Genomic DNA, 72089 nt, shown 5'->3' with positions numbered 1-72089 from the left:
GCATCAATAGGTAAAGTGTTGGGTTGCAAAGGGGCAAAATTTACTATTCCCAGTCCAGTCAGTTCAAAATTAAAAACAAAGTATCATCGACCAAATATTTTTTTAAAGTAAGAAAAAAAACAATATAAAGATGTTCAAAATAAAAATAAAAATGTATTTCATATTAAAAATTAGAACAAATAAAAACATAACATAATGTTAAATATAAATCACAAATTCCTACAAATATTATATTATATAAAGTAAAAAATAATTTCCAAACAAAGCAATATGTTTATTTAGAAATTATTTATTAACAACAACATTACTTTTACATACATTTAGTTACTTTTCTTCCAACCCTATAACACCACACAACTCACAACCCACATCTAAAATAAAAATGTATTTGCATAATTAACATAACTAATTGCCAATTAAACAAATGCTATTAATAAAAACTAAAATTAAAGCACATCAAAACTAATTAACTTCCCACCCGTTACCCCATAATACTCACAACCCACAAACAAAAAATAATAATTAAACAATTATCCTTATTAATTATCAATGAATTAATATTAATTATCAACTGATTATTAATAAATTCAAAATAAATTACTTTCCACCCTTTACCCCTAAAAACCTCACAACACACAACTGCAAGTAATTACACAATGTCCATATTTAATTTTCAATTATTAATTAATATTAATTAACAACAAATTATTAATTAAATAAATATAAATAACTTCCCACCTTTTACCCCTAGAAACCCAAAACCCACACGCTCCAAAATATAATGAAACAATTAACAAAATGAATGATCAATTATGTATTATTAATTATCAACTAATTATTACTTAATTAAAAATAAATTACGTCGCACCCTTTACCCATATAAACCCCACACATTACACAACTACCATAATTAATTAGCAATTAAATAATTATAATTATCTACTAATTAATAATTAATTAAAAATAAATTGCTTCCCACCTTATACCCCAATAAACCTCACAACCCAGACATAATAACCTCAACTAAATAAATATTAATTAAAAATGAAAATTCATGAGGGCCGCCTTCTTATGGGCGATCTCGGTGCACACAAAATACAACAGATATACCAGACACTGATGACGCGTTCCAACACGACTCTACATAGAACAAGGAATGTGTGGCAGGGTGACATCCCTGACCTGTCGCACAATGACTGGGTGAAGGTGATAGCTAGCCTCGGGGCACTGCAATAGCCTCCAGATACCATCTTATTCAGTTCAAGTATGTGTATCGCGTGTACTACACTCGTATTTGTCTTTGGAAGATGGGTGTTGTGCCATCCCCCTAGTGCCTGTGCTGCAACAGGGAGGAGGGAACATTCCTCACACGGTGTGGAGTTGCTTAGCATTACAGCCTTTTTGGCGCAGGGATTCGTCATGCCTTAAAGAGGTGTTGTCCTGGGACCTGCCCCATGATCCCTGACTATTTCTGCTCCATAGTACAGAGGGCATCGGAGGGAACCGATATAAGCAACACTTACTTTTTCTTGCCCTTACAATTGCCAAGGGATCTAGCCCAGTTGTGGAAGGGAACTTCTCCGCCGACGATAGGGAAGTGGTGAAAAGAGCTAGATAAATGTATTGGTGCAGAGATGGCAGTGTTTCAAGCGAGGTCTGCCTCCAAAAACATAGAAAGATATGGTCTCTGTGGGCTAGCCTCGTGAGATGTTTGTGGGCTAAAATGTATGAGGCACCATTTCCTCTTCTTGGTCATATATGTGTACTGAATTTTGCTTGCCAATACGAATAGAGTGGGAAAGTCTGCGCACAGTTCTTAGTTTGTTTTCTTTTGTTCTGTCTACAAACTGTACCCATTGATATTTTCATGGCTGCTAACTCATTGATATTTTGTTATCAAGTGGATTATGTCGGGCTCTCGCCCAAGTGGTACTTTAAAAATGTAATAAAATATATCATAATTAAATTACTTCCCTGCTTATACCCCTATAAACCCACAACCTGCTACAGAACTAAAAAACACAACATTTAATTAAAATAAAATTATTAACTACTAAACATTTAACACATATTAAAAAAATAAACAGTACTTATACAAAAAAGACATCACATACATTTAAAATATATACTAAAATACATAACACTAATTTAAACATTCATATTATAAACAACTATATTTTTGAAAACTATATTAATGACTTCTATATTTTTGAAATCGATATTTCTTACCTTAAATTCAATATTGTTGACCACAATATTCTTGTTGTTGAATTTTCTCTGTCACAATATTTAAAACTCGATATTTGTGTAAGTCGTCATTTCCAACTTGATATTTTGACTGAATACCCAAAATACCACAATCTGGGATATTTGCCCAGAGACTTTGCCTGCTGAAAGCAGTGGAAGTCTCACTGTGAAATAACGATGAAAAGCATGTTGGAAAGCCCGATTCCTGTATGTTACACCACAAAAACATTACATTTCGATTAATTCCTCTTCCCAGGACTATTGGGACCCTGCTTATTGGCCATTCCTGGGAGTGGGCATTATTGACTTAGGGCCTGATTACGATGGTGGCGAGACCACCTCCGACAGCCTGTTGGTTGCGGTCACACTGCCATTGTTTGCATGTTTTCTGCCGGCCATATTATAATGGCTGGCGAAATGATGGCGGTCGGAAAGCCCGACCACGAGGCATCCGACGGGCTCCTTGAGCCGGTCAGAGCATGGAGGGCCTCACATTCCCTACAATGGTGGCGGTGCCTCCAAGGCACCACTGTAGGGATTACAATGTCACTTTCCACCTATCTGTTCATGGCGGTTAACCCGTAGCGGGCCACCCTTCTTTCCTGCCCCTGAGCTGTGGGCACTGGTCGTCACCCAGGGTGCCTCCTACATATCCCTGTACCATGAGGTCTGCACCCCGTGAGGCCTGCCACACAGTCCAGCAATATGTACAGTGTTCCTTTTTGCACAGCTGCAGGTGCTGCACCCAGCAGTATCTGCCGTCATGCTAAATATAGGCATGGAGACCGCCGTGGTAGCAGTCGCATTGTAATGCCTCCTATGGGACCGCCAACAGCATGTCGGGAGGTCCCGTTTCAAATACGGTGGCAGGCAGATGTAAGTCCACCAACCATCGTAATCGCCCCCTTTAATTCTGGATCACTCATCATGAAGACAATAGCCTAAAGTTATTCATATTGTTACATTCTGTTGGCGATTATAATTTGCCTACAACCCACAATTTTGCAATCCATTTTAGTCATTTATCCAATCAAAAGCAATTGTCTGATAAATCTAGAAAATCAGTATGCCATTTGAGCAATATTTGAACTATCCAGAGTCCTATTATTGAAGGTGTTCAGATTTTCCAGTACTCAGGTGGTATTAATGTTCTTAAGTTAACATTATGATAGCTGGTCACATTTCTAGTTTCAAGGTGGAGCTGTAAAATTAAATTGGGCTGACAGATTCAATAAAGTCATACAGATGTGGGTGGACAAATGCCTTGTCTATTGACAAAAATGATTTCAATCTTCTTTTAATTGCCTTGCCACCATTAATTGCAGAATACGGATCTCCATTTGATTTGTATGTTCTTTGACAGTATAGACCCAGTTTTTCTGCATGAGGTATAGATGCTGCCTTAAAGTTTTTAAACTGATAAATCTTGTGAAGGTGTTGAAGGGTAGTCTGAATAATTTTGTGAATTCGATCCATCGTTGATGAAGGTGCTCCCCCAGGAACAAATCCCCCACATTTTCAATTGATTTTGACTTGATACTCATGTATGATGGTGTCTAAGTATCCTTAGCCACTCTTGTTTCCAGGGTTACAAAGACAAATAGATGGAAAAGGCCACACACCATTTAATTTGACCCAATGTATGCTTGTGAGGACTCTGAAAGGAAGTGAAAAACCTTCAAAGTCATCTGATGCAGCATTCCACCATTTTACCTTTGACTAGAAACACTTTCATGCAAGGGAAAACACCTGTGATCCCATATAGGTACAGGTGTAACATCAAGGGAAAACACCTGTGATCCCATATAGGTACAGGTGTAACATCCAACACCTAACACTGTACTGACAATATCTGTTCCAGACACTCTAGTGCAGTGCTTGCCAAACCTTTCAGAAGCACACCATGACCTAATTTTAGAATGACAAACTTTTGCAACCCATCCAGCTTAAATGGACATAATGCGGGTGATTTGTCTATGTAAATTAAGCATCATGTGGTAGCGCACTGTCATTTGCAGTCAGCACTTTTTCCATTGGTATGGCCATTAAATTTGCACAGACATATAGTTTTGCTGATAAAACTATATTGTACACAAATGATAATGTGTTGAAATTGGGTTCCAGTGAATATTTATAATTTGTGCATCACCAATGAAAGTATCTTGATTAGTTTTGATCCCAATTAAATCATTGTTTTCATTACACTTAACAATTACAAAAAACAATTAGCTTAATTTTGCTTTCCTAACTGCTGAATGTGTACAGTTAGTTCATTTACAGGTATTTACATTTTAATGTGTACTACAAAAAAATGACACCGTAGAGCCCTTCCTTTCACACTCCCTGTACCCCAACAATTTTTTCAAATTCTTTTTAATAACACCAGCTTAGAACACAGCCAAGATCACAAGCTAAGCAAAAGTGTTGTACTTTAAACAATAGCAGGTAAACACCACAGAACCCGCCCTCCCTACAGGGTCCATCTCTGTTATTCCATGTGGTAGCAAGAACTTTCCTATAAAGTCTTGATCTCTCCCCCTTCTCTCCCACTCAGCCCATGTCAGCGGCCACTGTATCACCCCCACCTACACCAGATCTTATCCCATTTGCGCAGGCATCCTCTGGCCTTATATACTACCTTCTCTGGCCCCACATCACAAATCCAAGTCATCCACCCATTCCGACAGTTCCGGTTGACGGCTCGCCCCCCCATGCCTTGGCAATGTTTCGTTTTGCTACTATTGCCGCCACCTTGAGCCATATCATTTGATATTTAACCAATTTTGACTTGCCCGTCACACAAAGTAGGAGCCAGCGGTGGTTCCACCAGGATCTCCAGTTCAGTGACGTCAGACATTACTCGTGTTACCTCCCTACAGTAGTGGTAATATAGTGACAATACCAGATAATATGAAAGAAGGAGTCTATTTCACCGCACCCACTCGCACATTATCCGGATATACAGTGGCCCAACTGATGTAGTAGTTTTCTTGAGGAGTATGATCTATGAAGTATTCGTGGTTGAATACATTGAAAACAGGCCCTTATAGGTACTTCCCAGGGACTCTGCACCCCCTCCACCCAGTCATCATCTTCAAGGAGTCCTAGATCTGCCTCCCATGCCTCCCTCAGAGAGCCCAAAGGGTTCAGTGAGTCATACATGATTTCTAATATGTTAGGGAGGTGGACTCGGCTATCATTGGGTTCATTAGTAATCTGACCTTAATAAGGTGTCTGCGAAGGGTGTGGCCGAACTGTAAATATTTAAACTTTCTGTGTCTGACATTTCGTATTCTATTTGAAGGTTAGCAGTGCCTGTCCCCTCCAAATGTCCCCCAGGCAGTCAATTCCCAACAGTTCCCACAGTTTGAATCCCTTTAAGTTCCCCACCTCCCTTCACTGATCGCTATCCCACAGCGGTGTTTTTTGGGTCAACTTTCCTTCCCAACCTAAATGTTTTGCCGACAGGCTCTAGCCACTGTTTGCGTATGGAATGGGAGCTGTTTTTCTTGGCTCCTACGGTAGAGTGCTTCTGCATAGCCCCTATATCCCATCGCCAAATGATCTACGTGGAAGGCCAGGTCATTATGATTAGTGAACACCCATTTATTAATTGTGATCAATTGTAAGGCCCAGTAATACTTCCTAATACCTGGGACTGATAGCCCTCCCTCGTAGACCCCCCTCTCGAGAATATGCAACGCTATTCTGGAACTACCTGCATCCCATAAGAGTTTACGCAGTTCACTGTCAATATTTTGAAATTCCATCTGTATTCTGTATGGGGTGTTTTGCAATACATACAGTAGTTGTGGCAGGGACACCATTTTGAATATAACCACCCTGCCCATCAAAGACACCGGTAGTTTCCTCCAGTGTGCCTCGTCACTTTAAGTTGCTCTATCTGCAGGTATAAGTTATGTAGTAGGCAGTCTTCCTCTTTCTTAGATATATGAATACCCAGATATGTAAAATTGTCCTTAACTATTAGTGGGTAGTCCTGGCTAATCTTGGGGGACCCCTCCTGTCAAGGGGAAGAGGAGAGACTTATTCCAGTTTATTGTGCATCCGGAGTAACTACCAAACGGTTAGAATATTTGAAGCACCCTGTGCACCGACCTATAGGGGTTAACCAGACGTAGAAGTATATCATCCATATACAGGTATATACAGTCTTCCCAATCGCCCCCTCCTTGTATACCAGATGTTAACGGGTCATTGTGGACCCAGGCTAGCAAGAGCTCTAGCGCTAAGGCAAATATCATTGGCAAGAGTGGACAGCCCTGTCTCGTACCCTTTTTTAGTGGAAATTGTTGAGATACCACTCTATTGACTCTTACCCTGGCCTGCGGGTCTTGGTGTAGGAGTTTAACCCATGCACAAAAGCACGGTCCAAATCCAAATCTGTGTAAGGCTGCGCACATGAACGGCCATTCGATGCTATTGATCGCCATTTGCGTGTCGAGAGAAAGCAACACTGCTTCCCCAGTCTGTTCCACTCCTATAATGTGGAGCACTCCATATAGTTTTCTTAGATTGAGGCACATGCCCCTGAGGGCCATAAATCCCATCTAGTCTGGGTGTACCATTGTAGAAATCACTGTTCGGATTCGAGCAGCCAATGTCTTTGCCAGCACTTTGACTTCGATAGTCAGCAATGATATTGGTCTGCGTGAACCACATTGGTCGGGGGGGGTTGCCCTTTTTGGGTATTATGGCTATAGTGGCCATTCTTTGGTCCAGGGGTAGTTTTTCCTCTTTCATAGACTCCTGAAACATGTAGGTGCAGGTGCATTTTACTTACTACGCTCTTGTGGAGCTCCACCAGGAGCCCATGGGGGCCGGCCGCTTTCCCTGACTGCAGATCAGTGGGAGCTCCCCCTTTTTCTTCCACTGTGAAATCTTGGTCTAAGGCAGTTCTATCTTCTGCCGATAAGGTATGGAGATTATTATTCTGCTGTAGGTTGGAGCAGTCTGCTGCAGAGCGTGTTGAGGAGGCTGCGTATAGAGATTCATAGTTCTTTACTGGTTCCGTGAACTTCACCCTCCACAGACTGGTTTTCCAGGACCCAGCGTCTGTCCTTGTCCCTCCACTCCGAACAAGTTATCATTTTGTTGGCCTTGTCGCCTACATCGTAGAGCTTTCTCTGGATTTCTGTTGCATGCACGCCGTTCGCTCCGCCAGTTCACGAGTCCATATCCCTTTTTTCCATTCGGCAGATCTCTCGCTCCAGCTCCTCCCACCCTCTATTCTGTTCTTTCCTTTGTATGCCTCTTTCTGCCTCAACATAGCCCCTGATCACTGTTTTGTGTGCCTCCCACAAGGTACTGACCGATTCAACCAGGCCATTGTTGTCTTGAAAGTATTGTTTAGTACTTTTCTTTTGGACAAACTGTTTGTCCCTGAAATACCAGGGATCTAGTCTCGGGGTTAATGTGGCATCTCTCACCAGCCCCTGGAGCTGAACCTCGCATGGGAAATGATCTGAGATCCCTCATGCCTTGTGGGTCGCTCCCTGGAATAAACCCACTTGTGAATAAAGTTTTTCTCTATATATTTTTAACAGTTGTTTTCTCCTTACACTGAGTTTGTGTTATCACTGTGGTCATGATGAAACTGTATTAATGTAGTTAGAAGTGTTAGACTGCCTAGGAATTTTTTTTCCATTGTATTATTACCCTGTCCTAGTAGTTCTAGACGAATTACAGGTGGTCCTTGTTGTTTGCATAATAAACCCGCTTGTGCCCTGAGCGTAAAAATATAGTCCAGCCGGGAAAAACTGCTGTGTGCTGCCGAGGTGTGTGTATATTGATGTTCCGTTGGGTTGTTGGTGTGCCATAGGTCTATCAGACCCATCGCATCTACAAAGCCCTCCAGAGGTTCCCTTCCAGTTGCTCCCCAGGCCCCTGATACTCTGTCAATCTCAGAGTCCATAACTGCATTCATGTCCTCACCGAAGACCAGCATGCCCAAGGGTAATTCAAGTAAAATAGCACCCAGTGTTGGTAAAGTATCTTTCTGAAGTTTTGGAGAAGCAAACACCGAGCAGAGATTCAGCATCCTGCCCTCCCATGATCCTGTCGGAGCTATGTATCTTCCCTATCGGTCATACCAGCTCGTACCTGTAATGAATGGAATAGATGGCTTAATCAATATCCCAACTCCTCTAGATCCCGATGGTTAACCCGCACGCACCAGGAGCTCGTACCCATATCTGTTTGGGGCTTTACATTGGTTCCCCTCAGGTGGGTCAGTACCATATCTGGGTCATGCTTACGTAGATATTGCTGTACTAATGTGCGTTTAACCTTACTGGTGAGACATTCCACACCAAAACTTTCAGGGCCATATTGGAGCTGTGGTCCTGTGGTTATGGTTCGGGCTGACTCTCGCCCTTCTGCATGCCAGGGCTGGGTCGAGGGCCCATGGGTCAACCTGCGCATGTCTGTGTGCATCTGCTGAAGGGGGAATCCCTCCATCCCCTCGCTTCGTGTTTGTACCATATCTGTTAGGACAATCTTGAGAGCTCTTGAGCAGGCAATTAAAACAAACAATGTAAAACATTCGGACTTGACTATACACTACCCATCTTAGAAACACCCCCTCGCTGCTACTCGGCTTGGCGGGCCTAGAACCACCCACGACCCCAATATGCAGATTGCTTGTCGCCCCCAGTTAACCATGCTTTATGCTAGGGCAGGCCCCTGTTTTTAAATTAAGCATAGCCCATCTCTATTCCCATTTACCTCTGGTAAACAGGATCTCCCCCTTTCTCCCCGGAACATCATGCGTCATCAATGGGTCCATCTCCCTGGACAGTTAGGAGTAATGTTAATGTTCCTCATGATCCCGTCATCCTAACATTGTTCCCAAGTAGGGCAGCTAGATTCCAGTCTGGCGAAGGCCGTGCCATCTATTCTTTCATGACCCCCTGCACCAGCTCGTGTCTGGATTCCTTTCCTCTTTTGCCCCCTCCCCAAGCCTGGGTGCCCTTGCTGTGGGCCCTCTCTTAGGTGAATTATGGTCTACCATTCACCATCCCTCTAGCCACTCCCAGGCTTCCTACGGCTTAGTGAAGTTCCAGGATTTTCCTTCTGCCATTACTCGCAGGCTCGCAGCCTCGCAGGATAAAAAAATATGTACTTAATGTCCTTGGTCCGCAGCTCTCTCTTTACCGTTTCAAAGTTCCGGCCCAGTCTATGTACCTGTATGGTGAAGTCGATAAAAAAGCGGACGGTAGCATTTTCATAGTTGCGGCCTCCATGAGTTTGTGCCACCTGGAGTATGGCATCCCTGTCTTGATAATTTAGGATCCTGGCGATAATATTCGTAGCGGGGACCCCGGCTTCGGTTTTGGGATAGGGGCTCTATGCGCCTGTTCAATAGTGAAATAGTTCAACAAGCGCTTAGGACAGAGATGATTTAGGGTGAGATCTTCCAAAAATAAATCAACACTGGGACCCTCTGCTCCCTCAGGGACACCCACGACTCATATATTGTTCCGACGTGCACGTCCTCCCTGGTCCTCCAGCTTTGCAGCCATGACTCCTTGTTGTTGCTTGAGGTGCAGGGCTTGCTCCTCCTACTTTTTTTTGGTTTGTTGCAGCTGTGTTACATTATCTTTCGCATTGATTACTTTTTATGATTTCTTGCGGAAGTCTGCTCTCAAAAGATTGACTTCCGTAGTGACTGTGTCTATTTTCGATCAATAGTGCCTTTTAGGTTTGAAATGGCCTCCAGCGAGGGCTCTACTGATCCTGCCTCCTCCTGCTGATTGTTCAGGGCCTCTGCGGTTTGTTTTGCCACTGCAATAATTTTCCATTTTGTTTGATTGTGCCGTGTAAAGGGTCATTGGTTTCACCATCTCCTCTGGCTCGGGAAATAGGGGGAGGCCGGAAGTTGCTATGTGGGATGCCAAACCTTTTAGTCTACTGTCCCAATCCATGGCCCAGGCCTTTCTCCAGTATTGTGCGCACTGTTTTCCTGGCTCCTCTGCCTCCCCTGTGTGTAGGTTTGCTTCACTGTCAAGGCTCTCATCAAGCCATTTCAAGGCGATACGGTGTGGTTGTCCTCAGGACCTTCCTCAAATGTGGGCTGGCACTTTCAGCTCATGAAATGCGAGACTGCCCCACCTCCTGCTTTAGGGTGGTAGGCCTGAAGCTTCTGGGATGTGGTGCTGCAAAGTGTCAGACCCCCAGGCTAATTTTGAAATGGTTATATAGGCACAGTCGCTCCCCTGTTTCTTTTTGGCCTCCGGCCTGCTCCCCCGAATGATGCGCACTTATATGCCCAGGTCAACCTGCTGCGCCCTACTAAACTCAAGGCCAGGGCCGATCGGGCCGGCAGAGTACCCAGCTCCAACCTCACCTCTCATTTCCACTGAGGTCTGGACCGCCTCTTGACTATTTTGTCCCGCAGGTAATCCGTGCCCTGCGGCCGTTGTTGGATTGGTCCCCGCAGTTTAGTAGCTCTTTAATGCAGCTCCTGCGGGCCACATCGCGGGCATGTTGATACAGCTTCGCTGGGCTGCGTTGCTTTTGACCCACATCTGCGGACTGCAGCGGATCCTCTCCTCTCGTCCTTCCGTGAGGGGGGTGTCCAGACCCTGATGGAACAGATCGACTAACGGGTAGCGGCCCGTCGTAGCTCGCTGCGCCATTTCTCAGCTTGTGGGCGTGGCTCCCCTGACACCGCCACTCGGCTCCTCTCCAACCCTCGCAGCCTTCGGATCAGCTTCACTCCGCCACCGCCTCTGGGCCACCCTGATGTTCTGGGTAGGTGGTCTGTCTCCCCGCTGGTTGCTAGGGCTGCGGTATGCTATTAGATGCTAAGTGCACTTATGCAGTTCAGGATATTACGGCGGATTTTGGGCATTGGCGGTCATTGAGCCCGGAGCTTCTCTAGCGTGCTGCCATCACAGGCAGCTCCAAGCCACGCCCCTGTACCACAGCAATGTTGTCACATAATTCACTTTACTTTTCTTTTTATGACTGCAGGGGGAGGCAGTTCCGGATTACCATACGGGCAAAGTAGGCACCTGCCTACTGGCCCACTCCTTTTAGCGGCCCGCGACAACGGTTCAAAATAATATTGATTTCATCTTGAAAGAAAATTACAATCAAGCTTTCTTAAATAGTTTCCAAAAGATAGAAAAGAATGAATCAAGTAAAAGAAACGAAAATTTAAGATTAAAGACTCCACCGAATGTGACATCTTGCAAAAGGTAGACTTCCAAGGTATCCTGAAAGATGTCACCACAATCAAATTGAGGAAAGTGAATATTTAAAGTTTTGTTGGTTTATTAAAATTAAAAAAATGTTTATTAACATTAATAATTGTTAATGTTTAGCTTTGTGTAATAGTAAGTAATTGCCTTTATTGTATAAGATTAATTAAAACTATTACAAAATTCCTCTTTTTTAAAACCCATATTCAAAAAAATCTATCAACAGGTTATAAATACAAAATACAAAAAAATTGTAAACATAATTTAAGGTTTAAGAGGCTCTTAAATTGCGTAGTGCTGCGTTCTCAGCCAGCAGTGACGGCCATCCGGGTGCAAGCTTCTTCCAGTTTGTTATCTACCAACATTAAAAACTTCACTAACTTGCAGTTCAACTGGGGGTTGTCGGATTCGAAGAATGCTATCACTGCTTGTCACTGTGTGCAAATCACACAGGCGTTGAATTCTGATTTAAATAATCAGTCCCATTCTTGTTTTAAGAGTATGGAAAGACAGATCAGATGTGCCATATCCTGCGTTCCATTTTGGCACAGACAACTGTTAGTTGTGGCTTGCCCCCTCTGCCATGGAGGAAGATGGAAGATGGAAGGCAATTTCCCTAAACAATGTTTAAGGAATTTTTCTTTTGTGTGCCTCGAGTACCCCAAGCTGAAGTAAATTTGTGAGCTAAATGTTTTATAGCCGTTGATAGTCATCCATGCATGGCTCAGTTTTGCAAAGGCAGCTTTATTGTTTATTTGCAAGAGGGTCCTAATGTTCCTCCATTCTGCTTTTTTTAAAAGTGTATGGTTAGTTGATGTATCCCAAAGCTGGGTGAGCCCCGTAGTTACAAGGCTATTTTTTAGATAGATCCTGGCTGACAATTGTGAGCTGTGCTGTAACTCCTTCCACAGTAGATGGTTTAAGAAATTCAGCGGTGCATCTCTAATGTTATAACAGCAAGTTCGGTAAGACCCTTGTCTTGCTAGATATTGATGGGTGAGCCCAAATTCCTGTCTAATCTGAGCCACCGAGACATACGTTGGTAAGTTAAAAAGCATCCTGTAAGCTCTGATGATAGTGCTGTCTAGAGTTTTGGAGTCTCTTCCTCTCAGAGCTTCACTTCCATATGAGATGGTCGGTAAACGTTTTGCTTGTGTGACCTGAAGTAGAGGAGAGAACCTCAGGCCTGTTTAGCTTAGTTTTTAGTTGTTTCAGACAGGGCCAAACCTTTCCTTCTGATTGATTCAAGCTGACTAAAAAATTGGCCACCATTGTCGATGTTCATGCCTGAATATTTGTAATTTGCGACATTCTGAATTTCTTTGTTCTCCAGTTGCCAAGCACTAAATGCTTTTAAGGTTCTTTTTATATACATGGTTTTGGTTTTGTCAAAATTTAATTCCAAGAGGTTTTCTGTAGCATAGCTCTCTAGTGCGTTCAGGAGGTTCTGCAGCCCTACTTGTATGTCTTTAATCAGGACCACGTCGACCACATATAGGATATTAGACAAGGAATGCCGCCTATTCTTGGAGCAAGAGAATTGTTTAGGTTTAATGATTGTGTCAAATCTGCCAAATACAGTTTGAATAGGGTTGGCGCAAGCACAGAGCTCTGTTTCAATCCATTAGTCATGGGAATACCCCATGAGAGGTGTGTTCCATTGCCCAGTTTTACCTGCACCAGGATTCCAGAGTGAAGTTGTATTAGCATGTTTATTGAGAGGTTTCAGGATGTTCCAGCCTGCCAGTTTTTTTGCAGAAACCTGTCTGGTTGGATGGGATGATTCCTTTATCATCGGACCACTCTTGTAGCTCAGCTAGTAGGGTACTGGCAACAAACTTTGCTTCGACATCGAGCAAGGTGATAAGACGCTAATTTTTGCGAGAAGCTTTGTCACCTGATTTATAAATTGGTGAAATGTCAGAGCCCTTCCATGAAGTTGGAAGCTGGCCAGTTTGCCTGATTTTGGTAGATCTATTGTATCTGGTCAAAAGGTAGCATCCTGTTTAAAGACGGCTGGTTGAATTCCATTTGGTCCTGGTGCTCCCTCTTTCTTGCCCTTGGAAATTTGTTGTTTAATCCTGGTTAAATGAATTTACTTAACTTCCTCCTGGTATTGTGTTGGAGTGCACAGGGGGCTTTTATTCAGCTCTTTGCTGATTGAGATGGAACAAGGCATTATAGTCATCCATGGGTTCCCTGGTTGTAGGTTGAAATGAGACTCCATTTATGAGCCCACGTCTTTCCTGGGATATACAATTACACCCTACTGTGCGACGGCCACATTGCTTTGTTCACAAGAGTCCCAAAGCGCTTGCTGTTGTTGGTTTTGGAGTCGTGGAGTAGTCTGGCCCAGAAATGTTCTTCTCTGGATCTCTCAAGGTCCCATCTGATTTTTTCAGCTTAGTTCTTTGCTGGCATAGAGAAAGTACGCAGAAATCCTTTCTGTTTCAAATGCTTCATTAGTTGATCTATGTTTGATTTTTGTAGAGTATGTGTTTGATAGCATGGCAATGAAGACTTCCCATTTGCTGGGGAAATTATTTTTTGTTTGTTTCACTTATAAAACAGAAGCTTTGCTGCCCACAAAAAATTCTATTTTGTGTAAAAAAATGGTTTATTAAAAGTGTAGGTTGGTAAAACTAGAAATGTATTAGAAGATATTTTGCAAAGGGGGAATACAATTTCGACTGCCTAGGGGCCTCCACAGGATTTAAGACATAGCTTGACATTTTGTTGTATCCCAAAGGATAGTTTTCCACCACAGGACACAGTAGTTTAGTTTTTTGCCTTTATTCGTGGGTACAACGAGCCACCGCTCCTCACAGCACAGAAGAGAGGCACCAACTGACTCTCCTTAGAACATGCTCCACAGAGCACCATAACACCATATAAAGGTTCTAAGTGGAACCTTAAACAAGCATATGTAAGCACAACATATTAGTCTCAGAAGCGCAGGAAAGGTGACAAGATAAATATAAAATTCAAGGACATCTTTATTTATTGCTTACACTTTTACTACCCACTTAAATCGGCTCGTGGATAGAGACCCACATTTTGGAAAACACTGCCTGGTGAAATGTCTAATTGATTTTTTCTGTATAGACCTTGGACATTTGGTTATCAGTTACACGGTTGTTATTCTATCCTATGAGTTTGCATTCTTTAGCACTCATACCTGTCGTCCTATGGAATGTCAGGTCCATAAGATTCCACTTCACCAGGGAGTGTATACACTACATGTTCCATCACTATGTCTCAACATGTTTTCTATACAGTTTCTTTTTCCTTGACATCATATTTCTTTACCATGTCTTGCAAACTAGTAATGAAAAGCAGATGCCATTCCTATAAACAAAGCTGCCATTCAGTCCAATTTGCTGCTTAGCACGTGCCATGGAACATGGGGTCTGCATCAAAGAACATTTCTATATATATTGGTAGGTTGTGTTACCATTATAATCAATTGCTGTTCAATCCTGCCATTGTGCTTCCTCGTGAGAAACAGCTGTTATTCCATGAAACACACTTCAGGCAACACATTCCGTAGTGTTTTTGAGTTGCTGAATAAATTAGTTTTTGGATATACCAATATAAAATATTTGTATATTTCGTACACGTTGAATGCACACAACCATCGGCAATTACTCTCTATTGTCCATTTTCAGTGCATTGAAAATGTGATGACATGTAAGCATCTCTTGGTTCTCGGCGAATACAGCGCTCTTCGTGTGTACATTGACATGTACATCCCCTGCCAAAGAATTATCTGGAGGATTTCCCTGTCCATTTTTGGGCAGTCTTTTATGTTTTTAAGTATTTTTGCTCCAATTCAGTGCTGCGAAGTTACTTTTGTCTCTTCTCTTTTCTTTCATTTTTTTAAATTCTTTTTTACAGTGCTTATTTTTATTCCATTGGGCTGTGTGCTGTGTGTGGTGGTGAAATTAAAATAATCCCTGATTTTCTTCCGAGTGGGCCCTTTCGCCCATTCTCCTGACCGCATGGGTAGCCCTGCCCGAATATTTCTCTTTACTTCTGGACTTCCCGTCCAGCTTTAACTCTCAGGGGCATATTTACAAGGAGTTAGGCCCCCAGAGCATCACTTTTTCAGACGGCCCGGTGGTGAAAAGTCCTTCGCATTATTTATAAGGCGGTGTTAAGCCAATTAACGTGGCTTAAAGCAGCCTTGCAAATAATGCCCCTATTCACGTAGCACTTAGCATGAAAGGGGCATGCCTTGGTTGTTGCAGTGGGCATTCCGCCGCAAAACCCATTGCTTTTTGATGCTGCCCCATATTTACAAGGTATGGCGCAGCACCAAAGTTATTGCCAGGGAATAACTGGTCTTATGCAGGCGATAAGAGGAGAAGTGTTTCATTTCTCCTCGTATTTTGCTCTTTCCATGTTTGCTGCATTCTGCAGCACACATAGAAACAGCAAATCACCTGTAAAAGTGCAGGAAGGTGTCCTTTCCTGCATATAAACAATCGCCCCTCCAGCACAGTCACCTTTGCAATATGGAGCAAGTGTACCTGCGCTGGTGCTAGGCAGTTTCTTTAGCACCAGCAGAAACGAAGGGGTGCACCATATTCTTGTAAATGCAGCACATCCCTGCGATTTGAAACAGAAGGAGCACAGCGTTACCAATTTTGGCGTAACACCGTACTGTGCCAGTTTCTAGTACATATGCCCCTAAGTTCCGCTTACAGGGACAAATGTACTTCCGTGTGGTGTCACACAGAATTCTCCAGTACTAAATTGTTTGCAGTATATTAGTAACATGTACATGTCTTTCACTTACACCATTTCTGTTTGAACAGACTGAGTAGGAATCTGTTCCCCAGCTATTTTACATTATTTTGCATATCACTCACTCATTGTTAGCATACTGAACATGGAACTTTAGTGATCCATGGATGTATTTTGTGCTGCTTCCATGATCATGTTGATTGCTATTGCAATGTTTGGGGATAGAAAATGTACCGTTTTTCAGGCCTACAGAGGTAATGCTTGCTGCCTTACTCTGTAATTCGGGGATGTATATGTATTTTTTCCTTCGTGGATGGCACTTTTATGTGTACTTCTCTTGAAAACTGTCTTCCACTTCTGCTGATTCCAACATTATGGAAATTTAAGAAATCAACAGGGAAAAGCACCACTGTTAGAACAGTTATTTGATTTCTTCTCCAGGGTTTAGCAATTTTTCTTAAGAAGAAGACATTAGAATTACCTGTGCTGTTGACATTTTCACACCCTCAGCCCTCCAGAGCAGACTGCGGATAAAAAAGCTTATTTTCTTTTAACAAGTGCATGGAGTAGGCTGCATAAAATCAACTTAAATTGCCTTAATGCTGTTAGAACTTGACTTGCTGAATGCAATCCCCGCGAGGGCTTCACTAATACATGTCGAATGGTTCTGCATATGTTACAGGAAGGATAAACTATTCTTTTTCGCCTCCTTGAATATATTTGATTAGAAGAAAATCTGTCAATTAATTGGCAATGATAAACTCTCTGTCAAAAGCATATTGGTGCACTCAGCATCTATACCAAATAGTTTAAAGACAGGATTACCCGACAGGGAATATGCTCTCAGGGTGAACCACAGAAATGTAGCAAATTCAGGATGATATTCATGTGGCAAAATCATCATTTATAAGGGTCCTTAAAAGAATTGAGCAATGATTGCTGGATCTATGGCAGCAGTTTTGCAGCTTTATGGAACAATGCCACTAATATGGAGCTTTTAGATTAGTTTACTTTTTAATTGGTTATGTAGACCTCTTGCTGCAGAGGATTAAAAAGATTGCAGCGGTGGCTCAGGGGTGTGGGGCGGTGCTGGGTGTCGGGGAAGGGTGTTGTGGTTAGGGATCAGATTTGTAAAAAATAAATACCTCTTACCTTGAGGCCGGGTCCTGTGTCTTCTCAGCTCCTGCTCCCCTGCCTCGGCTCCTTCCCCTGAAGGGGAAAGTGCACATGACTGGTTTGCGCAGCCCGAGAGGGCTGACCGAACAGTCATTGCCCACTTAGGAGAGAGCAAACCACACATCCCCTGCTCCAAGAGCTGAGCAGCCTGCCCACTCACCCGCCCACAAAGCAGCAAGAAGCCGCCTAAAATTATAATACTGTAAAGTTAATATCACTTTATGTTTCTGCTTCCCACTGCTTAAAAGCAGTGAGGCGACGCTCCTCCACCATAGCGGAGTAGCCGCCCCTGAAAGTTTGGATATATTGCCGGTGGAGGGGCAAGAATTCAGTTGGTACAGCTGCAATTCATAGGCAGTAGCGGCTACTCCCGGGTGGGAGTGGCGGTGCGCGGGTGAGGGGAGCTGAAGAAAATTAAAAAAATCCACTTACCTGGGCCGCCATCCTCTTTTTCCTGTCGCCACTGGCAACAGGAAGCACCTGGCTCCCAGACTCCCCATAGCCTAGCACAATGTTGTAATTCAGCATTGTGATTGGTCTCAGCGCTGCGAATCGGCGCCCTGACGGGGAATGGGAGGCTTTACATGTTCCTCACCAGGCTGTGTACAGCAAGCCTGGTGGGGAAGATTCAAAGTGGGAAGGACTGTTTGGCTGGTGCGAGAGGGCCAGCCAAGCAGCCATGCGCCCTTAAGGAGCATAAACCATTCCTCTCCCTGATCTGGCCAGCCCCACCCAGCCCCGAGAGCCACTGACTCAATAGGAAAAATAAAATGATAATAAAAAAAGATACGTTATTATAATTTTATTTTTCCTTTGGAGCAGTGGGGCAACGCTCCTCCACCTTAGCGGAGGAGCTGCCACTGGTTAAACAAGCGAGTTTTCAGGCCTCCTCAGTATTCATGTGGAGTTGGGGCAGCGGAGTTGTATGTTGATGAACCAATCAATCAAAATAGCTTTATTTTGGTACAAAGTCATAAAAGCAGAATAAAACGAGTAATGAAAATATTACAATATTATATATTATTATTATAATATAGTACTGCTGCCAACGAATCCTGCGATAAATGCGGTCTCGCTCTCATGATGAACCATGTGTGTATAATTCTTCTCCCCATATTGTTTGCATTGCAAAGGGTGAAAAGCAGTTTGTTTTGTGGGGGCAACCTTAAGGATCTGTCCAGCTGGTAAGATAAACAATCATTGGCAATGCCAATCGGTTGGCCTTACCTTACAGACAGTGAGGGAAATGTAATAAGTTCTACGAGGCCAACATATTTTTTAGAACCCCAAAGTATAACAAATATACTGAAACAGTTTTATGACAAGATAGACTTACATTGTAATAAGTAACATATAAATAAAAGATACGTCAATAATGATAATATAGGTTATCCATGTGATGGTGTAGTGCAAGTGATCGGTGAAAAAAGGGAATGTGCACAGCTAAACAGGTAGAAATACACACAATATTATTTTGACCTTACAGAGAAATCATTAGAAGAGCCAGACTCTAATGTAAGTTCAGTCAATAAAGTGAGCACTTCGACGTTTCTTTTGACCCATTAGGATAACTGATTATAGGGTCTTCTTCAGGACTACAGTATGATGGTAGCATCCTACAAGATGTCAACAAAAGAGAGAGAGGGGAGGGCGATGCTGCCATTCTATGTCATTAATGTTTGCTTTGAAAAAAGATTTATTTCTGTGCTTTTAGTCTAATTTAGGGCTTGTCTTCTCGCTGTAAAAAATGATGTACATGTGGATATTCAGGACCAACTTTAAGTACTTTAACTTTGACTTTAAGATTCGAAAATACAAGCCATCAGATTCTATGGTCTGACATCGAAAAAAATGACTTATTCAACTCGTGAGCATCAGAACAGTTGTACCAAGTTATAATGGTGAAACAAGATTGCAATGCTGTGTCTCTTTTTATTTAGCAAAGATAGTATATGCAACCAAAAATCTGAGAACATTTAAATCTAACTAACACAGTATATTTTCAGTTATGAATTGTAAAAACAGTGATGTATAAGTGTATGAGGAACATATATGTTTCTGATATATTTTTTTCATCTATCCCTGCGATATATGGAAAAAATTGAATATTTGAAAAAAACTGTGCAAAACCTCACACCAAAATATATAGAGTACCATCATGAAACAGAACTCACTTGAAGCGTGCTGCCACTACATTACAAGACACCGCCAGCCTGGGTGCACGTATGCAAAGGGCCTCTAAATATCAAAGAGACACCCAGGAACGTTGCATGCATGCTTTGTTGTTGTAATACAACATTTAGAATTAACTTTAAAATGTGCAGCGTACAAAATCTTTGATTAAGGAAATTCATTAAGAAATCTATGGCCTGGGACATTAATGGGTTCAATTTTAAAAAGTAGTGGTTTATTTGACAATGGTAGACTACAATGGGGAGTGAAGAATGTTGCTACTCATGAGTGTCTTTGGATATTGTCATGGTTTGAATAGTTGAACTTTAAACTACAAATAAATAACATAGTTCCACAAAATAACCAGCTGTCATGAATTGTTCATATCACACAGCATGTGTACAGAAAGAGCAAGTTAAATATTTATAATTAATATAGTGAAAATATCAAACATACTTTGTAAAAAAAACATACAAAAATGAGCATCATCACCTTACCCTCAAATTATACCCTTAGCAAATGTAGAGCAAAGGAATTTTACACAGGGGCTATTTGAGACACATCACCAGATAAGCACCAAAGTGTACCATAAATTGTAAATACAAATATTAAACAGACGCCTCTGACACAATAAAGATGACAGGCATATTTATGTTGATAATAGTTAATATTCTGTCACTAGCTGCGTACATTAAAATTTTTAACTGATCACATGCACTGCATCACCCCATGGTGCACCAGTGTTACCATTGAATAAATATTGTTTACATTATACTTGCGTGATACTAATAAAGTCTACTTTGTCATAGAATTGTTTCTGCATATTTGTTATACTTTGCGGTTCTAGCAGATATTTTGCCCCCCCAGAAATTCTTACATTTACTTCACCTTATCCAAGGGAACCAGTGTTATTTTTGATTACTTTGTTGCCCTGATTCCCAGGAATACCAGGTAACCTGTGTGTGAAGTTTCCTTCACACACAGGTGAGACCGATTGGCATTGCCTATGCTTGTTTACAGTAGTATGTCAGTAGTATGTTGTTTCTTCCATATTTCTGCTGTAGATTTGCTAGTCACCTCTTGATGGCACTGAAAGGCAGCAAACTGTTCTTTAAATGTGGCTTTGTAAGTTACCGTTGACAATAAGCTCTCCTTTCCAAAACAGGTGAAAGGAGTGGTCAATAGCCCAAGAAACTTGCTAATCCCTAATATGTCCTGGTTTTAACTGGGGGTCTCAACACTTTCTCAGTGTAACAGAGTTTAAGAGAATCATCGTTTACAATCAAACATAGGAAGGCTAGGTCGGGAGGACGTTGTGGTTCGAGTAAGAGATCAAGACAGTGGATATCTGTTTGAGTGAATGTCATCCATGAGCTTTAATTTATCTCCATCTATGCCACAAAGTTTGTGTAAACCTACTTCATATGTAGCTAAAAGATTTACAGCCAGATTCATCAACACAAATTGCGATCGCAATAGCTGCGAAATAGCTATTGCGATCACAATACCAAGAATCGCAATTCATGAAACAAAACCTGACCCAAATGCGAACTCGCAAAACATAATTTGCGACTTCGCAAGATAATCGCAGAATCCAGGTGGAACCCCTTTGCGAATCAGAAATTGCGAGTTCCCAATGATTCTGCGATGCCAATTGCGAATTCGCAAAATAATCGCAAACCAAATGCATGAAATATCGCAAATAGCGAAAAACCTAAAAATCGCTATTTGCGTGGCGCAAATTAAGGAGAACCCAAACCAGGTGGTAACCATGAAGTAAAAAAAACAAAAGGAAAAAAAAATTCCAAATGAGCCACAGGTGCGGTGCTGACCAAACACACTTAACCTCCGAAAACACATCAAAACCTGGTTGTTTTCTTCTGCTTAGGATTTCCTGGTGATCTGGCACTTACACTTCCATTCAGCCGCACTATAATTAGGCATGTCCGCAAGAGCTGGGACGCCCTGTTGCTGGGGTAGCCATGCGCGATATAAATAAATATAACATAACATAACATAACTTAAGGAGACACAGTAGGAGCATGAGGACAAGCACAATGCCAGGACTCTACATGGTGGTTAGGCGGCGAAGGCTTCAGGCTGCAGCAAGGAACAGACTCAGGAGCCAGCAGCGAATTTTCCGCCAGCGGGTCACACTACTGGGCCAAACTGAGGAGGAAATCTACTCAAAGTACCGGCTGAATGGGGATATGATTACAAAGCTCATCCGGGACCTTGACCCCCTGATGCAACACCCAACGAGGAGGACCAATGTCGTGCCCACCCATGTCCAGGTCTTGTGCAGCCTGCACCTCTTGGCTTCCCGAAGCTTCCAGGGGATAGTTTCCGTTGCAGGGGGATCTCCCAGAGCACCATGTCCCGCTGCCCGAGGAGTTTCCTGGATTCCATGTTGACCCGCCTAAACCATTACATTAAATTCCCAACCACCCAACAGGACTTGAATCAAACCAAGCTAGAATTTTACAACTTAGCGCAATTCCCCCATGTAATTGGATGCATTGACTGTACCCACATCCACATCTGCCCACCCGCTGAAACAGAATACATGTACCGGAACCGCAAGTCCTACAACTCACTGAACATCCAGATGGTGTGCAATGCTAAGACAATCATCACTGACATAGTGGCACAATACCCGGGGAGCACGCATGACTCCTTCATATTCCGGCACAGCGGCATGCACACACAACTGGCCAGGGGAGACTATGGCGAAGGACACCTTCTAGGTAAGTACACGTGCCAACAAGCAGTATATCGAGACCATGTAGCTGCTCATGACAGGCACTCACCCTCTGCTCCTTTCATTCAGGTGACAGCGCCTATGGCCTCCGTGAGTACCTCCTCACCCCATTCCTCAACCCTGCCACACCACAGCAACGGCGTTACAATGCTGCACACATTCGCACTCGGAATTGCATTGAGCGGACATTTGGGCTTTTAAAGAGCCGATTTTGCATCCTACACAAGACTGGTGGGGCCCTCAAATACCAGCCTGAGGTCTGCTGCCGCATCGTGGCCGTGTGTGCAATACTCCACAACATTGCTACCAAGCGGAGGATACCTGTGGATATCTCTGGTAGTGAGTCGGAAGGGGACAACCGCCAACCTGCACATGTGCATCATGCACTCGGGGAGAATCCTGCTGAAGGACACAGGCGCCGCAACCAAATCACAATGAACTGTTTCTAGTGCACCCATTCCCCTCACACAACACTGCAATCATGCATGACTAATGTAATAATTACATGAGTCGGATATACGTGAGAGCATAAATTCTTATTGTTAATTCACTATAATGTGTCCTTTTATTTCCTTGATATGACATGCGAACTGTATTCCATCATACAGCCCCATGAAGGGGTAGAGGGCTTGCTTGTGGAATCAGCATGCCCTGCAGGCAGAGTTCAATGTGTCAATGGCGTCTCCGGCCGGACGCACACAGTCGCCTCTCCGTGTCCTCCACAACACTGTTGGCCCGTGATGCTGCAGTGGGCCTGCTGCTGCGGCGGCGTTCCGTTACCAGCGGCAAGGACATGCTGCTGTGGCTGGAATTCACCTCGCTGGCATAATTCCCCCCACCTGCTTCACCATGGCCAGTCGGCTGCAGACTCTGCACAGCTGCAGTCACCTGTTCAAGGGCCCTGGCGACGTCCTGGCAACATTTGACCATCTGCACCTGCATCGCAAGGGAGCGGCGGGAAAGTTGTAAGGTGGCATTTCAAATGATGTGATTGGACCTGGTGTAGGCTGGCAGGCGGGTCAGCAGCTGGTGGTGGCTGCGGCGGGTGATATCCTGCTGGGATACCAGGATCTGGCTGCGGTCATGCCCTGCACGAATTCTGTGAGATGGCCCATATTTTGCGCCGTCTTATGCAGCTGCAGGTGGATGGCTGCCAAGTGACGCGCCTGCCTCTGGTGTACTGCGAGCATGTGGCGTTCTATGGCCAGGCCAGGATCCCGTACATGTACCCCCCCTGCCAGCGCGTGTTGAGGCGTCACGCTGCTGGCGCGTCAGGCCGCTAGACTCGGATCTTACTGTGGCTGTGCGCCTTGTCTGCCGCCTGGCTGCTGGTGGTGTGGCCTGTACCACTGCCATGGGTGTCACTTGGGGTGGTTGCTGGGCACCTGTGGCTGCAGGGGTGGCCCTGTCCACATGGGGAGGTGGTGGTACTGCTGCTGGTGACTGAGATGGTCCTGGTCATGGTGTAGGATGGCCCTCACCCTCGGTGTCCTCCGGGTTCTCCTCAATGTGTAGGGCCTCACTGTCGGTGCTGGGTTGTTCTGCAGCACCTGTGATGTAAATGGGTGCATGATTAATGATATGTATCTTGCACATGAGATAATGCTACATGCATGCAGGCTTGTATTCCCTGACTGGCTTTAGGAATAACTTTCAATTTACAGGTCTGGCTGTGTGGGGCTATCCGGGAATTTTGGTCACACTACACGTCCCACAATGCAATAGGGCATTTCAGGTGTGCATGGCCGGCATTACTGGGATTATGAAATAGCTAGCTCTGGAGTCATGAGCATTGTTAGGGGACGGGCACGCAGTCGCATGGCACTTACCTTGGGATTGTTGGGTGGGTCGGGAGGAGTCCAGCTGGGTAACCCCCACGCAGGCTTCAGGATTTATGGTGTCCTCCACAAGGTCTTCCAGTGGAGTGTTGGGTGCTACAGTGGGCTCTCCTCCACCCGTGGCAAGCCGCTCCTCCAGCCTCTCGGCGATACGCTCTTTGGCTCGCCCTCTGAGGTCGTACCATCTCTTTTTTACTTCGTCGATGGAGCGCTCGGTCACCCCGACTGAATTGACCTTTGCGTGGATGCGCAGTCAGATGCGGCGCTTGTCCGCCTCAGGCACCCTCCGGGATTCCTTTCCAAAAAGGCGAGCATGGTCCTTAGAGACTCCCTCAATGAGCAACTCCAGTTCCTGCTCAGAGAATTTTATCTTCCTCTTTCTTCCTGGGGCACTGCTCCCTGCTGCTTCCTGGGATATTTTGACAGTTGTTAGTGTCCTGGTGTGGTGCTGTAGTGGAGCTCTGGCCAGTACTGCTTCCACTTTCAGGCTCAGTGATCAGAATGAGGGAGGGAACAGCCTACTTCCTGGTAGTGATGTCATCATTGGGCTCGAAATGCGACTTCCCATTTTTGCGATCTCGCAATTAGCGAGATCGCAATTTGCGATTTCGGTAATTGCGTGTTCGCAATTTAAACATGGTCAACGGCCGATTCTGCGATTTTCAGCGATTTAGCGGGAATCGCTATCGGCAATTGTGGCCGATTGCGATTCGCTTTTTGTAATCTCTTTTGTTGATGCATCCCATTCTGCGAATTCTAAATTGCAATTCTGTATTTTTCGCAATTTAAAATTCGCAGAATATGGGTTTGATGCATCTGGGTGTTAGAATTTTAGCGACCCTTCCCAGTTTCTCAGCTGCCCACTTTTCCACCACTTACACATTATATGGCTAATAGTTAAAGGATTGTAGATGACTAATAGGTTTAGGTTGGATTTGAGTTTTTTTTGAAGAACTATGATTTTTGAACTCGAGGTTTATTAAAATACTTTTTTAAAGGTCTTTCGTGTCGTACATCAGTAAAGATTATATACAAATATATCACATTCACCATATTAAAATACGAGTATACTAACGTTATATGCAGGTAGGCACATTATAAACTAATTTAAAAACAAGCCCTTTCAATGCATTGCTTCCCCAACTGTATATGGCATCATTAATATTTAAGGAACGGTGGGGCATACTATCAAGAACGGCGTTAAAAGTTATCACCGGTTTAGCGGCAGAAAGCAGCGATAATGGGCTTTTTAATTTGCCATTGAGAATTCCAATAGAAGTCCATGTTCTGGTGTGAACATTGGCTTCTATTGGAATTCTCCAGGGTATATTATCAAGCCCATTATCGCCGCTTTAGCAGCAGTATTCTGCAGCTAAACCAGAGATTATTTTAACGCCGTTCTTGATAATACGCCCCAATGTCTTTTCACTCTTTCTTTCGTATTTTAAAGCTATTTCTGAGTGTTGGTCCTTTAAAAAATATCATTTAATCTGTTCAAAGTATGCTAATGCCTATCATGACATGCTTTAGCCATCTGTGCGTATCATGTCAAATCATGAATAGATTAAGATAAAATGTTCAGGCTTTCCCTTTGCTTCCATGGGGCAGATACATTTTTCATTTGCTGCTGCACAGCAACGTTTGACTGCCACTTTAACTGGCAATTTATTGTTTCTTCAGGCCATGAAGAGCTGCCGTTCTTCTATACAGTGCATCTTAAATGTTGTGTTGTGGGCATTTGGCATGGGAGAAATTATTTTTCCATTTGATCAACTTCAAATTCTCAATATTCGCTTGTTCTCTATGGAGGATCTGCCAATTCCCCTTTGCTCTTTTCTCCAGGCAACTTTTAACAGTGCCCCTGACTCGGCAAGAGAGAGGATTTTCTGAATCTCCAACTTCTTTAGCATCTTATCCAGCTCTCTCCTTCAAGGGGAATCTACTGAACAGCCACGGCCCGTGGAGGGAGTTATGGTGAGGCGGAGAGGCGGGGCGGGGGAGGGACAGGGTGGGGGGTGCTAAAAACCGGAGTATGGATAATTGAAGGTAAGTAAACAATTTAATAAATAAAACAAATTTCGTAGCGCACCCTGCATCGCATTTTGCGATGCAGGGCGCGCTACGAAATTCGTTTTATTAATTAAATTGGTTACTTACCTTCAATTATCCATACTCCGGTTTTTAGCACCCCCAACCCTGCCACTCCCCCGCCCCACCTCTCTGCCCCACCGAAACTCCCTCCACGGGCCGCGGCTGCTACTGAAGCATTGTTCTTACCAGCGTCTATCCACCAAAATGTTCTTTTGTAAAGTATGCCTTTTAATAGCCTCATAAATGGGGTTAAAACATATTCCTTCTTCTTTAAAGCTAGATAGACTTGTAATATTACTGTAGAAGTAAATTAGAAGAGCTGTTATAGTTATTTTCACATTCTCTAGTTTAGCATCCCTATTCTGCTAGACGTTCTCTCCAGATCCACACTTGTGATTCATACACTATGATTTCCCCTATCTTTTTTTGCAGTTTTATATAAAGCGAACTCGACCAGAAGTATTTTGAGCACTTTACCTGAGCACCAGTTACGGTACACAAGGATACATACATTTTTTGGGAGGCATGAGGAGATTAGGGGTCAGATGTTCGACTATTCAGTTTAGTGAGTCGCAAATTGCGCAGAATTGCGACTCGCAATTTGCGACTTGCTAAACTGAATGTACAACAGTGTCTCAGACACTAATTGTGATTCTCAATTTGGTGGCAAATTGCATGCCTTATCAATATTCATGAGGCAAGCGCAATTTGCAAACACATTAAGAATGGCTAGCACTCCCAGGAATAGTGGCCTGCTGGGATAGATACCTTTAGATAGATATTATACGGTATTTCAATAAGAGTATGATCACTTTCTAATCTTCTCTGTATGCTGAAATTTTAAGAGTCTGTGCTTCCCTTTTCATTCATCAAAATATTGTATGATGTCTTATTTGAACATGGTTATCTCATAAGACCAACTGTTGCACAATAGCTGGAAGTAATGTTTTATAGTGTTGGGCAGATGTGTCTTCCAAATTGTTTTATTATGCTGCAAAGCTGTTCTTTATTACATGATGTAACTTCCAATGTAGGAGGAGTAGAAGATTAAATGTGTTTGCTTACCAAAGACATTTTGATCAGAATGACGCTGCACGAAGTCTGTTGTAGATAACTTGTTTTATTCAGACCACAGGTTTTTATCTACTGCAAAGCTAGTATAAAAACATGCAGAGAAAATAGAAACAATTGGCTCATTTATATACTCCGACTCCTTAAGATTTTTATTCTCCGTGTATTAATGATGTGCTTAAATTATATGGCTGCAATTAGAAAAGCGCATTGACTATCATGTTATGTTCACCTTAAGAGGCGCAGCAATTTATCGTCAAGAGTGAAAACTGTCTGTTTTATATGTTATAGAAAATGTACATTTTAAACATCATATTTTTTAATCAAAAATGTGTTCGAAGCCATCTCATTTACAAGAATTGATTGAACCTGTATTACTGAGAAGTTGGTACTTGCTGATTACTTTTTTTACCATAATATGGCTAAAATGATGTAATGATTCTTAGTTGAATCTTATGTTATGGCACTTGGCACCTTAATGGACTTGTCTAAATAAAGTATTTTTGACTGATTTTGATTGATGTGATGCTGCATCTAAAGACACAGTATTTTTGCATTTATTATGCCTGCTTATAGTTGTAGTTGCTTCTTCTACTGCCTTTGTTGTTTCTGGTGTTATGTTTACATGGCATGTTTTTTCTAGCTAAGCAATAGTTTCTTTAGATGTCTGACTATTTTTTTTTATTTCAACAAATTTTATTACACATTTTTTTAAAAAAGAAACATGAACACATTAATACACTCATAAAACAAATATGCATAGAATAGCTTTAGTCATCCCTCCTTAGTCACTGGTCATGGCATCTACCATGTTGTTACACTGTTAGCTATATGTATGTATCTGTGCTGTTGACAAATAGCTGTTTTCGGCACAGCAAATGCCATGAGGTGTGTTCATAACCATAACAGGCGAATTTCAGTAGTTTTAGGGGTAAATGCCAGAAAAAAAACTCAGTTTTTAACTGTGGCATATTCAGTGAATTTCATAGTTTTTTATGATCTACTTAACTTCTCCTTCCCTGTTGCATGGCTATACATGCCCCACTACACAAAGCCTCAGGGTGTGCGCAATAGGGGTTGAGTGCAGGGGCCTGAGTGACAGAGGTCAGGCCCTGAGCATAATGTGCATTGTGGCTGCCTACAGTCTATGGCTTTGTGCAATGGGGTTGGGCGTATGGCAAGGCATTTGTCCCGGCCTGCGCCAACACTGCCATGGTTCTCCAACCTTTGTAATTCACAGTCTTTCGCCATGTGTGGTAGCGTTTGGGGCAGGGCTGTGCCTGCACCAGCCTATGGGTCAAATCAACACCACCTCATACGGCCTTCAGCTGTGCACAGCAGGGGTTGGAAAAAGGGCCTGGACTGTGGCCAAGCCATCCACTCAACTTGCAGTGGGGGCTGAGCATCTCGGGTTGGGCAGAGGCGTCTTACTTCCTGCCGTCCAAGCAAAGTCAGACACTCATTTTAGTGTTTGGATTTGCTTACTCATTTGTTTTACAGTGCTTGAAACTCATGAGTCAGAAGCAATTCGTGAGTCCGACACAAAATACTGGTCAATGCATGTAAAATGGGCACTGACTTACAGGTGAGTTGACTTCAATTTACGAGTTGCACTCCATTTTAGGCAATTTTCGTTCTGGCGTTGTTTTATTTTTCTGCACATCTGGTTACCCCTAACCACTGCATTCATCTTGATATAGATAGATAGATAGATAGATAGATAGATAGATAGATAGATAGATAGATAGATAGATAGATAGATAGATAGATAGATAGATAGATAGATAGATAGATAGATAGATAGATAGATAGATAGATAGATAGATAGATAGATAGATAGATAGATAGATAGATAGATAGATAGATAGATAGATAGATAGATAGATAGATAGATAGATCCTTTCAGGCTTAGAGTGCTGCAACATGAAGCAAAAATGAAGCAGAGAAATCTGGGTAGTTGCCAAGTTTTGGTGGCAAGAAGTTTCTATATAGAACACCATATAACACCACTAACACTCAACATAGAATACTGCTTCGGAATGCAAAGAGAGGCATAGGACGACTGGAGAGGGCGCAAGCCTGGGGGGTGTTGGTAGACTACCTGAAGAATGTAGACCAGGAGGCTGCACCTAGCACGCCACAGGCTGGATCACAACCGGCCAGCCCCGGTGGCCAAGGCCAAAAAGGGAATGAGGGGGAGGCATGAGCGGGCATAGCATCCTAACATCCACAAACATGGGGGGTTATATGAGTACGACACATGGCTTAGACGTAAACGAGAGAGACCCAGACCATGCATACATCGAGAAACATATTGGCGGGTTGGTCGGCAGCAGCAGGGGAGGGGGGCGGTGGGAGGGATAGTAGAGGGGGAACTGTTAGAATGTTATCATTGGTGAGAATCAATTACAGCTAGAACTGTATAGTGCGACAGGCAGTCACATGGCGAGAGGAGGTGTGAACAAGAGACCAGGTGCCCAGCTGGGTAGGACCCTCTGAAGGGTCATTGGGACGTTAAATGAATGGGAAACAAATTGTATGTGCACTGTTTATTAATAAATACCAATAAAATATGTTTTAAAAAAAACACCACTAACACTCCACTAAGTTTGCTCACTTCAAATGTCTGTTTTTCTAACAACATTTTTAAGCATAGGATTAGCACAGTGCCATCCATGCCAAGCTAGAAAGGGGCAAAGTCCTTTGCCATTCATACTGCAAAGTCTTTAAGCATATAATAAGCTAGTGCCATCCATACCAAGCTGTAAAATGATAAAAATAAATTGTTTACCACTTTAGGCACAGTATTACAGCGTAGCTCATTCCAAGCTAACCTGGAATGAATAAAAGCAACTACTGACAAGTTTCACTGTCATTACAGCTCATAAGAGAGGTTTAGCTTTGTCCAGAAACAAGGGAGCACCTAGTATAACTAAAAAAATATCCTTTAAGCTTAGAGTCCTGTATGAATCATACTAAAAAGAAGCAGAAAACTCTGGGTAGTTCCCAAGTGTAGTTGGAGAGAGCCAACTCGCCCTTGCAGTCCCTCTGGTAGTCCTGGAATCAAGCAGCAAAGAAATCCTCTGAGGGTAGAAGGCAGCTTTCAAGCAGAAGGACAGTTCTGGGGTAGCAGCAGGGCAGTCCTCTGAAGTACAAAGCAGGCCTCAAGTAGGAAGGCAGTCCTCTGAATTATACAGCAGTCCTTCTGAGGGTCCTCCACAGGTTCAGGAGTGAAATTAAGAGTAGGTATGACGGTGCTATTCTCATACCAGGTGGCAGCATTTAAGTGGAAGAAATTTCTAGATTTTTCTGCCCACAGGTGGTTCTTGAATTTTCTTCCTCCTTGCCCAGGATCCAAGGGGTGTGGGTGACAAAAGGATAGTGTGATGTTCTTTGTGAATGTCCTGCTGCAACTCCTTTGAAATGTCAGTGGGGCAGTGGCCAGTTCCGCCCCAGATATCCTGGCAGGATTACCTATCCTGCCAATACCTAGTCCCCTTTGTCTCACTGTCTGGGAGGAATACACAAATAACAACTGCCATGCTAATCACAATCATGTGACCAAGGACACAGGCTGCAGGCACCAAAAGGTTATGCCGGTTAGGACAGTGTTTTCAGAATTGAGACCTAAAATCCGACTTTACCCTTAAAGAGGATTTTAAACTACCATTCTTTTGAAGACCAAACATGACATTTCTACCTGTTCCCAATTAAAAAGTATCATGTATTAAACATAATAAAGTAACTTAATGTTATTCTATGAGATAGGTTGGTCTGCAGTAGTGAAAACGATAAAAGTTTTTCACCACCAAGACATATAAAACTTAAAATACATGTATTACTTTTTGGAATACACTGCACCCTCCCCTAAGGTTTGTGTGGGGCCTACCTTAGGGGTGACCTAGATGTTTTAAAAAGGAAGGATTAGGCCTGCCAAAGGGGTTTAGTTTGCCAGGACAAAATGACAGTTTAAAACTTTAGTACAGGCTTCAGTGGCAAGCCTAAGGCAAACTTTAAAAGGCTACTACAGTGGGTGTTAATCAAATTTACCATATTTAAAGGAGTGAGCACAAGCACCTTTGCACTGGTTAGCAGTGGTAAAGTGCACAATGTCCTAAAAGCCAACAAAATGGGTTCAGAAACAGGTAGGGTGAAGACAACAACTTTGGGGTTGACCCTGCAGAGAGGGCCAAGTCCAACGTATATAGAAAAGAAAAACTGCTGCCAATATACATACATACACACACATATATATATATATATATATATATATATATATATATATATATATATATATATACACATATATGTATATATATATATATATATATATATTCACTGGGAAAACATAGGTTTTACGGACATTATAATTAGGAATTAGCATTTAAAAAACCTTAGAAATTCACTGAAAAAAACATAGGTTTAAAGGACGTTATAGTTAGTTGGACATTTGACTCATATAAAACCAGAGAAATTCGCCAGTTATAGTTAGTTGAGCTAACTATAACTCGAGCGCTCGCAATGCACTGCTGATGACGTCACATATTACATCACTCATGACATCTCAAATGACATCACTGATGATATCACTGATGACTTCATCCAGTGAATGTGTCTTTCTGTAAACTTTACATATTTTTCATATATTTTTATGCCAGGTGTATTGAAGAATGAGTGGATTTACAAGTGCCTGAATGGATTACTTAGACGGTGCATGACTAACTGTATAAGTGAGTGATTGAACGTGTCTTACTGAATGCATGGGTTAGTGACTAAACTGTGTGAAAGTCTGTATTAGTCTCTCAGTTGGTGCGTAAACGGCTGCATGGGTTGGTGAGTAGCTACATGAGTGTCTATATAGGTTATTGATTTGTTGTCTGAGTATCTGTATAGGTGCCTGAGTGTCTGGGTGGGAGTGTGTATGACTCTGTGCATAGATATCTGAGTGGGTGATTCACTAGTTGTATGGATTCAAGAGTGCATCTGTAAAGGGCTGTATGAATCAGTTAGGTTGTGTATGGGTGTGTTGGTGAATGAATGAATGTCTCAGTGGAAAATGTGTAAGTAACTACATATTTTTAAGGCACTATATATGTCACTGTTGGAGTATATAAATAACTATACATGAGAGTAAGCTATTTGAACAGTGGGTGTATAAATAACTGTCTGCTTGTATCAGTGATTGTATAAGTTAGTATCTGCATAAGTAAGAGATGTGGTGTGTGTATAAATAACTCAGTTGGTGTATATAACTGTATATATGAGTGAATGAGTATGTAATTCTTTGCATGACAAACTAGGTATGTGAGTAACTCTATGGATGAGTGGTAGACTGTGACTGTGAGAATAGGTGTATGAGTACATATTATAGTACTGTATTGATGAGTAACTGTATGTATAAGACACTGCATGGGTGTATAGAGCTAGGATATAGTCGATGGTCTGTAGTATCTGGCATTATTGTGTGTATGGTTTCAAAATTATTAGTGTGAATTTTATAGTGGCTGTATCAAAGTTTATATTAGAGCATCAGTGTGTGCATTAGATTATCACGTGGATGATGTCAACAGTGACGTCATCAGTGATGTCATTTGAGATGTCATGAGTAATGTCATCAGTGATGTCACTGACCATGTTATGAGTGATGTAATATGTGACGTCATCAGCAGTGCATTGTGGGTGCGTGAGTTATAGTTAGCTCAACTAGCTATAACTGGTGAATTTCTCTGGTTTTATATGAGTCAGATGTCCAACTAACTATAACGTCCCTTAAACCTACGTTTTTTTTAGTGAATTTCTAAGGTTTTTTAAATGCTAGTTTCTAACTATAACGTCTGTAAAACCTATGGTTTTTTCAGTGAATTTCAAAGGTTTTATAAATGTTACTTTCATATTTTAATGTTTATAAAACCTATATTTTTTCTAATTCTTTTTTAATATTTTGCAATCCTATCATCCTTTTTTAAAACTTTAGAAATGTTGTTCTCTTTTATATCTTTCCCCAAAAGGATGTATATCTTTTTTTTTCTTTATTTGAGAAAACTATAGTCTCGTGCCGGTAGTCATCAGCACGCAAATCCTATCCACCACATTTAAATGATGCGCATTTCATTTCCGACAGGTTTGTGGCACCGCGTCCCGCATAACAACATATACGTATGAGTTCGCGCCAGCTGCTACTGTGGTCTGCGACCGGTACGCACTTCTAAATGACGTGTTACACCATGTACGTATGGGGTGACGCCCGCTGCGTGCTGTGAATGCGACAAATGCACGCTGCCACACCCTGTGTTATGGCATTGACATACGATGTCGTGCCACATATGCTATTCCCCCATTTTATTTGTCTCAAAACTATGTCTAAATAACTTTAAAGTGTATATGAGAGCAAGCGATAATTAAAAATATTTTAAACATTTATGTATTTCTAATTGTAATAAACTTATATTATAGTAAATATATTTACTCAAAATCACATCAGCTGCGGTCTCATCGCACACTGAGTGCGCGATCGCCATGTGACCATAAAAAAGCATTTAATTAGTCATAACATTTTCCATTGTAACAGTTCGAAAACGCCACCCATTTTAGTCAATATCTGTACTGCATTTCAAGAGACACACCTTTTCTGCTTAGAGGGCTTTTTTCTAAACTTTTTGCAATATACACATATCTTGGACTACACACAACATGCAACCATCATCTTCATCAATATTCATGGTCTGTAAAGTAGCCTTCCACCTGTGATAGCCATACACCTAAAAGTTACATTACCAAAATGTTCTCCAATACCAGAGGTAACATCGTTGCATACGCTATCCACAGCACAATGTAATATAGTACGGCCCAGAGACAGTATCATGCTTAGATAATGAACGCACGGACACAGATAGATAGTGGAAGTGGGTACCGGCACGTGCGCTCGACTTCTTTTTATTACCAGGGTCACATATCCAGTGACGTCTGTGCTGGATGCGTGTGGGATGAGTGTAAACAAGCCCTCAAGGAATGGTTGCTGCTAGCCTCAACTACAATAGTAATCATTGGATCACACACAGAGATTCAATATTAACAGAATTAATAATTTGTGCAGCAGTAAGGTAAGGACAGTAGATGTGTAATAATGCAGAAATAATTCTATTGTAAAAGAACCACAACTTGTGGTATACTGAGGCACAATCAATAGATCTGAAATAATACACAAAAAGATTATATCATAAACGCTACGTCAGTTCTAGTGCACTCACATAGCCACATCAAAAGCATTCAGCATGTGCACAGCCAGCGATGATGCGTGGTGCAGGCGGGCCGTACTAGAAGCATTATCTGTTGCCATCAACACTGCATCAACTGCAATAGCAACTCAATCTGAATTGTGAACACTGCTGACTGCAGTGTAGGCCACAGAGAGCAGTCAGCAAGCACCCACAGCTACGTAAGGTGACTTGACCTGCCCAGTTTGTCATAAGCGAAGCAACAAAAAAGCGTTTGCGGAGCCTGCAATACTGCGTATGCATGGTGCAGACAGTACGCACGGGAGCAATGTATTTTCCTACAGGACTACCTCATCTACAATAGCAACTCGATCTCAATTGTGAACACTGCTGTCTGCAGTGTAGGCCAGAGAGAGCGGTCAACAAGGGCCCACAGCCACGTGGCATTGACTTGAACTCTACAATTTGCAATACACAAAGCAAAAAAACGTGTGCAGAGTCTGCAATGATGCGTATGAGTGGTGCAGACAGAGCACACTAGAGCAATTTCTTTTCCTACAGAACTGCGTCATCTACAATACCGATTCAATGTCAAATGTGAACACTGAAGTCTGAAGTATAGGCCAGAGAGAGCGTTCAGCAAGGGCCCACAGCCATGCGGCATTGACTTTAGCTGACCAGATTGTCATACGCAAAGCAAAAAAAAAAGCGTGAGCGGATCCTGCAATGATGCGTATGCATGGTGCGGACAGAGCACACTTGAGCAATGTCTTTTCCTACAGGACTGTGTCATCTACAATACCGACTCAATCTCAAATGTGAACACTGCTGTCTGCAGTATAGGCCAGAGAGAGCAATCAGCAAGCGCCCGCAGCCACGTAGCATTGACTTGAACTGCCCAATTTGTCATACGCAAAGCAAATAAAAAGCGTGTGCGGATCCTGAAATGATGCGTATGCGTCCTGTGGACAGAGCGCACTGGAGCAATGTCTTTTCCTACAGGACTGCATCATCTACAATACCGACTCGATCTCAAATGTGAACATTGCTGTCTGCAGTGTTGGCCAGAGAGACCGTTCAGCAAGGGCCCACCGCCACGTGGCATTGACTTAAGCTCCACAGTTTTCAATGCGTGAAGGCACAAAGACCGTGTGTGGAACCTGCAATAATGCGTATGAGTGGTGCAGACAGAGCGCACTTCAGCAATGTCTCTTCTTACAGGACTGCGTCATCTACAATAGCGAGTCGATATGAATTGTGAACACTACTGTCTGCATTGTTAATTGAAGGCAGTACTCACACACACAACCATGAATACTTTTTCTCACTGCCTCTTCACAAAATACAACAACATAAATTACTGAAAACTCTACAATAAATAAATTAAAACAATTCGAATTGGGATTTCATCTGTCCACAGTCTACACTATTCACTGTTCCGTTGGACTTGCAAGATGAATTTGATCATTTTACTAAACCTATAACTCATCTAAAAAAGTTCTTCAAGTAAGTATACTATAGACTTATACCCAGCTGTAGCAGACTATACCGGCTATTAAAAGCCCTCTCCAGCATTAAAGGCCCAAGCGGAAGGCGAGGGCCTTTAACAAGGGAGAGGGACTTTAATAGCCGGTTTAGCCCAGCTATGAAGGGCTATAAGGCTTTTAGAACATTCTGCCACTAGAGGATAGAATGTTCTAACAAATAAAACAACGCCTTAAGGGAGCGCGAGGGGATTGGAATCCCCTCAGGCTCCCTGAAGCCTTTGTTCACAGCCAGAGCAGTGAACAAAGAAACATTAGAATGTTGGAATTTCAGGCTTATACCAGCCATTATAAGCCCGGAGCTACTCCATTGTTTTTAATGGACCTTTAAACATTCCAATGTTCTAATAAAACAATATTGTGTATATTTCAATAGACGTTGTAGTTACTTGACTACTGGGTTCTGTAATTAAACAATCACCACTCAATTGGAATTATGAACCCTGCTAACCGCAGTGTAGGCTAGAGGCAGTGGTCATTAACACCTCACAGACACGTACCATTGGATTTGAAGGCACAGAGTTGATTGCAACTGATCAGAGGGGATACACAGAAATCATCACAGACTTTAACTTATCCTCAATCATAGAATCAAGACCCCGTTTCACTGTTCGGACTTGCTGTACAGCGATGTACTCCACCGACTAGTGTCAACTAAGCCCAATAATCATGTGCAGCAGTTAGCTATGGAAGCACAGAGTGTGATGCACCTCAACAGACCATGTTCTGAAAAATACAAGCAGCAGATAACATCGGACATCGTCCATTGCGGGATCAAGACACCATTCCTAGAGTTGGTTGCACCTGGTTGAAGGGAGTGCTTTCATCTCCACTCTCAGATGCAGTTCTAACATCATCCATTGTGGGATCAAGACACCATTCCACTGTTGGGACCTAGAGTTGGTTGCACCTGGTCGAAGAGAGTACCTCCATCTCCACTCTCAGATACAGTTCTAACATTGTCCATTGTGGGATCAAGACACCATTCCACTGTTGGGACCTAGAGTTGCTTGCACCTCATCGGAGGGGGTACACAGAAATCATCACAAACTTTAACTTCTGAAATCCTCAATCATAGAATCAAGACACTGCTTCACTATTCGGACTTGCTGTGCCACTGTGCAGGGCCGGACTGGCTACCGGGCATTTTGGCATTCTGCAGAGCTGGGGGCTGATGTCACTGCGGTGGGGGCTAATTTCGTAGATGGAGACCTGCGTGTGCCTCGAAATCAACAATGTAAAACGAATTTCGTTTTGCACACGCAGGTCCCCATCAACGAAATCAGCCCCCAGCACTGTAGAATGTCAAAATGCCCAGTAGCCAGTCCGGCCCTGCCGCTGTGTAGTCCAGTGACTGCAGTAAACCATGCCTAATAATCATGTGCAGCAGTTAACTACGGAAGCACAGAGTCTAATGCACCTCAACGGAAGGAGTTCTGTGAAAACCAAGCAGAAGGTAATATCGGACATCTTCCATTGTGGGATCAAGACACCGTTCCACTGTTAAAACCTAGAGTTGGTTCCACCTGCTCAAAGGGAGTACCTTCATCTCCACTCTCAGATGCAGTTCTAACATCATCCATTGTGGGATCAAGACACCGTTCGCCTGTTGGGACCCAGAGTTGGTTGCAGCTGGTCGAAGGGAGTACCTCCATCTCCACTCTCAGATGCAGTTCTAACATCGTCCACTGTGGGATCAAGACACCGTTCCACTGTTGGGACCTAGAGTTGGTTGCACCTGATCGGAGGGGGTACACTGAAATCATCACAGACTGTAACTTGTGACATCCTCAATCATAGAATCAAGACCCCGTTTCATTGTTAGGACCTGCTGTACCGTGCTGTAGTCCAGCAACTACAGTCAACAAAGCCCAATAATCCTGTACAGCAGTTAGCTACGGAAGCACAGACTGTGATAAACCTCAACGGAGGGAGTCCTATCAAAACTAAGCTGCAGATTATATCGGACATTGTCCATTGTGGGATCAAGACACCATTCCACTGTTGGGACCTAGAGTTGGTTGCACCTGGTCGAAGGGAGTACCTTCATCTCCACTCCCAGATGCAGTTCTAACATCGTCCATTGTGGGATCAAGACATCGTTCCACTGTTAGGACCTACAGATTCTTGCACCTGATCGGAGGGGGTACACACAAATCATCACTTGTGATATCCTCATACATATAATTAGGACCCTGTTTCACTGTCCGGACCTGCTGTACCGCGGTGTAGTCCAGCCACTGCAGTCAACCAAGCCCAATAATCATATGCAACAGTTAACTACGGAATCACAGAGTCTGATGCACCTCAACGGAGGGAGCTCTGTGAAAAACAAGCACCAGGTAATATCCGACATCGTCCATTGTGGGATCAAGACTCTGTTCCACTGTTGGGACGTAGAGTTGGTTGCACCTGGTTTAAGGGAGCACCTTCATCTCCACTCTCAGATACAGTTCTAACATCACCCACTATGGTATCAAAACACCGTTCCACTGTTGGTACCTGTCGGACTACTGTGTTAGTAGTATACAGAGCAATCCACGGTGCTGGGCCTCAGGCTGGGCAATGTGTGCCTGTGTTGCGGTAGCCAGCGTTAATCTCAGGAGCCTTCCGAGCTCGCAGACCTCGGCCCAGAAGCTTCCGCCGGCACGTGGTGGGCCCTCTTTCACATACGGCTATGTCGAAAGGTGAACTGTGGGGCATATATGTGTTGCAGCGTCCATGACGGTTTCTAGATACCAGCACGCTGATAGAATCATACACGCAGCCACCTTTGCTCACGGCGTCAGCCTCATGGCGGTGTAAGCTGCGCAGACCTGGCAGACACGTTCGCCAATCTGGAAGAGAACCACACCCAGAGAAACGCGCCTCTTCTTTATACCCCTACGCTAGCCTTGCGTACGCCGAGCCAGCCCACTACCCTAAACATTGGTGGGGGGAGGGAGGCCCGTACGTGCTACCATTCCGTAATCTTCCCTACTGACTGTACTATCATGGATGCGCCCACTGTCCACTTCACTCAAAAGACCGTCATTGTATGTTGACATGCACATGTCTGTGCTCTCCATACTCAACTCTGTCTGGCACATCCCCTCAAGACTTTGCATTATATACTTTTATAATCGATAATTACTTGCCACCTTCGCACATACTTTGCTCCCATCTCTCCCCGCATTCTGCATTGTGAGGCAGAGGTGCCATGCCATGTTTAGTTTGTGTACATGGCTAGCCACATTTCCCACAGTATGTAGTGTTGTTGTGTCTGCTAGGTGTACATGTTGTTTGCCATGTTGAACGTGTTTATATAAGGTATCACGTTTATTCACAAGCAGAGGTTTCTCCCATTTCCATTTTGCTGTCTTAAAGAGCAAACAGAAGTTTTTCTCACAGGTGAATAGTGCGACCACAATGGCAGTCATTCATTACTATCCAAGAATGTCCAACTACAAGGCACTTCTAAGCTTACAGCCCCCAATCTTGCATCCTTTCTTAAAAGGACGCCAACTCCCACTATCAGACCAACATTCACACAGCTTTCTAACGGCAGTTATCTGCTTCTTAATAACATGCACTCCTACAGAATGTGAGCTGGCACACTGCATGTCCTTACTGTTTCAAACAGAGTAACTTCCTGTGGCAATGTCTATTCCCACCCACACAAAGTAACTCCCAAACTTCAACTTGGCCTTCAATTCCTAGTTGAAAACAGATTTCAAGAAACAAACCAAACTAAAAGCGCTTTTGTTCAGAACAGAAGTCTCCCTCACTTCTGCAAAAGAAATTTATCGACTGCAGATACCACGAACTTCAAGCAAAATACACTCCCTTTTAAATACGAAACGCCAATTACACTTTGTGAATTGTTACACAATTTTTAACACGTCACACTCAAGATCTGGCACACTTTTTTAACACGGTCTCCTACAGCCTTCTAACACGCTTTCAAACTGTTCTTCTTTTAATACCAGACTACATTCATTCTATCATCTCTGGAATAACAGGAACAGTGCCCATAATTCTCGCTCTCTTTGCGGCCATCTACTACTAATTCTACTTCTAAAAATGGCTACGCTCTCTGTGGTAATAACTATGCCCGACAGAATACGCCTCTACGCCAAGTTACATCAATACTGTAAATAAACGGAAAATCTTTTTGTCTACCTGCCTCTATCTATTATCGGAGCCAGCTACATCATGACATTTATCTACACCTATGCAATATGCGTACAACCATCCTTTGATTGGAAAATTTGCCCATTTGACTGGCGAATGGATCTATGCCTTGCCATCATCCCAACAATCGCTCCCGTTATCCAGCAGGTAATGCATTATCTTGAAAGCCATGAACGTGACTGTTCTGGCAGTGGAGCCATGGCGAATGCAATGCAAAAAGAAATCGTAGCGGAATGGGATTTCTGCGCAGATTGTCTCCCTATTCAAATTGCCGCTCCAACATTCGAGGAACATTACTGTCCCTTCGAGGTTATGAATTGGATCGCTTTGCTTTTCTCAGACGATGGCAACAGTAGCCTCTTGGAACACTACGCATCTCAAGCCGCTAAAGAACTCCTGGACTGCAATCTCCAAGACTTGTAAGTAACTCACGTTATTCTTGAATGTATTTTTTCCATCTTTTTTTACTTTTTCCTTTAAATTTTTTATAATAAACTTCAATCTCACTACTTTGATATAGTTTACTCAGACATTTGAACTCTGTCTTCATTATTGCCCCTTACGTCTCCACTCTAACCAGGGATCGGTGCTGTATGGCCTATGCAAATATGCTATTTACTTCCTAAATTAGCTTAAAACCAACACCCATTTAGAAACCACGTCTATTCTTTGTGCTCATGCCTCTCTGCCTGTCTGTTATTCACGAAGCCCTTTACACAAATTTTCTCAAACTCAGCCTCGGCTCACAACCTGACGATAAAAATGAAAAAAGACAACTTTGTTTAGGTACTGGTTGGCACAGTGTGGTAATCGTAAACTACTTTTATTTTCATTATACAATTTATTCATTCATGTCTAGTAGCTATTGTGTATGTCACATAGAACTGTAACATATAATGTGTAATTCAGTGATGCAGGAGCTTCAATTTGACTACAGCAGAAGCGGTTGGAGTTTGTCTCAGCTCGATGCCTTAGCTCTCTACACAATGTTTTTTTGAAACACCTGAAGACAATAATGTATGGTTTTACTACAAAGGTATCGAATGTGCTTCTCAGAAGTGTAATGTTTGTATTCATCCTCAAAGTTCCAAAGTGGGTAGAACTAGTACCAATTCTGACACACACCACATTGAATCTACTGTACAACAGATTGCTGACTATTCTACTGTTGATAGTTTTGTGTTACCAAAAAGCACTGCCAAGGTACCTAAAAAGTTTGATGATTGATTACATTTTGCAATTTCTTTTTTATTTCTCTCTTTTCTTAAAGGATACATGTGGTAATCGTATCCTACCTTTATTTTCCTTATAGAATGTAGAGTCATTCAAGTGTAATAGCTTTTGTTTATGTCACATGCAACTGTAACATGTAATATGCAATTCACTGATGCAGGAGCTTATGTTTGAATAAAGTAGAAGTGGTTCAACTTTGCATCAGCTGGATGCCCTAGCTCTTGCACCAGTGGGTCCAATTATGGCACTTAAATAAAGACACTTTCTATATAATTTTCAAACTCCATCCCTTTATTACACACAGCCACTTTCTTAGACACACCTCATTTCACAATTTGTCTTCTGTGGCATTGCAACATTCTGCATTATATTCTTCACGAATATTTCTTTATTCCTGCTTCCTAAAACACTTCATTCGAGTCTTCAGACCGGTAGGGGTGAGTAGTTCGCTTCCCACTCCCTGTATAGTATAAATACACACTAACACTACTTACACAGGTATGCTACAGCGGCCAGTATCCTACAGTGCCCACAGCACATCACTTTACAGCTATTAACTCACGACTTACACTCACAGTTTCATCCCCGAGTCTTCAGACCGGTACCAGTGATTAGTTTGCTTCCCACTCCCACCATATTCTAATTGCATACTAACACCACCTGCACACAAATGGTACAGCAGCCAGTATGCTACACCGCCCAGAGCACATCAGTTTACAGCACTCAGCTCACAGTTAAGGCGCACGGTTTCATCCCCGAGTTTACCGGTACCTCATCTTTGCACCATCTCTCTCTAGACAAAACAGCACTTTCACACCGGTAAGGGTAAATACTTCGCTTCTGCCAGTATGCTACAGAGCACTCAGCTCACAGTTTAGGCACACGCTTTCATCCCCAAGTGTACTGGCACCTCACCTCACCACCATCTCACAGTGGACAAAACAGCACTTTCACACCCGTAAGGGTAAATACTTCGCTTCTGCCAGTATGCTGCAGAGCACTCAGTTCACAGTTTAGGCACACGCTTTCATCCCCGACTTTACCGGTACCTCACCTCAACACCATCTCACTCTAGGCAAAACAGCACTTTCTCACCGGTAAGGATAAATACTTTGCTTCTGCCAGGATGCTACAAAGCACTCAGCTCACAGTTTAGGCACACACTTTCATCGCCGAGTTCACCGGCCCCTCACCTCCGCACCATCTCACAGTAGGCAAAACAGCCCTTTCACACCGGTAGGGGTAAATACTTTGCTTCGCCCAGTATGCTACAGCACCCAGAGCACATCAGTTTACAGCACTCAGCTCACGGTTTACACGCACGCTTTCATCCCGGAGTGTACAGGCCCCTCACCTCAGCACCATCTCACAGTGGGCAAATCAGCACTCTCACACCCTAACCACCCTACAGAGCTCACAGCGCTCCTACCCTTCTCATTCCCACTTGTTTCTCCCTTTTTTCCCCTTACTCGCTTCAATGGAATCACAAAACGGCGGCCAACACTTCCTAGTTGCAACCGCTCGCAGCCAATCAGCAGCAAGCTTGTGCTCGTAACGCCTCAGCCAATCAGATAGCAGAATTCCCAAATATCGATATGTGTAAATTTCGATATTTCTAAAAAAACTACTGAACGGATTTACACCAAATAAACAAAAGTATGCTTTCTAGACCAAGACCCTTCTCCCTGCCAAATTTGGGGAAATTCGGTTCACTCGTTCGACCTGTAGCCTTGTCTAAAGTTTCCTACGGAAATTAACATGGAGAAAAAACGTTTTGGGATCCCCCTTTTTTCTCGGACCCTCCTTGACGAATCACCCCCATAGGAGCTGATATGAACAAAGAATTTGTTTTAAAAAATTTCTTAAAGATTCATCAAACGACGCAAAAGTTATAAGCAAAACAAAAAAATCTCTTCCTATGGAATTCTCGGTCCTAACTAGGTAGGTAATATTATATAGGTAATATTATATATATATATATATATATATATATATATATATATATATATATATATATATAAATATATATATATATATATATATATATATATATGTATGTATATATATATATATATATATATATATATATATATATATATATATATATATATCCACTTGCCACCAGTGCTGGTAACAGAGTCACGCTGTCTCGGGCGGTCTCGCTGTAGCCACCAGCAGGCTATAAATTCTCTCCACCACTCCTCCAAAATTACGAAGAAAGCGAGACACCCAGAGGTGCAGTTCAAAGATTTATTCGGCAGATGACAAAGTTTCCACGACGCGTTTCGCCATTACGGCTTGCTCACGCTCGACTCGTGATGTTTGACAGCCATTTTTAAAACCCTACACCAAGTGCACATGAAATTTCATTACGGAAAGTGGCAGACATCTTGTAATGTGTTATAATGACATACAATTCATTTCTGTAATGCAAATATATAATATCTGATTTGATTGTACACTCAAATTATAAATATGGATCATTCTCCTGTAATATCATTGTATTTCGATATCACCAAATTGTTTTTAGAGTTTCCACAAACAGCAAATCATATTTGTTTGTTAATATTGGATAACAATGAACGCATATCCGCGATGCTAAATAAAACTGTATTCCATCAAATGCAAACCCAATTGTATAGCGGCTGATTATTTACAAGATTCACGGACAAGTCACCCTGCTATAGGCTAATGGTAGCCTGGCAACATTCATGACGATTGTCAACACTATCCTGATTTGTCAATAACATCGGGGGTGTGTTTCACGACCAAATGTCCCCACCCCTTAAGGTGCAAATACTTCTGTCCGAGTGGGCATGCCGCCCTGTGATTGCCGTTCAAATGTTACTGGTTACATAGTTCAGCCCTAGTGGGCATCAGTCAAAAAATATTTGATGATAATAATCATACAGTTCCAATTTGGGTCTTTTAATTGATACTAATATAAATCAGATCCATTCTGCATTACATCCAACTTTACGTGTCATGCCATATAGATGGTTGCATTTCTCAATTATCCCGTGATGAGTGAAATCTAAAAATGAAATGAAAGTATCATATTTAAAATCAAGAAAGCAGAGGAAAATTGCAATACTATTGTATACAATGCAAATTATTCATATAAATGTATTGCAAGTTCTTCAGTCGTATTCAACCCCATGGGTGTCAGACAGGCAAAATCTACAATGTATTTCGACTCTAATTTTCTGAGTGATAATTCTCGATTACCACCTCTCAGTCCAAGTTCAACACAGTCAATTACTACTAACTGGACAAGTTTCTCATCCTGCATGTGCATTGCTGTAAAATGTCTGGCAACCGGGTATAATTTGTTGTTATTGTGTATTGCCCGTAGATGTTCCATCACTCTTTTCTTTGCCGGATGTTTGGTACTCCCCACGTACCATTTATTGCACGGACATATCAGCAAATACACACTGTAGGGAGTATTACATGTCAGTCGTTTACGAATGATAAACTCTCTATTGGTGTTAGGGACTGTTAAGGTTTTACAATTTCTGCTGGATCTGCAGGCTTTGCATTTACGACAACAGATAAACCCACCACTTTCCTCATTGTTTGCGGTCATTTTTGAACTCACATAGTTGTGGCTGAGTTCATCTTGTAAAGATCTACCTTTACGAAATGTGATTTGTGGATTCTCATTCAAATATTTTTTAAGATGACTGTCTGTCTGCAAGACGTGCCTGTGTTTTTTCAAAACCTTACGTACTTCATGTGCCTGACCAGAGAAAGTGGTTATAAATCTAACACCTTCTGATTCTTTCTTGTCACTTCTAGGATTAAGTAATTCTTCCCTGTTTTTGCCAGCCACTCGTTCTTTCGCTGCAATGATTGTTTTTTGACTGTACCCTCTGCATTGGAATCTTTCACATATGACCCTTTCTTCCTCTTTATAAGTTTGTTGTGTGCTGCAATTTCGTTTGGCCCGCAGCAATTCCCCATATGGAATGCTACACACCAAATTCCGAGGATGGCAGCTATTTGCATTCAAAATGCTGTTGCCAGCTGTCTTTTTACGAAAGAGTCTGGTATTCAGTTGCTCATTGCTTACTTCTACGATCACATCTAGAAATTCTATTCTCTGGTGATGAATGTGTTCAGTGAATTTCAAATTGAGGTCATTCCTATTGAGATTCTCAATGAACGACTTCACAGATCTTTCATCCCCACACCAAATGAAAAAAATGTCATCTATGTATCTAAGCCACAGGGCAACCTGATCGAATTCTGCCATTTCTCTGACGACCTGCTCCTCCCACCAGCCCATGAATAAATTCGCGTAGCTGGGGGCGAAGCAGGTCCCCATGGCCGTGCCCTGTGACTGTCGATACAAGATGTCATTAAACAAGAAAAAATTGTTTTTGAGACAAAACTCAATCATGTCAACGATCATCTCTGAATGTTCTATGTATGAGATCGACCGAGTTTTTAGAAAGTGTTTGATTGCCTCCAAGCCCTGGTCGTGTCGGATGCAAGTATACAAACTGCTTACATCCAGTGTAATCAGCATGTAATCATTCTCCCATTGTATTCCATTAACTACTGTTAAGAAATGAGTGGTATCCTTGATATAGGACGGAAGGGACATTACGTAAGCTCTCAGATAGTGATCTATATATTTAGATGTATGTTCCAACAAGGAGCCGATTGATGATACCATCGGACGTCCTGGTGGATTTAAAGGGTCTTTGTGAAGTTTCGGGAGAAGGTACAACACCGGTATTCTAGGATGTGCACAATATAGATATTTATATTCATCCCTATTCAGTAATCCTTTATCATGCCACTCCAATAAAAGATCTCTAAAGTTGTTATTAGATTTGAGCAATTCATCATGAGTTGTTACACAGTAACAGTTAATGTCACTCAATTGACGTTGGCCCTCTTCCAAATACTTGATCTTATCCAGTATCACCACATTTCCCCCTTTGTCACTTTGTCTGATGACAATGTCATGATCAGCTTTCAAGTTATCAATTGCTGTGAGTTGTTCGTAAGTTAAGTTTTTACTAGTTCGTGCAATTTTTTGATTACGTATCCGTGTTAGATCTTTTAAGACGCCCCTTTCAAAGACGTCAATTGCATCGCATTGAACATCAGGCAAAAAGATTGACTTTGGTTTGAATGTGGTTCCCGGATTAATACCTATATTTGCATCCAAGTCATCCCTTATGTCAATGTTTGCGGGGTCAGAGTTTAAGACATGCAGTAATTCTATATCAACTGTGTTAAGATTACTGATAGTGGTAGAGGTACTCACTTGGTCATCAGAACGCGGTTTCGTCGCGAACCATTTTTTCAACTTCAATTTTCTTGAAAATAAGAATAAATCAATCCGGGTTTCTACAAAGTTCATGTTACTGGAAGGGCAAAATGATAAACCAAGGGCCAAAGTTTTTTCTTCATCCTTGGATAATATTCTCTCTGATAGATTTACCACTGTCATATTTGTGTTTGCTTCCTGCTCCTTGTTGCCATTCCCACTGGAGCTTTGTTTCCGCCGGCACCTCCTCTTTTTTGCCTGTTTGTTGCGTTGGTTCCGCCTCTGTTGCCTCGTCCTCGACCTCTCTGTGATCCTCCTGCTTGATACATCTCTGTTCGGTTCTTGCTGATCATTTGGAACTGGATTAAAAAATTGGGGGTTTTTGACGGATCTACTGGTGCATCTTGTATGGCTTCTAAATTTGAGACATCCGACACATTATCATCCGATATGTCACTTTCTGTGACTTCTTGTCTTGGATTGGAAGTGATGGCTTTCTGTATTACTGAACCGGTCTTCTTGTCAAAAAGATGATCGTATTTCTTTTGAAAGGTCAGGGTGCGTCCCGCTTGGTAATCTTTGTAGTCCCTTATAAATTTCCTTTGCTTTTTGGCAGTAATTTCCTCCTCAAGTTTATCCATTTTTGTTGTTATATTCTTGAGGACCTCCTCCAATGCTTCCTTAGGAATGAGTTGACTGATTTCCTGTGTTAGTTGTTCTATTTCTGCCAAGATTTTGGATCTATCCTTTATAGCGTATTTTACTAGGATATGCATCATAACCATAGAGCATGCTGCTGAATTGTCCGTCCATTCTTGTAGCATATCAACATCAGGATCCTCATATGTGGGGATGGTAAACACGCGTAATCCTCTAGGTACCCTTTTGACCTCAATGTATCTTTTTAGGGATTCTGCTTCCCACCATTTGGACAGTTCTTTTTTATACAGTCTTTCCAATGTATTTATTTTTGCTTGTAGGTTTAATTCTGTTCCTTGCACCGAAGTAGTTGGAATGTCAACTGTGCTGCATGGGTTGGTGAAAAATAATTTATCCGCTGCTTTCTTACGACGAGCATCCAACTCATCCGCCATGTTTGTAACGTGTATTTCTTATCCAGCTCTGTGCAAACTAACCCCTGCGGTTCCGCAGTGTAATCAGTCGTTTGCTCCCAGCTCCCAGACCCTCTGTATCGCCTCCGCCTAGAGACGCGTCTCACCAGTAATCCAGAGATCCCTGCACCACACCGTTACCGATGTCGCGCTGAGAACCCCTTTTCCCAGCGGTCGGTACTCCAGGCATTCGGCGTAGATATAGAATTACTGCATGTCTTAAACTCTGACCCCGCAAACATTGACATAAGGGATGACTTGGATGCAAATATAGGTATTAATCCGGGAACCACATTCAAACCAAAGTCAATCTTTTTGCCTGCTGTTCAATGCGATGCAATTGACGTCTTTGAAAGGGGCGTCTTAAAAGATCTAACACGGATACGTAATCAAAAAATTGCACGAACTAGTAAAAACTTAACTTACGAACAACTCACAGCAATTGATAACTTGAAAGCTGATCATGACATTGTCATCAGACAAAGTGACAAAGGGGGAAATGTGGTGATACTGGATAAGATCAAGTATTTGGAAGAGGGCCAACGTCAATTGAGTGACATTAACTGTTACTGTGTAACAACTCATGATGAATTGCTCAAATCTAATAACAACTTTAGAGATCTTTTATTGGAGTGGCATGATAAAGGATTATTGAATAGGGATGAATATAAATATCTATATTGTGCACATCCTAGAATACCGGTGTTGTACCTTCTCCCGAAACTTCACAAAGACCCTTTAAATCAAACCAGGACGTCCGATAGTATCATCAATCGGCTCCTTGTTGGAACATACATCTAAATATATAGATCACTATCTGAGAGCTTACGTAATGTCCCTTCCGTCCTATATCAAGGATACCACTCATTTCTTAACAGTAGTTAATGGAATACACTGGGAGAATGATTACATGCTGATTACACTGGATGTAAGCAGTTTGTATACTTGCATCCGACACGACCAGGGCTTGGAGGCAATCAAACACTTTCTAAAACCTCGGTCGATCTCATACATGGAACATTCAGAGATGATCGTTGACATGATTGAGTTTTGTCTCAAAAATTTTTTTTTCTTGTTTAATGACATCTTGTATCGACAGTCACAGGGCACGGCCATGGGGACCCGCTTCGCCCCCAGCTACGCAAATTTATTCATGGGCTGGTGGGAGGAGCAGGTCGTCAGAGAAATGGCAGAATTCGATCAGGTTGCCCTGTGGCTTAGATACATAGATGACATTTTTTCATTTGATGTGGGGATGAAAGATCTGTGAAGTCGTTCATTGAGAATCTCAATAGGAATGACCTCAATTTGAAATTCACTGAACACATTCATCACCAGAGAATAGAATTTCTAGATGTGATCGTAGAAGTAAGCAATGAGCAACTGAATACCAGACTCTTTCGTAAAATGACAGCTGGCAACAGCATTTTGAATGCAAATAGCTGCCATCCTCGGAATTTGGTGTGTAGCATTCCATATGGGGAATTGCTGCGGGCCAAATGAAATTGCAGCACACAACAAACTTATAAAGAGGAAGAAAGGGTCATGTGTGAAAGATTCCAATGCAGAGGGTACAGTCAAAAAACAATCATTGCAGCGAAAGAACGAGTGGCTGGCAAAAACAGGGAAGAATTACTTAATCCTAGAAGTGACAAGAAAGAATCAGAAGGTGTTAGATTTATAACCACTTTCTCTGGTCAGGCACATGAAGTACGTAAGGTTTTGAAAAAACACTGGCACGTCTTGCAGACAGACAGTCATCTTAAAAAATATTTGAATGAGAATCCACAAATCACATTTCGTAAAGGTAGATCTTTACAAGATGAACTCAGCCACAACTATGTGAGTTCAAAAATGACCGCAAACAATGAGGAAAGTGGTGGGTTTATCTGTTGTCGTAAATGCAAAGCCTGCAGATCCAGCAGAAATTGTAAAACCTTAACAGTCCCTAACACCAATAGAGAGTTTATCATTCGTAAACGACTGACATGTAATACTCCCTACAGTGTGTATTTGCTGATATGTCCGTGCAATAAATGGTACGTGGGGAGTACCAAACATCCGGCAAAGAAAAGAGTGATGGAACATCTACGGGCAATACACAATAACAACAAATTATACCCGGTTGCCAGACATTTTACAGCAATGCACATGCAGGATGAGAAACTTGTCCAGTTAGTAGTAATTGACTGTGTTGAACTTGGACTGAGAGGTGGTAATCGAGAATTATCACTCAGAAAATTAGAGTCGAAATACATTGTAGATTTTGCCTGTCTGACACCCATGGGGTTGAATACGACTGAAGAACTTGCAATACATTTATATGAATAATTTGCATTGTATACAATAGTATTGCAATTTTCCTCTGCTTTCTTGATTTTAAATATGATACTTTCATTTCATTTTTAGATTTCACTCATCACGGGATAATTGAGAAATGCAACCATCTATATGGCATGACACGTAAAGTTGGATGTAATGCAGAATGGATCTGATTTATATTAGTATCAATGAAAAGACCCAAACTGGAACTGTATGATTATTATCATCAAATATTTTTTGACTGATGCCCACTAGGGCTGAACTATGTAACCAGTAACATTTGAACGGCAATCACAGGGCGGCATGCCCACTCGGGCAGAAGTATTTGCACCTTAAGGGGTGGGGACATTTGGTTGTGAAACACACCCCCGATGTTATTAACAAATCAGGATAGTGTTGACAATCGTCATGAATGTTGCCAGGCTACCATTAGCCTATAGCAGGTTGACTTGTCCGTGAATCTTGTAAATAATCAGCCGCTATACAATTGGGTTTGCATTTGATGGAATACAGTTTTATTTAGCATCGCGGATATGCGTTCATTGTTATCCAATATTAACAAACAAATATGATTTGCTGTTTGTGGAAACTCTAAAAACAATTTGGTGATATCGAAATACAATGATATTACGGGAGAATGATCCAAATTTATAATTTGAGTGTACAATCAAATCAGATATTATATATTTGCATTACAGAAATGAATTGTATGTCATTATAACACATTACAAGATGTCTACCACTTTCCGTAATGAAATTTCATGTGCACTTGGTGTGGGGTTTTAAAAATGGCTGTCAAACATCACGAGTCGAGCGTGAGCAAGCCGTAATGGTGAAACGCGTCGTGGAAACTTTGTCATCTGTTGAATAAATCTTTGAACTGCAGCTCTGGGTGTCTCGCTTTCTTCGTAATTTTGGAGGAGTGGTGGAGAGAATATATATATATATATATATATATATATATATATATATATATATATATATATATATATGTGTGTGTGTAAAAAAAGAAGGAGAGAACTCTGGGTAGTTCTCAAGTTTAGGTGGAAAGCAGCTCCTGTTGGAGCACTCTCAACACCAGCGACACACTAGATCTGCTCACCTCAAATGTCTGTTTTTCTATCAAAGTCTTTAAGCATGGGATTAGCACAGTGCCACCCATGCATAATTTATGTGTCACTCTATGCCTGAAAGGGTTTTGTTTGGAGATATATATATATATATATATATATATATATATATATATATATATATATATATATATATATATATATATATATATATATATTACCTACTGGCGGTCGCCAGTAGGTATATATAGTTAGGATTTTTTCTCTATGGGATTTTTGAAAATTCTATGTCTAATAACTTTGGCGTTTGTGCACGGAATTGGCTGCAATTTTCAGGAAAATGGAACATTCTGTTGCTGAGCAGCCCCTGAAAATTTGGGGGGGTTTCGTCAAGGGGGGGCCGAGAAAAAAGGGGGGTCCCAAAACGTGTTTTTAACATTGAGTTTTCCATAGGGCGGTTGGCCTCACTTTTAGCCCGAACGGCTGAATGGATTTGCACGAAACTTGGCAAAATTATAGGGACTGGTAGCCCGATGTGCCTTTGCTAGGTCTCAATATATGTGCTCCAGTGGATTTTGAGAAATTAACGTTCAAAAAAAGATATATATCTGTAACAGCGGACCGGGCAGCGCTCCAGTTCGCGTACTTTTCGCGTTACGGAGCTTTGTGAAGCGAAGCTGATTGGTTCTCCGGCGTCTGTAAACATTCCAAACAGTCCGTAGCGGCCGCCATCTTGTCTCTCGGTAGGATCGAGAGACAAGAGGAGGCCAAAGCGAAGGGGCAAATGACCATAAGGGGGCATAGTAGATCCTCGCTGACCCCCTAGGTTTGATGTGGAGGTTTTAAAAGGGCCCCGCGGGGCAAAAAAAAAAAATAATAATAATAATCGAACGGCTGAATGGATTTGCACGAAACTTGGCAAAATATTAGGGACTGGTAGCCCGATGTGCCTTTGCTAGGTTTCAATATATGTGCTCCAGTGGATTTTGAGAAATTAACGTTCAAAAAAAGATATATATCTGTAACAGCGCTCCGCTTCGCGTACTTTTCGCGTTACGGAGCTTTGCGAAGGTGATTGGTTCTCCGGCGTCTGTAAACATTCCAAACAGTCCGTAGCGGCCGCCATCTTGTCTCTCGGTAGGATCGAGAGACAAGAGGAGGCCAAAGCGAAGGGGCAAATGACCATAAGGGGGCATAGTAGATCCTCCCTGACCTCTTAGGTTTGATGTACCATTTTGCCAAGTTTGGTGTAATTCCGTTCAGCCATTCAGGCTGTAGACGTATCTAAATGTCCTATGGAAAATTGCATGGGAAAAACACATTTGAAAGTGTTGAAATTTAGAACCAATTAAAATGTTACTTTGGTTTTGTATTTGTGTGTGATGAAAGTTAATTGGTTATGTATATATCTAAAATGAGAGGAAACCACAGCCATTTTGTGATACTACTGTCTGAGGTACATTTGTGAGGAATTTTTGGTGCTCAATTTCTGGTGTTTGGTTTACACAGTACTAACACTTCTCCTACTTTTAAAAAGGTGAGTTGTTAATTTGTAAGGGGAACTATGTTGTACACTTTAAGATAATTTGAAAAATGTTTTCTGTTATTTATTTGCAGTCCTTCTGTTATACTAAATACTTGATAAAGTTAGTTTTATATTATGTATTACTAAAAACGATAAATGAAAGTGATTATTTTTTTCTGCAATTTACAGCAAGCAATTTCAAAATAAAATGGCTCACAATGAAGAGACCGTGGCAATTTCTTTTGAATTATCCACTACATTTATTGAAATTGACAGCACCAATAATGAAGTATTCTCACAAGGAGGAGATGACTTGAATGATTTTTTGGATCAATCTCTTGATGGCGAATTTATCGAATGTTTGGAGACCATAGAGTTACAAGAATCATCATTGCAGACTTTTCATGAGGAGATTCCAGATGAGATGATTGAAGAGGAAATTCCTGATGAGGACATGTTACTAGTTCTTTCAAATTTTGAAAATTAAGAAGAATAAATTTATATTTAGAAATACAAAAATTGTTTGAGACATTATTCTTTTTTATTTTTAATTTATGAGGTTGTAGCGAAGTGATTGTAGTATAAAATGAGACTTATAGTATAGAGTGGAAAATGTTTATGTTACATGGTAAGTTTACTCATATTTACTTCCCTTCTCCCACTATATTATCTCCAATGTGTATTTGACATCTCTTCTTCATCTCCGGCCTCCTTTCTCTCACTGTCTGTCTCTGATGCATCTTATCGCTGCCATTTTGTGTAATTACAGAAGAGAGTAAAATAAAATAGTTCGGAACGTGAAAAGGGGGCAAAGTAGAGTACCCCTCACCCCCTAGGCCTTCTCAGGCGGTCCCAAAAGGATCAGTTTCTGCTTTCCTGAGAGATTATGGTATGAGTTCCATATACCACAATAACTTGCATTACAACATGCAAGATATCTATCTCCTATTACCAACTTTTGGAGATATTCGCGCTAAGCGCGAATATCTCCAAAAACTAACACCTGTCCTGAGCAGTTCTTAGCCATGTTATCCAATGGGAGGTGGATAACATGGCTAAGAGCATTAGCTCGGTAATGCATGAATATCGCTGACTTTTTAGCGATATTCATGCATTGCGGCCGTTTTTTATCGCATTTGCGATAAACCTTGATAATAGCAAGGTTTATCTTCGATAATTTCTGACGATGCTTAGCGGTAAAAAATTCGTTGCTAAGCATCGTTAGCGATAAATATCGTTTAACTTTGGCAATATGCACCAACGTCTGTTAACGTTCGATTCGAAGGAAATGAGGAAGTGTTGAAAAACATTGTCTGCGCCATCTTGCCTTTTTTGAAATGCCACACTTTTGTTGTGCACGGCAGCCATTTTAGATGCCTTGACCAGACCCACTCTCTGCACGCTGTCGATTCGTAGCATGGCTCCCCACCCTCGCAAGCATCTTCCCCAGGCACTGCTCACCCCCGCTCTCTGTCTTATGCATGGGCAATAAACCTCCCCCCATCTGCGCTGCTCTTCCCTGAGAATCACACTCTGTGCCCGCCCGACACCTCCCTTTCGCCCTATTCACTACCGCACCCTCTGACACTCCTCTGCCTCTGTGTCCGATTGTCCAGGCCGGTCCTAGGCTATCAGCTAGCCCTGCAGATGTAGTTTATGGCCCCAGCTGTAAAGAATCACCCCTCTTCAAAGGAGTTATAGTAGATCAAGGCCCACACCCGATGAGATCCGTCACACCACACGTGTTCATACTATCTGAAAACCATCCTGTATTGTGATTGGGGAGGGGACCGAGCCTGAAGCGGAAGATTCCAGGGATGACTCTTTGTACATCAAAGTTTTTACAATTATGTGTCACATTAAAAATATATAGCACTCCAACAAAGTAGTAGGAATATAAAACTTTAATAACTTATAAATATATACAACAAAACAAAAACAGTAAAAACATTTAAACAACGAAGAGACCGTGGCAATTTCTTTTGAATTATCCACTACATTTATTGAAATTGACAGCACCAATAATGAAATATTCTCACAAGGAGGAGATGACTTGAATGATTTTTTTGATCAATGTCTTGATGGCGAATTTATCGAATGTTTGGAGACCATAGAGTTACAAGAATCATCATTGCAGACTTTTCATGAGGAAATTCCTGATGAGATGATTGAAGAGGAAATTCCTGATGAGGACATGTTACTAGTTCTTTCAAATTATGAAAATTCAGAAGATGTTGCCTGGGTGCCGCACTGATTTCGGTATCCGGCGTGGGGCGTCCCGGGGGGTGGGTTGTCAGTAGCGGTCTGTTGTGCGAATAGTTCCAAGGCAGCAGAACGCGCTGAAATCTGGATGTCACGAAGGTGATGTCTAGTAAGTTGCCGCCCAGCAAATAACGGCGTGGGGCGCCGCGGGGGGGGGGGAGGCAGTCCAAAGTTCCGTTAAAAGGGCAAAGGAAAGGATCGGTGGTTTGAACCATCAGTCAAAAAGGGGAGGGGGTGCAACAATTTTTCCTACCGGGTCACACTGTGCTTTCACCGGAACTGAGGTCTGCAGGATTCTAGTCATTCAAACTGAGGCTGGCGCCAGCCTGGGAGCGCCGACGTCCCGCGGCTACAGTTTCGTCACTCCACGGGCGATCATGGCAGTCATTCCCCATCGGGGGTGTCTGCGGGGGTCGGGGACTCCCGCGGCTCCTCTAGAATCTTCAAGGTCGTGGAGGACTACGGTGGTGGAGTCAACCAGTGACCGGGCCATTTCTTTATGCTGGGCCCGCTCTTGCCAGGTCGACCGCCATTTTGAGAGTTCGGTAGCTACTGGCGATCGCGGGGTCAAATGAGCGGACGGGCTCCACCCTGCCGGGCGAGACGTTGCAGCATCGCCACAGTGGAAGAACCCTTTTCCGGGCGCCTGGAGCGCTGAGGGTGCAGCCTGGAAGCCTCCACCTGGGGAGGCGGGAGAGGCCTGTTCGCACCGTCTCTCCCTCCCAGTGCACCCCACGGCGTTTCGCTTGAGATTTGTTATGGCCGGACCAGGCGATGAGGACGAGAGGGGGGGCGGGGGGGGGGGGGGGGGTCGGAGGCATGTGCAAGACATCCCCCCCCCAGGGTTGTTGCAGCAATTATTCAAGAAAGAAGAAATGTCCCGTCCGTCTTTGGGCCGGACCTCCGGTGGATGGCGGCCGGACGCCCTTTGCTCTGGCCCCATGAACGGGTTCCTTGGCTCATCGGCTGCAGCCGGATCCCGTCGGCCCCAGCCCCCGGCCGTTGGTGGCCGGACCGGGAGAGAGTGTGGAGGGACAACCTGCAACTCTCAAGGGCCACCGCGGCCGGACTGGGAGAGAGAGGGGAGGGTCGAGGACACGGACATTCCCCCCCCTGAAACTCTCCAGTGTTGTCAATCCCCCTGGCCGGGTCCCACTGGCCTCGGCCTCTCCTCCGGCTACACCCTACGTGATGATCTCCTGGCCGAGGCGTGGCAGCAGGACCCGCCTTATATGTGTTGCTTCCGGCTGGGCGTAGTCGAAAACCTGTTGCCCTTTGGAAGTTTCTAGAATGGGGCGGATGTCTGCTGACTTCTATCTTTCCCAGTTTGCCGTTATTTGGCCGTGGCAGGCGGTGGGACAGACACGTTTTGGGGCAGTGAGGGGCGATGTTTTCAGGTTTCTTATTACGGGCTTACTTCTAACGTTTCTTGTTTCTAGGACAATAATAGGTTTTATCATTACGTATTGTTATCGTTTCTTTGTTTGTTATTTAATAAAAAGTTCATCAGTGGCCTACTGATTTTCGTTTTCCTATTCTTTTCTTTCCAGGTTGTTTCATGCTAAAGTTTCTGTTAACAGGATACAGTGATCACTTCGTTATTATTGCATATGTCCTTTTCACTAGGGGTGCTCTCTGGTCGGGCCAGATGACCTATCTCTAGTAAATGGTCCGGGTGAAACAGGTGCATCAATCAGTGGGGAGTAGATAGGCATGACAGATTACAACGGGGGAGAAAGGTCCGCATTACGTACCCTTTCACTACTTGCAAAGATTTTCCTACGTTTATTTGCAAACAGGGAATACCTCCAAAAAGAACTAATTCCCAAACAGTCAATGTTCGGACAATCAATCAATCAATGAGGAATGAAATAGGTACGACGTGTTAAAGGCTTGCGTTAACTACCCTTCACTATCTGCAAAGGGAGAGAGAATATTCCTATTCTTCCTCGTTTGCAGGCAGAGAAGATCCTTAAGAGAACCAACTTCGAACAATTCAATGCTCGATTCAAACAATCAACAAGGGGTACTGTGAACACAAATGAACGCCGCTTATGTACATACACATTGCTATTTTCAACAGGTTGTTCCTAATGTTTCTATTTTAGCGAGGTCAAAAAGAGATCCCATTAGTGGCCTACTGATTTTGCTCGATTCCTTTTGTTTTTTTACACGATTTTTCGCTATCTGCAAAGACTAAGCAGAGTATTGCGACTCTGTGCTTGTTTGTAAATAGAGAATGAACCAAAGAGAACAATCAATGAAATGGAGAGAGAAGCAGGCACGACGGATTACAACGGGGGCAAAGGCCTGCGTTAACTACCCTACACTATCTGCAAAGAGAGAGTACTCCTAATAGAAATGAGGGGTGGGGGGCAGCATTCAAAGCAGATCAGTGTGCATAAACACGAAAATGTTTTTACTTACCACGTACTTGACATTCGACAGCTTATGATATTTGCTATTAAAAAACCATTGAAATTCACTGAAAAAACCATAGGTTATAGACCATATATAGTTAGGAATTAGCATTTACAAAACCTTGAAAATTCACTGAAAAAACCATAGGTTATAGACCATATATAGTTAGGAATTAGCATTTACAAAACCTTGAAAATTCACTGAAAAAACCATAGGTTATAGACCATATATCGTTAGGAATTAGCATTTAAAAAACCTTATTTTACTCACACAAAACCATTGAAATTCCATATATAGTTAGTTGCACTAACTATATATCGCGCACCCGCAATCCACTGCTGATGATGTCACATATTACATCATTCATGACATGGTCAGTGACATCACTGATGACATCACTGATGACATCTCAAATGACATCACTGATGACATCACTGATGACAACATCCAGTGACTGTATGTTTCTGTAAAGTTAAAATGTGTCTTACATATTGAAGAATGAGTGGAAGTATAAGTGTCTGGACAAAGGATTTAGTAGGTGCATGACTGAATGTATGAGTGAGTGATTAAATGTGTCTCACTGAGTGCATGGGTTAGTGACTAAAGTGTCTTAATTTGTGCATCATTATGTCTGTTGTTCTGTAAACTGCTGCATGTGTTGATCAGTAGCTATATGATTAACTATATGGGTTACTGATTGATTGTCCAAGTATTTGTATGGGAGACTGAGTGTGTGTGTGGCTGGCTGGGAGGTGTGTGACTCTGTGCAGATCAATGTGTACTTGTATCAATGATTGTATAACAAGGTAAGTATGTGTTAGTATATGTTTGAAAATGTAAGGTGCTCTATGTTTAACTGTATAGACAAGAAAATGGAAGTGTCATTGATTCTTTACAGGACTGACTAGGTGTGTGAGTAACTCCATGGATGAGTGGCAGACTGTGAGTGTCTGTATAGGTGTATGAGTGCATATGATAGTGTTGTAAAGATGAGTGATTGTATGTATGAATGATTGTATGGGTGAATGAGTGAAGGTGTGTGTAGACGTAGGAATCAGTGAGTGCGTATGTAGTAACTAGTATTGGTGTGTCAATGGTTTCAAAAATTATATTCTGTATTTAACACTGGGTGAAACAGAGGTTATATTAAAATGTGAGGAGATGCATTGTATTGTCACATGAATGATATCATCAGTGATGTGGTCATTGATGTCAAATGAGATGTCATCAGTGATGTCATCAGTGATGTCATTTGAGATGTCATCAGTGATGTCATCAGTGATGTCACTGACCATGTCATGAATGATGTAATATGTGACATCATCAGCAGTGGATTGCGGGTGCGCGATATATAGTTAGTGCAACTAACTATATATGGAATTTCAATGGTTTTGTGTGAGTAAAATAAGGTTTTTTAAATGCTAATTCCTAACGATATGTGGTCTATAACCTATGGTTTTTTCAGTGAATTTTCAAGGTTTTGTAAATGCTAATTCCTAACTATATATGGTCTATAACCTATGGTTTTTTCAGTGAATTTTCAAGGTTTTGTAAATGCTAATTCCTAACTATATATGGTCTATAACCTATGGTTTTTTCAGTGAATATATATATATATATATATATATATATATATATATATATATTTATATATATATATCATAAAGATTCATCAAACGACGCCAAAGTAATAAGCAAAACAAAAAATTCTCTTCCTATGGAATTCTCGGTCCTAACTAGGTAGGTAATATTATATAGGTAATATTATATATATATGATAGAGCAAGCTTCGCATCGCGACTTGCTCGAGTCGTGAACCTCGCCTGTGTGTAATCAATTAATAGAATTTGTACGTCTTACTAATCTTTTATTTTTATATTCAAACGAGGTAGAGGAAGCTTGCGTACGTGTATTTCTAATACAACTAATCCATGTCTCTAAAACATGGCCGCCGCTTGGTAAATGGCTTCTGCGCATGCGTCAGTCACACTCACATGACCTGACGTAGTTATAAGTTTGGTGGGAAAGGGTGCGCATGCGTAATACACAGCTCTCGTGAATAACGTGGTGATGCTCTTGTGAGTGTGTATATGTTGCTAACACTTAAACTGCATAGTATAATTTTATAATGATAAGTTTAAAGTACACAACCCATGATGTGTTTTTCATACCGTCACTTCTATGTTTTAATTTGTTTCCGCTTACTTTTCATGTATCCTCGACTCGGAGGGGTGCTGGGCTGAGGAGTCCATCTTGGAGGGTATTTCTGCTCAGAATCTAGAAGCAGCCATTGGCATTGAACTCAGGCCAAAGAAGGTTGATGCCAGAGCCACCCTGGGAAAGAGCACCTTCACCCAGCAGAAGCATCATGATTATGTTCTAATGTAACGAAATGTGTTCTTCTCATTGTATTCTGTGCGGCTTTCTCATGGGAACCCCAATCTCGCTAGGCGGTACCCAGAGATGCAAAGTAGGCCTCCAAATAGTCTATTCTGATTGGTGTGTTACCCAGACCCTACCTTAGGACCAAGCCAAATTGAGGGATTCTGACACTTTGCAACATTGGGGGGTGGTACACCGTCCCAAAACAGTATATCTACCCTGGGTTCACCTAGGGAAATTGTCCGACTTGTCTGGTTTAGCTGACCTGTCACTGACCCAACGCACTCAATAGGTGACTTGATACAGAGGAGCTGCAGAGCTCTCTGTCCGAAATTTGACCATAGACTCTGAAGGTTTTACTGAACCTTAAGTGCTGGCGAAGCACTTTGCTGGGGAATTCACTGACCCAATCGGGGTCCTGATCGATAGCTGCAGAGAGGGTGGAGCGCAGGCGTTGCTTCCGAACTGCGGGTGCTGGTCCTGTCCTGAGGGTCCTGTCCGAGAGGTCCTGTCCTGATTCCTAATCTGAGGGTTTCCTGTCCTGTCCTGGGTGTCCATTCTGCACCTGCTGTCCATTCGAGGGGTATCCTTCCTTGAGGGTTTCCTGTCCTTAACTGACCCGTGGCCAGGGTTTGGTTTTCACACCAGTCTAGGTAAATATTGCTCTGAATCTCCTGAAACTGCACCTTTCTATTTTTCTGTCTTTTGCTTCAATAAAGACATATCTTTGCACGTGAATTCATTTTCCATGCTTTTTCCCGCAACCATTGAATCATAAAGTCATTTGCATTTGTTTCATAACGTGTTCCTATGTTACCCTATCTGTTAGAAATTATATTTTGCATTGCAGTTTGTCATTTCCTGATATGGTCTAGAACCTCCCTACTTAAATTGTCTAAAGCACTTTTGCCTTAAAGCATAGCGTGTCTCTCTCTCTCTATAGACTCTCCTATAGTTATATAAATGTCCCGAACTCCTGTCTCATATTTTTGAGATAATTCTAGAATACTAGTCCTAATCAAAGCCTATCCCATCTTTAGTGATTCATCCTAAACGTTCTAATTCCTGATCCTTTATTTTAATTGTGTCCTGGTTCCATTAGTTTATAAATGGTTGCACTGACTTATTTGCTATTCAGCTATGTACTTTCTGTTATTCTGATTATCGATTGTTTAATTACTGTGAATTTGATGATTTCTGAATTTTACTAAATTAGATAAAGATTTTAAAACTTCCAGTTGTCCGTGGTCATTTTACAAGGTATTGAATGTTATTTGTTGGGTTTGTATTTTGCTGCCTTTCCTTTTACAGCTAGCTCCCTGATCCATTGTGGTCATAGGTACCCGTGTCGGTGGATGGTAAGTCGGGTACTCTGAGGAATAACGAGAGGGACTCACAAATATCTGATAGCAGACCGTGAGGTCATCCGATCAATGTATATGGTGATTTGAAATATATGGGCCCGAAGTCGGAAGTTGCGAAATTATTGGTCGGGTGACCCGCGCGCTCTATCAGTATTTTCTGGTAGCAGAGGGATGGTTAGGGAATAGTTAAAGGTTAGGTAGGACTAGTTAGGCTAGTCAAGTCGATAGCTGCTAAACATTATTGCTGCTATAAGAACGGCCATTTCGGGGGACTTGATCAATCTCTTGAGAATGCGCTGCTTTTGAAATATATGAATTGTTTGAAAATTGTTATTCTTGTTCTTATATTGTTATATGTATTAATCCATGCGTATGTAAAACGTTTTGTTAAGTGTTGTCGGAACTCCCCGGGGAAATTGAATGGCAAGTGGTGAATAGAATCCATTGCCTTGAGGTCACAGGCTCAAGGAAAGTTAGGTGCAGGTTAGGTAGAACCAGAAGCACTAACTAGGGTTTTCTGCATACATGTGTGAATAAATGTTAGTAACGAGGTTCATTGGCAAAATTCCCATAGTGGCGTAACCTAATAAGGGTCACATCGGAAGAGTAGCAGGTTCATCGGAGCTTGGGTGAAAGCAAAGGGGTCCGCTGGGAAACCTTAGACTCGGATATATCCCGGAAAGAGTGGATGGGTCTAGGGAAGTAACAGGTTCACTGATGCTAGAGTGAAGGGTGGGCGGAAGAGATCTACCCGTAGTGTGTGAAAAGTAAATGGAAGTAGTTTACTTGCAGTAAAACAACTCTTTCCTGTCTAGACACTTGAGCACTGTGGCGAATGTGTATTCGTTGTAAAATAACCAAGTACTAAGCACTTTAGAAAGAAAGAAAGTTTCCGTTACCTTGTGAAGGGAGGGAGTCAGTCGCGAAGCGTCTCTGACGTCACTCCGTGCCGCGCTGAGATTGGTAGAAACAGCGGGCGGGTAGCGGGGCTGGAATTGTGAAGGAGGGGTGAGCGCCGAAGCGTGAGAACTGTCTCACGAAAAGGCCGCGCACCTATTGGCCGAAAATATTTGAACTCGTGCACCCCATTGGTCGCACGGAATTGCAAGGCGCATTCTGATTGGAGGTAATTTTGTAAATAAAGTAAGCGTAGAAATCGTATGTGGCACTCGTACACTCCAGAGACTAGACCCGATCCAAGAAACCTAGGGTTTGAAAGGGATCAGTGGAAGGCTAATAGATACGGCATTATGTACGGAAATAAGCGAAAAATGTCCCTTGTAAATAAGGTAAAGAATTACTTCAAAAAGGACAAGCCGATACAAACTAGAGAGGGCATTGTTATTCCTCCACCAAATACTCCCGCCTCTTTCATGATGTTCGACAGAGGGTACAATACATGTGTGTGGTTAGAAAATTGGGCGAAATACACACAAGATGACGGAATAATGGCCTTTCCGTTAGAAGGTACCTTTAATGGTAGGATCTTGTTCAATTTAAGAACCCGAATGAATGAATTACATCCCAGACCGAGACTAACGCAGTATGAGGCATTAGAGGAATGGGAGATTGAGGCTTTCCAAAGAGAAAAGCCCCGAATGGACAAAGGGCTGACAAAGTATTACCCATAACTGAAACAAGAATCACGAGACAAAAAAATGAAACAGTGGAGACAGAGCATGATTGTTGAGGGTCTGTTTCCCATGATGTCAGCAGAAGATCCTCCTGGGGGGGGGAAAAGGACGGAGAAGTCCAAGCACTGGGGGCCCCTAGGAGAATCAGACGACGAGTTGTTAGATGACATATGCATGAGAAGTCCGCCTCCTTATAATGAGAGACACCGACCTTCGAGTGCAGGAGATATTCCCCGGAGACCCCTACAAAGGGAAGAGGTCAGGTCCGCAAGTGTAGAAGGGGATTATCTAGTTCCTCCTTATACTGAGAATCTAGGACCCGTAGAAACCAGAAGTATTTACCCCAGGAGACCCGTGGGTGGGGAGACGGGATATTCACGTGAAGGAGATTTTTGCCCTCGTCCCCCTTACGGAGGTGAGGTGAGGTCCTTAGGTACAGGAATGCCATTATTACAGCCCCGGGATGAGGAAGATCCGAGAATCCTAGGCACAGGAAGTTTGTTTCAGAAACCTAATTATGGTGGAGGGCCGAGTGAGACACATCCCACTGCCCTGAGTTATGCTCCCATTCTAACCCCGCAGGTGTTACATGGAAACACTTTGGACAGGTTATTAGAAGAAAAGGAACGAGAAGCGCTAGGAAATCAGAGAGCTGAGATAATACGGAAAATCTCACAACTGAATGCAAGTCCTGAAGCTTTAACGATCCCAGTAACTATCGGACCGGTGGTTCCGTTGTACGGGGACCGTCAAGGAAGTCCGAAAACTCCAGTAATTACTCCTGTCATTGCACCGACCAGACCAGAACCATTAATTGTAGATGACCAGACAAGTGAGTGCGAGTCGGAGGTCTCGCTGCTAGATCTGCCCGTTAGAAATACAGGAAAAAGGATCCAGAAAAGACACAATCCTTTTAATGCGAGGGAAATTCAAATGGAATCGACCTCAGGTACGAAGAGTGTCACATTGGTGACTCCTGAAAAAATCGAAAGATGGAGTCAAGAATTTGAAAAACAAGCGTCCCCAACGAAACCTTTAGATCTCTACAAGCTGAGAATAGAAATAGAGGAGTTGATGGCAGGAAACGTAGGATTAGACAGATTAAATACCTACTCTGAAGACGAAATGCTGTTTATCTGCAAGAGTCTCACCCGAAATACCCGAGTACTTCATGAAAAACTGACAGATACTGCTGCTAGCATGGGAATAGATATTTCAAAATCAAAACCACTGCAGAAACCATATAGGGCAGATTTCTCAGACAAGGATTTGGAAAACTTGAATGTTTTAGGGAAGAAAGCACAGGTCAAAGAACTATTGACAGTATTACAAAAATGGGGAGATGTGGAAAGGTGGAAAGCCAGATGGGCCAAGAAAAAGGATGAGGCCAGGTCTAGGCAGGCAACTCCCGAATTCGCTCTAAGAGAAGCTGACAAGCCAGAACAGTTATGCCCTATGCGCGAAGTACCAGGTGGAAAATATGTGCAGGTTCCATGGTCCAGACAGGATATTGTGTCCTTTACTAACGATTTCCCGAAATTGCGCGAAAAGCCAGTCGACTGGTACAGGCAGGTGGAAAGGTTCGTAAAGGTGCAAAAATGCCTGTGGAAAGACCTGGATGGGTTTTTCGACATAGTGGTCCCGGTAGATCTGTGGACCGAGTGTAAAATAGCCATAGCTTGGCCTAGTGAGGAATACCCGAGAGATGACAAAACAGGGGAACCATCGAAAGAAGTGATGAGAAAATATGAACAAGTAATTCAGCATCTGAAACTAAAAGTGCCAGCAAAGGAAACTGATTGGACCAAGATAGATAGAACCACGCAGGAAAGAGACGAGACAGTGCACTCCTTTTATGAAAGGCTGTTGCAGGTGTTCAAAACATACAGTGGTATAGATAACATCGAGATGAAGGATATGACACATTTTATTTACAGGTTTGTAAATGGTTTAAGACCCGAAATTTGTCAGTGGATAAAAGATAACAAAATCTGTTGGCATACTAAAAAGATGGATGAGGTCCTACGGTACGCAAAGTACTGTGAGGACGAGATGGCAGAAAAGAAAAAGGCTCTCAAGGAGAAGGTTATGTGGGCTCAAGTGAAGCTCGCAGAACAGCAGGAAAAACAATTGAATAAAATGGCCAAAACTACTCAGAATCCAGGTCCTGGGGGTGGGGGAGGAGGAAAGCCCCGGCCCAAAATGAGCAGGGAGGAGGCTAAGAAGAAATTTCCCTGCCACCAGTGCGGAGAAATTGGACACTGGCGAGACGAGTGTCCCTATTTGCAGGATGATAACTCCCAAACACCTGATTTAACTCCACAGATGCAGAATGAAAGACCAAGAAAGACCCAACAACAGGTAAAAACGATTCAGTTGCCCCGAGCACCAAAGCAAGTATTTAAGGGAAAATCCACACAGGGTGAGGACGTAGAAGTCTGGGGGAGCAATGAGAACAGAAATGCAGCAACTTCGCAGTATTTACTAAATGATACCTTCTTTTGTGATGACCAGTACTGACGGGGCCTGAGAGGGGAGGACGAGGAGTGCGTGCTTGGCGCCTCCTTGCCGGTAGACCAGTCAGGGCCATACATTGAAGGAAAGGTTGACGGAAATGATGTCACTTTTCTATTGGACACTGGCGCTACCCGTTCTACTGTGAGAACAGTGGACGTTCCAAACCTACCCCTCTCGGGAGAAGCAATCCAAGTAGTGGGGGTATCTAATCAACTGATTAGTACTCCTGTTACCGAGCCCATGAAGATCTCAATTGGAAACTTTAAAGAAATGCATAGATTTGTCGTTTGTGACACCAGTCCAGTGAACTTACTGGGACGTGATTTGCTGTGCAAAATGAACTGTACCATCTTTTGCACACCAAAGGGTGTTGAAATTCAGACCCCAGATGAAGATGGCATTTATAAATTAATGTTAATAAGACCGGACTCAGAAATTAAACGAATGACTATGCAGGATTTGCCCAAAGAACTCCAAGAAACAGTGAAGCCAGAGGTATGGGACTTTACCGGGAAAGATGTAGGGTTAATGAAAAACGTAGACCCCATACAGATAGCCATAAAAGACAATGCAGTATACCCTAATACTAAACCCTACAGAATGAATGCAGAAGTGAGAACAGGTGTTGCCCTGGAAATACAGAAACTGCTAGAAGGAAACATCATACAGGAAGTAATGAGTAGCCCATGCAACTCACCGATTATGGGCATCAAAAAGCCTAGTGGCAAGTACAGAGTAGTGCAGGACCTAACACAGGTAAACAAAATAGTGGTTCCTTGCTGCCCTATTGTCCCGAACCCAGCAGTGATTCTGTACCAGATTCCCTGGGATGCTGAGTGGTTCACTGTGATAGACCTATGTCATGCATTCTTTTCCATTCCCTTGCATCCAGACAGCAAATTTCTTTTCTCATTTGCTTTCAACAGTCACGTGTATGTCTGGAATAGGGTCCCCCAGGGGTACACAGAGAGCCCCTCTATCTTTAATCAGATCTTGAAAAAATGCTTGGAAACTTTGGTCTTACCTGGAAATTCTGTCTTGGTGCAATACATTGACGACCTCTTGGTGGCGTCCAAAAGTCATAAGGACTGTGTGATTGACACCATTGCCCTACTGAATCACCTGAGTGAGAAGGGACATAAAGTGGCCCCTGAAAAATTACAGTTCTGTGCAAAATCAGTAAAATATCTGGGGCACCAGATAGAGAAAGGCATCAGGAAAGTAACGTCAGAAAGAGTGAGAATAATTCAAAAGATGCAGTTACCCCGTACTCAGAAAGAAATCAGAATGTTTCTTGGGGTGATAGGATACTGCAGGCAATGGATTCTGGGATTTGCAGTCCTAGCTAGGCCTTTGATAAAAATGACCAAGAGAGGAACACCGGATGTTGTAGAATGGGATGATGAAAGCTTAACAGCCTTCACAAAATTGCGAGATTGTCTGTGTACAGCCCCTGCATTAGGAATGCCAGACTATTCCAAGGAATTTGCCCTGTTCTGTGACACTCGCGATAATTGCGCGCTGTCAGTCCTAACCCAAGAGCATGGCACAACCAGGAGGCCAGTGGCATAGTTCTCTGCCACCCTGGATCCAGTGGCTGCTGGATTACCAGGATGTCTGAAAGCAGTAGCTGCTACCTGCACAAGTCTAGAACAGAGTGAATCCATTGTCATGGGACATCCTGTAACTGTGTATGTTCCACAGGGAGTGGTGATTTTGCTAACTAGAACGAAAACTCAGTATCTCACCCCTAGTCGGCTGACTAAATAAGAGAGGATTCTCGTGGGTGCTGCAAATATAACAATTGTCAGGTGCAACATTCTGAATCCCGCCACTCTGCTTCCCAACTCAATGGATATGGAAGATGGGGAGGAAGATGAGCATAACTGCATTGATTGAACAGAATTTTGCACAAAACCACGCCCAGACATTAAAGAAACACCTTTGCCTAAACATGACATGGAATTGTTTGTGGATGGTTCATGCCTAAGACATGAACAAGGAGGCCTTAGTGCTGCCTATGCGGTAGTCTCCTTAACCAAAATTGTAGAAGCAGGTTATTCATTTGAAGTAAAGTCTGCACAAGTAGCCGAATTGATCGCTATGATAAAAGCTTGCAAATTGGGGAAAAACGTACGCCTAACAGTGTATACTGACAGTCAGTACTGTTTTGGAGTTGTGCATGACTTTGGCCAATTATGGCTACAGAGGGAGTTCCTGACTTCATCAGGTACCCCTATTCGAAATGAAAAAGTTGTTCAAGACCTTTTAGAGGCAATCCAATTACCAAAAGAATTGGCAGTGGTCAAGTGTGTTGCCCATAAGAAGGACTTTGACCCTGTATCATTGGGAAATGATTTCGCTGATCGAGTGGCACAATTATGTGCCAGGGATCGATTGATCATAAATCCAAAACGGGGGGGGCCCGGAACCAGCTGCCAACTTCGAGTGTTTGAAGAAGTGCCTACATGGGATGAAGTGAGAGAATGGCAGCAGGTGACACCCTGGCAAGAGAGAGAGAAGTGGAAGGAAGAAGGGTGTAGACCAAGACGTGAGGATGGTGTCATCTTGGGCCCAAATGGTATGCCTGTGTTACCCAGACACTTGCTTGGCACAATGGCGAGATTGATACATGAGGGATCACACATTGGTAGGGACGCCATGATTCTGGTATTCCAACAGACTTGGTACAGCAAAAAGTTCAGGAAAGTAGCAGAGTCCCTCTGCCAGAGGTGCCTGTCATGTCAACAGATGAATCCAGGCAAGAGAACAATGGTGGAACTAGGGAAAATTGGGAGGTCAGGGGGTCCCTTTGTGAGAATACAGGTTGATTTCATCACCATGCCACGTTGTGAGGGGAAGCGTTATGTCCTAGTCATTGTCTGCCTATTTTCAAAGTGGGTGGAAGCTTAACCTACTCCCCAAAGTGACGCACTGACAGTAGCAAAGTGTTTACTAAAAGAACTGATACCTAGATTTGGGGTTCCAGTCACTATTGAATCAGATAGAGGCCGACATTTTCAGAATGATGTGATCGACCAACTCTGTAAGGCATTTGGGATCTCGCAAAAACTCCACTGTGCATATCATCCAGAGGCTTCTGGAGTACTGGAACAAATAAACGGGACTATCAAAACAAGACTAGCAAAATTGTGTGATGCATCTGGCATGACCTGGGTAAAGGCCCTGCCTCTGGTTCTGATGGGACTCCAAAGTATTCCAGACCGGAAGACAGGCCGGAGCCCACATGAAATCCTGATGGGAAGAGTGATGAGACAAGCGTGGGTACCAGGAAGCAAACTGTTGAGTATTAATGATGATTTGGTGCTTGAATACTGCAAGAGATTAGGTGACCAAGTACGTTATATCTCTCGCCAGATCGGAGAAGACGCCGTCACCAATCCAACGCAACGACTCCTCTCCACAAACTTGTTCCAGGGGACTGGGTCAAAATAAAGAAGCATACTCGGTCGAGCTGCCTGGAACCAAGGTGGGGACAGAAGCGCCAAGTAATCCTGGTGACGACCACAGCAGTGAAGTGTGCAGGTGTTCCCCATTGGATCCACGCCAGCCACACCCAGAAGGTACTACCTGATGAGGAGCCTGGAGAAGAAGGCCGTCCAGCAGAGGGGCCTGCAGAAGCAAGACCAGAAACAACTGACAACGTACAGCCCAGTATCAGTCAAGCTGAGGGGTCCGCAGACGTTGGTCCAGGAGTAGTTGATGACGAACTACCAAGAGTCCAGCCTGCTGAGGGGTTCCCAGAAGTTGGTCCAGAAGTAGCTGATGACGAGCTGCCGAGCATATGGCCAGATGAGTGGATACCCTTGATTGACCTCACCGAAGACCCCATCAGAACAAGAGAGCGAATTTTGGAAGGTAGAGTGGAATAGAGAGGAAAAGCAAGGCACAGGCGAAGAACCTCAGACTATTGAGATTCACATCAAACCTGAGGAAGGAGAAGGTCAGACAGGGACTGAGCAAGTAATTGATACACCTCCACTGACTCCTGATGTCGAAAAGGAACAGACTAGACATAGTGTAATAGTTCAAGCAGAAGAAAATCAAGGGATCGAAGTGCTCGAACAGGATCAGACAGGGTTAGAAGAACGTGTTCAGGAAACAGAAACAGAGACATTTGAAAAGCAAAAGCAAAACTCTCCTGAACAAGGCCAGTTTAGTAACCAGGCAGAAGAAATAGATACGAGCCCTGGAACTAGTCAGATAGGAAGGGAAGAAAAAGAAGCGGCATTGCCACAAGCAAATGAAAATAAAAGGGCAATAAAAGAAAACGAAATCCCAGTACCAACTAAAAGGCTTAAGAAAAGAAAGCACATTGAGCCTGGATTCATAAAGAAATTGAGACTGAGGATAAAAACGGTAGAAGAAAAACGTGCAGAAGAAAGGAGAAGTTCTCGCATAGCAGAACAACCAGAAGACACTTCCAAAAGAAGGAGCGATCGAATAAAAAGACAAAACAAAAAGTACAAGTCTCCTGAATGGACGCTCGTTTTGGAAGAATTTGAGGATCTTGATATAACTGACGAAAGCGACGGAGAGCCAGTCGCTGAGTACTCTGCCGAAGAAGAAGACGAGCCACCGTGAATTTGCACAAAGTAAGCTACTGGTGCAAAGAGACCAAGAGGGGTCGAGAAACTTCTTCTGAGCCAAAATGTCTGATTCAAACGTGAGTGGTAGACCTAGTCGCAGTTGTTGCAAAACATGCTGCAAGGTATGTGTATGTAGTATAATTATAGTGATATTAGTTTGGATAGGACTAACAGTTTTCATTCCTTTTGCGGTGAGCAAAAATACTAATATTGACCCTACTCAGATTACCGACACTGAAGAACTGACAACACGAAGTGTAGAAAGACATGAAAAAGCACTCAGACAGACAAAACGAGACTTAGAAGCATCAGATGAGGAAGGACTACATTACCACGGAGTTAGAAACAAGACACATTTAAATGTTTTCGCAAACTTGTTAATACACTATGTAGAGACTATGGAAATTGAAGATTGCTATGTCTGCATGAAGCTACCTACCTCTGTGGCTGAAGGCGTGACATACCATCACTTGTCCCTGACATACGGAATATCCTGTAGTATTTTAGCAAGTTTATTTTACAAAAGAGGACCGTTACAGTACTATTACTCTAACAATGACGTGATCTTTTCTGAACTTCCTGTACGTGGGAACCTGAATCCTGTACATACCAAAAGTGACGTTACTCGCTATATGGGCGAATACTTTCTGACTATAGGTAATATAGACATAGGTGACGAACACAGAGATAACTTGACCTGCTTTTTGCGTGAGCAGGAAAAGATTTTCCTGAACATGGCAGAGAAGAGGAGAATAAAAATAAAAAGAAAGGCAGATGACGAAAAACAGAAAACACCAAAATGGGCTGAGGACATGGAAGGCACCTCAAAGGGTGGGGCGGGACCTGCTCTGTTGCTGGATTTTGAAAAGAAAGGAAAGCTATGTCTTCACCGCGAGAAGACTAGCTATTATAATAACATTTTCATTGGTTCCAGTGAATGTGAACATAATTACAAGGTAATTGGAGGATGGGGTTTCAAAAATGGGTCAGAGCCTGTGTTTCCTGGAATTTATTATATATGTGGAGACAAGGCTTATTTCAAATTGCCGGATCACTGGTATGGAAGCTGCTACTTTGGCATTGTCTTCCCGAAAATATACCATGTGAATGAAGTTGCTGGAAGCAGTGAAAATACTAATGGCTTAGTGCGTAGTAAAAGAGAAAGCGTAGGTGAAATAATGGGTAGTATTTTCAGTGCACTGATACCTGGAGTGGGAGTGGTTCTGAACACTCACAGAATTTGCAAATTGTCCACTATAGTGGATGTGTTGTCTACTGACACAGCTCATGGATTTCTGCTGGTCAATACCGAAATGGTTGCGATCAGATCAATGGTTTTGCAGAACAGACTTGCTCTTGACACCTTATTAGCAAAAGAGGGCGGAGTCTGCCGGATGTTGAAGGCGCAACATTGTTGCACTTATATTCCGGACAAAAGTGTGCAGCTCAAAAGATATGTGAAAAACATTACTAATTTGGAAAAGGAACTCAAACCACTCGAGGTTGACAGTGCCTGGAAGAGACTGGTAGATGGTCTCTCAAATGTAGGTCATTGGTTTGCTAGTTTAGGTAAAAGCTTATTGTTCAAGGTACTGATGCCAATTGGAATTATAGGTCTTATCCTATTTTTCATATTTGTCTGTTGCAAATGCCGTAAGCACACCAGAAAGCATCAAGTGAATGCCAGAGGAGTGAAACGAAGTGTGGATGAGCTTGAATTAGAGGAAATGAATAATCAGATATACAAAAAGGTGAAAAATTCTCACCCTACCAAAAATGAAAAAGAGAAGCTGGATCGTTTGTTGGAAGAGATAGAGCTGTATAAAGTGTGAAGAAGTTGGCATCTGGTTCCATTATTTTTGTGATGATAGTAAATATCATAAAAGAGGGGATTGATAGAGCAAGCTTCGCATCGCGACTTGCTCGAGTCATGAACCTCGCCTGTGTGTAATCAATTAATAGAATTTGTACGTCTTACTAATCTTTTATTTTTATATTCAAACGAGGTAGAGGAAGCTTGCGTACGTGTATTTCTAATACAACTAATCCATGTCTCTAAAACATGGCCGCCGCTTGGTAAATGGCTT

This window comes from Lissotriton helveticus, chromosome 9 (assembly GCF_964261635.1).
Source record: "Lissotriton helveticus chromosome 9, aLisHel1.1, whole genome shotgun sequence".
Taxonomy (NCBI): Eukaryota; Metazoa; Chordata; class Amphibia; order Caudata; family Salamandridae; genus Lissotriton; species Lissotriton helveticus.
Note: the sequence above shows the minus strand (reverse complement) of the source record.